The sequence below is a fragment of the Akebia trifoliata genome, chromosome 3 (assembly GCF_017979445.1).
Source record: "Akebia trifoliata isolate Shusen 1 chromosome 3, ASM1797944v1, whole genome shotgun sequence".
Taxonomy (NCBI): Eukaryota; Viridiplantae; Streptophyta; class Magnoliopsida; order Ranunculales; family Lardizabalaceae; genus Akebia; species Akebia trifoliata.
Window position 1 is genome coordinate 47581142 of NC_141377.1, and position 60948 is coordinate 47642089.

The 60948-nt window shown below is 36.2% G+C and overlaps 7 protein-coding genes across 10 annotated transcripts; 2 read left to right on the forward strand and 5 right to left on the reverse strand.

Annotated features, from left to right (window-relative positions):
- The first annotated feature begins 2668 nt into the window (after positions 1 to 2668).
- On the forward strand, positions 2669 to 5043 carry LOC147407489 (uncharacterized). The gene is made up of 3 exons (XM_086436079.1): positions 2669 to 3358; positions 3463 to 3563; positions 4107 to 5043. The coding sequence occupies exons 1-3, from the start codon at positions 2847 to 2849 to the stop codon at positions 4739 to 4741; spliced, it is 1248 nt and encodes a 415-aa protein (XP_086292205.1). The 5' UTR covers positions 2669 to 2846; the 3' UTR covers positions 4742 to 5043.
- A 3731-nt stretch (positions 5044 to 8774) lies between these two features.
- Positions 8775 to 11579, reverse strand: LOC147407490 (uncharacterized). The gene is made up of 3 exons (XM_086432844.1): positions 11372 to 11579; positions 10688 to 10787; positions 8775 to 9782 (listed from the first exon to the last, which is right to left on the reverse strand). The coding sequence occupies exons 1-3, from the start codon at positions 11458 to 11460 to the stop codon at positions 9042 to 9044; spliced, it is 930 nt and encodes a 309-aa protein (XP_086288970.1). The 5' UTR covers positions 11461 to 11579; the 3' UTR covers positions 8775 to 9041.
- Positions 11580 to 14811: 3232 nt separating this feature from the next.
- On the reverse strand, positions 14812 to 18956 carry LOC147407491 (uncharacterized). Its single transcript, XM_086436084.1, has 3 exons — positions 18795 to 18956; positions 18092 to 18191; positions 14812 to 15805 (listed from the first exon to the last, which is right to left on the reverse strand). Exons 1-3 carry the CDS (start codon positions 18884 to 18886, stop codon positions 15062 to 15064), a joined length of 936 nt encoding a protein of 311 aa, XP_086292210.1. The 5' UTR covers positions 18887 to 18956; the 3' UTR covers positions 14812 to 15061.
- Positions 18957 to 26570: 7614 nt separating this feature from the next.
- LOC147407492 (uncharacterized) lies at positions 26571 to 28269 on the reverse strand. Its single transcript, XM_086436085.1, has 3 exons — positions 28052 to 28269; positions 27788 to 27881; positions 26571 to 27613 (listed from the first exon to the last, which is right to left on the reverse strand). The coding sequence occupies exons 1-3, from the start codon at positions 28129 to 28131 to the stop codon at positions 26864 to 26866; spliced, it is 924 nt and encodes a 307-aa protein (XP_086292211.1). The 5' UTR covers positions 28132 to 28269; the 3' UTR covers positions 26571 to 26863.
- A 1095-nt stretch (positions 28270 to 29364) lies between these two features.
- Positions 29365 to 46525, reverse strand: LOC147407493 (Transducin/WD40 repeat-like superfamily protein). 4 transcript variants are annotated; one of them, XM_086436083.1, is made up of 13 exons: positions 46368 to 46525; positions 46165 to 46256; positions 45331 to 45431; positions 34234 to 34334; positions 34092 to 34158; positions 33898 to 33997; positions 33698 to 33811; positions 33483 to 33620; positions 33281 to 33365; positions 32747 to 32796; positions 32292 to 32486; positions 30697 to 30750; positions 30286 to 30471 (listed from the first exon to the last, which is right to left on the reverse strand). In XM_086436083.1, exons 1-11 carry the CDS (start codon positions 46372 to 46374, stop codon positions 32343 to 32345), a joined length of 999 nt encoding a protein of 332 aa, XP_086292209.1. In that variant the 5' UTR covers positions 46375 to 46525; the 3' UTR covers positions 30286 to 30471; positions 30697 to 30750; positions 32292 to 32342. The 4 variants fall into 4 exon arrangements, with proteins under 4 accessions (XP_086292207.1, XP_086292209.1, XP_086292206.1 ...); XM_086436081.1 differs by lacking the exons at positions 30286 to 30471; positions 30697 to 30750 and adding an exon at positions 29365 to 29753 and having other exon boundaries at positions 46165 to 46262; positions 46368 to 46521; XM_086436080.1 differs by lacking the exon at positions 30697 to 30750 and having other exon boundaries at positions 46165 to 46262; positions 46368 to 46521.
- Positions 46526 to 47328: 803 nt separating this feature from the next.
- LOC147407494 (WEB family protein At1g75720-like) lies at positions 47329 to 50432 on the reverse strand. The gene is made up of 2 exons (XM_086436086.1): positions 49930 to 50432; positions 47329 to 48076 (listed from the first exon to the last, which is right to left on the reverse strand). The coding sequence occupies exons 1-2, from the start codon at positions 50068 to 50070 to the stop codon at positions 47585 to 47587; spliced, it is 633 nt and encodes a 210-aa protein (XP_086292212.1). The 5' UTR covers positions 50071 to 50432; the 3' UTR covers positions 47329 to 47584.
- A 7277-nt stretch (positions 50433 to 57709) lies between these two features.
- On the forward strand, positions 57710 to 60085 carry LOC147407495 (COBRA-like protein 2). Its single transcript, XM_086432845.1, has 4 exons — positions 57710 to 58136; positions 58768 to 58928; positions 59120 to 59384; positions 59788 to 60085. Exons 1-4 carry the CDS (start codon positions 57782 to 57784, stop codon positions 60081 to 60083), a joined length of 1077 nt encoding a protein of 358 aa, XP_086288971.1. The 5' UTR covers positions 57710 to 57781; the 3' UTR covers positions 60084 to 60085.
- The last annotated feature ends 863 nt before the right edge of the window (positions 60086 to 60948 follow it).

The window sequence follows — 60948 nt, forward strand, 5'->3', positions numbered from 1 at the left end:
TATCGTACTCACTAATTAATTATCATCCAAAAAATTAATAATCTTGGTCTTAGTCAAGTATGTATAGACTAGCAATAAAGCATAGGAATGTGACCTAGATCATAAAATTGGTAACTCGACATAGGGCAACATTTTGATATGGGATTAATTTGAGTACGATTTAGAATGTATACATTTAACAAATTTGAAAATTCTGAAAAACAAGAAAAAAAAAATACAATATGAGAATGATTCAGGTGTATTTCGAATCCCATTATGGAAATAAGATTTTAAAAAATTCGATGAAATACATATCTTTAACTTGAAATTTTATGAAGTGAGGTAATATATAGTAACTAAGTATCAAACATGAAATTAATGAAAAGGTCAAGAACACTGATCAAGAAATACTAATCAAACTCTTCACTTCTATCATCCACATATTAATGAAACTTCTCAATCGACATCATATTCATTAATTATGATCATATATCTTTTTATTTCCTTAAGTTTCATTATTTATATATATATATATATATATATATATATAATATATATATATATATATTATATATATCTTTCTTTTAAAAATTAGCACAATTAGTCTTCTTCAAACTCATCTCTATATTTATCAAGTTCTCTAACCACATGTAGGTAGTGTCAATCTATTTCTCCTTCTTGTTTTGATGACAAGTAGCTACCATCCAATATCTCCAAACAACTTCTTAATTAGTTGCATGAAGTCAATATTTTTATAAAATTCAAAAATCAACAAGAAACCGATCCAAACCCTTTAGCTTTGAGCTTGTTTATATAACAAACTTAGACTCGATGCACGGGCTGGTGGTGGGGTGGGGTTGCGGGTGTTCATGTTGAAAGTTTTCAAAATATAAAATCGGTTTCGTTTTGGTATTTTTTTGTTAGGAATTTGAGAATCTTATGTAAAAGGTTTTGGTTTCATATCATTCACAAGTGAGAATTTGGGAGGACCAATATGAGTGAGTAAATTAAGAAATGTGTCTCAAAAGGATTACCTTTGGAGGATTGATTTGAAGCTTTGAGGGCGATTGAGTATTTATGACGTTTTTGTGGTGAGTCTTAAGGTTTTCAAGATTTAAAGACATCCAACGATTGTAGTTGATATGTTTTCTTCATTTCGATGTTAAGAATTTGACATCATCAATTCTTAATTACTTTGAGTGTCTTAGGTTGAAATTAGATTGTACATAATCCAATTTAACATTTTCAAGTATAGACTTCATTTTATCCCAAAGACGATTTTTCTTTAGACTCGTTGTGTAATTGTGGTTCAATTTGAAAGAGGAGAATAATTGTCTAAAAGATATCGAGTTTTGAAGTCTAAATTATTTTCAATGAATTTCCTTCATCGAATTTTTCTTCCAATCTCCATACTCATTCTCCAGCAGTTTAGCAATCGTCTAAGGTCCAATCAGTTTCCTACATCTCTAAGTGGGATTTATGAAGAAACAATTTAATAACAATAACTAAGGAAAATAAATTCAAATGCAATCATACATAGATTTTATGTGATTCTCTCAAAATTGAGGTGGATCTGCAAATTCACATTGGTGGTCCTTTCAAGATTGAGGTAGATCAACGGATCCACATCGACTCCACTATTAAGAGAAATCTGTCTTTTACGTATTACACCTTTTCATTGAATGAATAAAAATATATCTCCTTAGGAAAATTAGGATTAATTATCTGTAATACTGTTAAAATTATGAAAATATTCTCAAGTAAGTATAATGTCCAGAGAAAAAAAAATATGTGGAATGATGAACAGTACATTAGTACTGTTCTGTCCTAAATTTCCAATATTAGCATGAGAGAAATAGGAAAGTAAAAGGGAGTGATGGGAATATCACAAGAAAAGAGGACCATATTATTAATTATGAGCCACCGAAATGGTAGTGAAAGGCGTTGGAAGACTCAAAGTGGGGATGCCAATTGTCATCCCCACTGTCACTATGCCAGCCTCCTTGTTTTTATGTTTATGTCATGTCTCTTTGGCTCTTGCACTTTTCTTTTACTACTCTTCGAATCTCCAGATTCTCAACTCACTCTAAGTAATATCTATCTTTAATCACGGTCCGCAAAATACCATTTATACCCAAAAGCTCTGCTTGAGCTAACAGTCACCATCGTGGCCATTTTAGTAATTAAACAAATGCAACAGTTCCACAGCTCAGTTTAGAAATCTCTTTATAAAACTTTCATTAAAGAAGAAAACAAAGACTCAGGATCCAACACAATGTCCCGTTCCTATAAAATTGGATCGGCTTATACGTGTCACGCTTTATTTGGTGTTTAAAAATTGGACTCGTAATCAAAAACTGTTCACGCACTCCAATGTGTTTATTTCTTAATCCAAATGTGCCACGTGGACACATATAATTCTATAGAAACGGGATATCGTATGGGATCTCGACTCGAGAACAAAAGCAATCGAGCACAAAATCGCACTGGTTAGATACACCTAACGATCCATTCTTTTATTAATCGCGTTGACCTAATCTTCTAATAGGTCCAATCGTCAATGACTATAAATTAGCAACAAGCTTCATTTTTTTTTTTTTTGGGATATTGGTCCACTAATTGGTAGACCAACATTTCCATTGGCTGAGTCAAGGTCAAACTTACAAGGAGTCAATTCGAATTTTAATGAAGGTGGAGTGGGGGACCTGTTAAATAATTAAGGACTGACCCACCACCAGCTTTGCCTCTTTACTCCTCAATCCACGTAGTCTCTCGTTCTTGGATCCCTCCTCCGTTAAAGGGCTCTCTTCACTCTCAAAGAACTAAGCAATCTCTCTTTCTCTCTCTCTGGTAGAAATATAGACACCATGGATGAGAGAGCTCGCTCAGCAACTCTACTCTTCTACTTCCTCTCTTTGATCTTCATGGCTCTCTCTACTTTCTTACCAACAAACTTAACAACCAAACAAACAATCAAGCGTAAACAAAAACAGCAAAAACACCCCTCTTCATGGGACCAAATAAAAAACCTCCTTACTTGCAAACAGATTGAAGCCTCACAAGTTCACGACCCATCAAAGAACGTTGTTGGGTACTCAAAGTTGACTTCTTCTTGTAGTTCTATCTGCAATTTCAGAGACGTTGTTCATGGAAACACAAGAGTCGTACACAGAGCTGATAACTCACCGGAAAGTAGTACTGTGGGTCAGGAAACCGGCCTTTTAAGTCGGAAACCGGTGACTGGGTCATCAACTCGATCTTCTTCGGGTTCAATGAGATCCAATTGTGTCAATCGAGCCAACTCATGTTCGTCGAGAGGTATGCAATTCAGAAAGCTTTCTGGATGTTATGAGTGCCATACCATCGTTGATCCTAGCAGGTATTATTTGATTTTCCTTTTTGTTTCTAATTTTTTCCCATCTTTTTTTTTTTTTTTTAATACTTTGGAATATAAATAAGAAAAAAATATATTACCAAAAATAGGTACCTATCTCCAAGAACTACTATTTGTGCTTGCTCTGAGTGTGGAGAGGTCTTCCCAAAGATCGAAAGCTTGGAGCTTCATCAAGCAGTAAGACATGCAGGTAACATACATACATACATACGCACATGCACAATACAGATTCACATAAATACATCATAAATATGTATAACTCATTCATTTATATAAAACGCTTATCACAAAAATATATGTAATATATCATCTAGTTGCTTTTAATTTCTATGTTAAAACCCTGGGTTTTTATTTTAGCATAAGAAAAATCTGAATTCCACTTAAATTTCTCATTTCTTTATGATTTTTAGTGTTAAAAATGGAAATGGATTTTTATTACAAATTATAATAAATTAAACATTTTTATTTTCTATTCAACATTTAGGGATGATGCTTCTGTGAAAACAGTCACTCCCTTGACTCATTCGCAAGCCACACAGTTCAGACAGCTAAGGGTATTACAGTAATTTATAGAGTTGTTACATTGTCTCATCACCCCGAAAAGAAGAAAATGTAAACGTGCCTACATAATAAAAGACCTAGAAATCTTCCTAGATGACTAAACAGCCCTCGACTTTTCGTGAAACAATAATAATAAATTAATGAATCTTTACGTTGGTGGGGGGTCCTGCAGTTTCAGAGCTGGGTCCTGAAGATTCTGGCCGTAACATTGTGGAGATAATCTTCAAATCAAGTTGGCTCAAGAAAGATAACCCAATCTGCAAGATCGAACGGATACTAAAGGTCCACAACACCCAACGAACCATCCAACGGTTCGAGGACTGCCGAGACTCAGTTAAGATGCGTGCGAACAGCTCCACCAAGAAAAACCCTAGATGCGCGGCTGACGGTAACGAACTATTGAGGTTCCACTGCACCACCTTATCCTGCGCACTCGGCGCACGCGGTTCTTCTAGCTTGTGCGGATCCATATCGGGGGGCTGTGCCGTATGCACGATAATAAGGCACGGGTTTTCGGGGAAGGCGCACGATAACAAGGGGGTGCGCACTACCGCCAGCAGTGGTAGGGCCCACGACTGCTTTGGAAGTACGGACGGAAGGAAAGCCATGTTAGTGTGTCGAGTGATTGCAGGAAGGGTGAAGCGTATCGCTGAAGATGCGCCAATGGAAGAGGAGATTGTGTCGACCGGCACGTATGATTCGGTTGCTGGGTGTCCAGGAATTTATACGAATCTCGAGGAGCTCATTGTTTTCAATCCAAGGGCTATTCTTCCTTGTTTCGTGGTGATCTACAAAGCATTTGATTAGTAATTTTGTATTATTTGCTAACAAAGGTCAGCTAAACTGCGCTGACCTCATTATCTCTATCTCTTGTACATATGGGATCATTTTATGTTGATTCACACAGCAACTTAATTATCTCACGAGATATTGAGTTTATCTCATGAGACATTAAGAGACTACTCCACTGCTAATGTTGTTTCAGTAGTAATCGTGTAAAATAATGTTATGGGTCCACTTGATTATCGAATCAATGCCCATTAATGTCTTTATGATAAAGGTTGATGTAAATAGTGGGGTAATGGGCATTTCTTCTATTCTTTTTGCTGTAGATATGGTCTGTTTTATTTACTTTTTGTCTCCCAAATTCGATAACTTGGTTGCTTCTCAGTAATATTAAAATGTGCCTTAAAAAAAGATAACTTTAATTTTCCCTCTTAATTTTCTTTAAAATCTTGGAACTTTAGCAAAAGTACCTTATATTTAATTAATTAGTTCTAAATCATCTGATTTTTTTTTTTTGTCCTTCATTTTTCTGAAGAACACAAATCTCATACCAGGATGTTGCTTCCACTCAAAAACCTCTTGAAATTGAATCATATTTACTTTAATTTGTTGGATGGTCTTTCTATTCTTATGAATTACAATATGATAAGATCAGTCAATAGTTGATGGTCTCACACGCTAAAATTATTAATATGCATAAAGCCCTTGATCCATTGCATAGAAATCTTAGTTATAAATGGGTATCTCATGTTATATGATCTGAATATGTTTAAGTGATTTATCTATTTCAAATATTAAGTATATATATTTTATAAGATGGATCAAATTCTTGATTGGCCGAGCATATCTAATAAATTTTATCAGTCCAAAACTAAATAGCCTTACCATGATCAAGTAGATGACAGAAGTCCATCTTGGGTAGGGTACCATTAAAATGTGATTATCTCGTCTTAGGTATATAAATACCAAACAAAATCCATATGAGCTTTCAAAGGATTTAACTTTAACATTGGAGAGGATCAATTTCGCTTCCTAGAAAAAAATACTTGGCTTCCAACTTCCCAAATATATATATATTCACAAGATAAAGCATTAAAAGACTTATTGAACCTCCATTGAAGATCTATGGTTGCAAGGCTTTTTCCAAGGAAAGAAAACTTCACTTCTCAACTAATAAAGCACAATAATAATAATAATAATCACTCAAAACTTAAATGAATGTCTTGGACTGTAAATCCTTCTCCAAAAGCTAAATCACACTCTTAATTGATGAAATGTGAATCTTGTAGAAATGAAAAGTCAGACCAAGCCTTGAAAGTATGGACCTTTTTCCACTAAACATTATAAATAGAGTCGCGCTGGAGTGACCTCAAGATTGTATCTCATATCGCACATCCTAACATGAAAGTGTGTAAGAACCATAAATATTTTTTAACTCATATCTCGATCAAACATAAGCATCTATGGTTCTTACATACTCTCACGTCAAGATGTGCAATATAAGGTACAATCTTGAGGTCACTTCAATATTATTCTTATAAATAATCCAATATTAGAATAAGGTCAACCACTCTTTTATCAATGTATTTTAAGGGGACTTACCAATTTTTTCACCCCCATGAATCAATAGTTGTGAGCATAGATTTAATGATCCGCATTGATGGATTTCTGGTCAAGTAAGCACTATTGGGAATGATGAATCTCACATCCATCATGTATTGTATTAATTGCCTTGTTAATTTAATATTTCTCCCAAATTTGTTAATGTCCATGCGTGTTGCGGGTAAGTAAATCAGACTAATTAAAAAGAATGTGCTGAAGCTGAACTTGGACAGGTTTTAATGATACTCATTTTATATATATGAACGATCATAATAAACTAATGCAGCAGTTATTGGAAAAATAATTGATAAATCCATGGATGATTAGATTTAGACTCACCCCTTCATGTTTTCATAAATTTAAAATATTTCTCGACCTTAGTCTTTTTTTGTATATTATTATTTAGAGAGACTAATTAAAATGATCTAAATAGCCTCATCTTAAATTAACAGCCAAAAATCCTTGTCTCAAAACTAATAATTTTGAAATCTCAGGTTGCTATCTAAGTAAGCGTGCTCTCTCGGGATTAAGTAACTGCTACTTGTAATATGATAAGTTTGATATCTGCAAGAGATCGAAAGTTTTCTGGCAGAGTCAATGTTATTCGATATCTTAACATAAACCCTAAGTCAAGTTATTTGATTTATTTTAAGTATATTGATGCCTTCAGTCTAAGTTCATAAGAAACTTCCTATTATCTGTCAAATTAATGTCACCTTCACCAAGATTTTAGCAACCATTGACAGCTCAGTGGTTGGACAATCACAATTAATTGATGTTAATATTATTAATTAAGGTATCATCATCATGATTATTAAATATATATATATATATATATATATAGAGAGAGAGAGAGAGAGAGAGAGGGTAGGGATCCCATGATTCCTAAGAATGACGCATGAAAAAAACATATGATCCCAATTTTTTAAATACAAAATCCAATGGTTGAGATTTGTCATCGGGAGAAGTATCTCTGATATTTGTGTTATCAAAATACTCATATATCTCAACCATTGGATTTTGTGTTTAAAGGGTTAGGATCATTTGTTATTTTTTTGAGTCATTCTTAGGAGTCAATGGATCCCAACCCATTCATATAAACACATATAAAGGGTTGGGTTATGTGATTTTTGGGGTCATGAGCGTACTGGCAGCTTATGTGCTTCTTATGGTTTATTGGATTTGCCTTATGAACAATCTTGATTTGAGTAATGGGTCTCCTCTCTTGATCAGGGCATTAAAAGAAGATCTCAATTTGGATGTTGGGTTTGTGTGCTTAATATTGGTCACTCAATGCGTCTTGGGATCTTTGGCGAAGTTAGATTTCCTCTCGCAATACCAATTATGCTTATTTCGAAGTGGCGCTCGTTTCTGATTATTCCAATTGCGTGATTTATCGTACCCTATTTTTTTTTGACCCATGAATGCTAAATGCTGAATTTAGAAAAAAGAAATAAATAAAATACCTTACTTCCATAATTCTAGCTCCTTCGAAAATGCATTTCAAGTTAGAAATATTCTAGATCATCCCTTTCACTGAAAACTTATTGTACTTATTTGAAGAACCCAAGTAGATAAAGCAATTAAAATTTGGCCCACAATAAAAAGTCACCCATCAGATACTCCATTTAATTTGTTATGAACCTGAAATCCATTTTCTTTATCTATGGGCCTATCCAGTGATGAAAAATGGTCCACACCTTGGGGGTCTCATTGCAGCCCAGCTAATAAGAGAATTGTAGTTCTGCACTTCTAAGAGCTAATAGATTTGAATACTTCACAACCTACCGTAAACATCATCAAAGCTTACCTCAAAATTGCTGAACAAATTACATTCCTCCATTCAATTCTATTTAAAGTTAGCTTCTAATCCTAACCTAACATGCGTCACTTTTGTGAAAAATTGAAACAACAAATAGTCTAAAAACTCATAAGGATTTATGTGATTCGACAGTGTCTCTATATCTGCAGAAAAAAAAAAGAATAATCATTATTTTCTTTTTAATTTTATAACCCTAAATATCTTTATTTATAAAATCAGGAGCTAATCTCCCCAAAACTAGAAATCCTTAAGAACATATTACATGATCGCCCTTGAGATCCATGGGCATAGTATAGGAGCACAACTCGTATATAATGTTACTTGTATCAAGTAAGAATAAAAGTGGTCCAGAATGAGATGTAGTTCCATGCCCTGGATAAGACTCATTGGAAATCTTTTTAATAGAACAGAGCAGATGAACGGAAAAGACTAGCATATGGCAGAGATCCCAATTAGGAATAGTTGCAGATCCCTAAGATTTTTGGAAGAATCATGAGACAATCTTAAGATAAGGAAACGACTAAAATTAGGATTCAAGGAAAGTGATTCTATAAATAAGTGAAGTATGTCATAATAAAGAACTTTTGATCAATCTCGGAATCCGATTAATTTAAGAACTTTTGATCAAACACAAATTATATTTAATTGCCACTATGATTCATAACTTAAAACTATGATCTTATACATAAGAACACATAGCCGTTTAATTGGACAAAGTGAAATACATAACACATGCATATATTGCCGGGATCCACGTTCCACAAGCCCCACATTATCCCATGATCCATATACTTCCAGTAAAACGTCAACCACATTAAATAGTAAAAGAGGTCCCCAAATAACGTTACAAACAAAGATTAAATGCCAAATCTTCAAATTGGTCAAGAAGTTGTACAATTAAGTTTGAACATGCCAGCGTGGAATGGTCTTGGTGCATAAATAGAACATAACACCAGCAATGGCAGGCCCAACCCAAAAGACCCAGTGTCCATCCCATAGGTGGCCCCCTCTAACGAGGGCGGGTCCAATACACCTCGCTGGGTTCATCCCTGCACCAGCATACCCTTTCTTTGAGGTCACGGTCATAGATACAAACACCATTAGCCCCACCACAATGCCCATATTCGTGAACATGACAACACGCCCCAGGGCCTTTGATAGGCAATCATCAAATGCAATCCACACCGAAGTAAAAAGGTAGATGAAAGTACATATAATCTCAAGACAAAGTGCTTGGCCCGTCTCGATACCAATTGAGATAGGCCCATTTGGGCCTGGGGAAATGACGGTAAGGGTGCAGCCACCAAGTGAGAAATCACGTTCAATAGAGTCGCGTACCACAGCCTTGAGTGCAAGTGCACCTAGTACAGCACCGACACATTGGGCTAGAATATATATGGTGGCACGACAAAGGGAGATGACACCGAGAAGCATGGCAGAAAAGGAGACGACTGGGTTAATATGGCCACCCCAAATGGAGATGACCGGGAGGAGAGTCATGAAAGAGAGGAAGACAAGAAATGAAATGAGTAGGTTGGGTGTTTCTGTTTGTGTCTCATAGGAAGAGATGATAATGGTGTCGAATGAAAAGACTAGGATGGCCGTGCCAACTAGCCCAGCGATGGATGCTCCCCACACCTGATAATTCACTCACATTTTAGAATTAGTAGCATTGGAGAAGGTATAATTTGATCAATAATGATACTAACATAGCAGAAATTTTGCACACCATATGCAAATAAATAAACATTTTCTTGTGGTAATAACAATGTTCTAAAAATGTAATCTGTTGAATGTCTTGTATTCTATTAGAAGTATGCTAAATTGTTTGTTGAGGTGCAAAGGGCAACTCAACTAAGAAAGGTCGCATTATTATGAGCATAACGTGTAAAAAGCCCATATTAGTTGACCTAAGGCCGTCGAATTTCATAAAATTCGACAGACCAAGGCATCAAAATTTTCTATTGTGTTTTTTTTTTTTTCTCTGATAGGATGAAACCATCAAATTAATGGATGATTCAACGGCCTTTGAATCTGGGGAACATAAAAATTTTGAACAGCCTTGCGCCTTCAAAATTTGGTTTCTAAAATTCGTAGGTCTTGATTTTGAGTACTTGCCAAAAGCATGTACATTTTATCATTATATAAACAGTTGCAAGTGCCAACTTATTTAGTTGGTATAGTCTTTGGGTGATGATATCCGAGCTATGGATTTAAGTCCCATCAGCATCTAATCATCGAACTAACAAAATAGACGTATCAATTAAAGAAAAAAAAAATTAAAAATTTACGAAAAATACCATTGCATCAAGGTAAATGACAGAAATATCCTCCCATGTTTCCCAATTGCTCTTGTATTTGAAAATGAAGGTTTTGAAAACTGTAAACTGTATTGGGATTTTAGTAGTGTCAAAAAGCATGAAAAGTGGCAAATTATATTTTGAGGGTTACTATTGCCACACCAATTATGTGCAATTCTTTGCTGATTTACATAGGAATTGGTGTGGCAATTCCAGCTCTCTATATTTATTAGAAGCACACACCTTGGGGCAGAAAAGGTCCTCCAAGCCTAATCTCATATTGAATTTATAGGTGTTGGGAATTCTCTTCTCCCCGTCGTCACTCTTCCGGTCAACATCCATCCTATAAAGGAAAATAAAGAAAGAAATATTACCCCTCAATTTGCGACAAAATTATAAAGAAAAGATTGATAAAATAAGAGAGTTTCTATTAATACACCAACTTTTACTTATAATATATCAATTTATATTGATTTTAAATAAATTTTCGTAAACGTACACAGATGCACTGTTCATTTTAATTCTCAAAACATGTTTTTGAACGAGTTCATCACTTTTATAAGTAAAGAGCTCACTAATAAATTATCAAGGAGATTGCAAGAAATTTTAAAGTGGCTTTTATAGTCTGATCTCGTTGATAAATTACCAGTGAGATCACAAGTAATTTTAAAGTCAAATACCTTTGATATTTTAAAGACGAGTTCGCTTGTATTTTATGAGCAAGATCATTTATTATAAAAGTGACGAATTAGCTAGAAAACAAGTTTTGGAAATTAAAATGAACAATGTACACGAATTGGAATTTTGCCATAATCTACGCACGAAATAGTAATTTACCCTTAATTTTAAAAGGATTGATATGTTATAAATAAAAGTTGGTGTGGCAATAGGATATCTCTAGAATAATTGTAAAAGAAACTAGCTAGCCTTGGAGCGGAGGGAAAGGGTTGGATCCTGCTTCCAAGGTACTGGAGACTCTCTTCGTCCTCAACCCCCACAATATTTGCCGCCATCATTCAATCAAACCCTCCCTTACCGTTTTGGATTTTGGGTCCCCTATGTATATAGAAACTGAGAGAGAGATTTATAGAGAAACATACAGATGGGCGAATGGATAGTGCGGTCTCTTGACCTCCTTTTCGTGGGTCCCCTATGTATATAGAAACTGAGAGAGATTTATAGAGAAACATACAGATTGGGCGAATGGATAGTGCGGTCTTTTGACCTCCTTTTCGTGGGTCCCCTATGCATATAGAAACTGAGAGAGAGATTTATAGAGAAACATACAGATGGGCGAATGGATAGTGCGGTCTCTTGACCTCCTTTTCGTGGTACTACTTGACTCCACTTCACTACGTGAAAAAAGGGGTAAGGAGTCTTTACCCCTGTTTACACGTAGTACGTTATGTGTCACACTATTGAGCACATTGACTTCACGAGTCTTTTTCGTTTTTCAGTCTTCTCCTCAAGAATTTTTAATTAATTAAAAATTAGAAAAGTGAGAATCAACCTTTTGAAGTAAAGGAGTCTGCTCCCTCTTTGGTCTCAAGTTCAAATCCCACTACCCAGAAAAAATCGTGGTAACCACGCATTGTTTCACGTAAGTGGGGTAAAGCCTGGGTGCAGGGTGTTGGGATTAGTTTGGTGCGCGCAAGATGGCCCTGATATCCTTCATTATCAAAAAAAAAAAAAAAAATTGCAAAACCAGGTACATTTTAAAGTATAGATAACCATTTTCATAAATAACCATTTTATGACTAATGAACAAGGAATATAAATTACCTTTATTCCCTTAATATCAAGATAAATTAAAAGACCAATATTTATGATGATCACAATGATGATGAAGATGACAGTTTTGAAATGATTTTTCTGTTAATTATTGACACCTCGAGGTCAACAATAAAATACCTGTAATTCTTCTTAGATTTTTGTATCTCATCATTGTCAACGTACATTAATAAGGTACTTGTCAAAGACTCTTTAATGTTTAAGTTAATAAGATTTAAAAGTTCTTTTATGCTAATCTTTGTTCCTTTTTTTGTCCTTTTAACTTTTTTAATAAGATCCCATTCCTTCAAACCCTGATTTAGTAGTTTTCTGGCATTACATTTGTCCTACCATCAAATCCATGTTTTTTGGGATCCATCTCTTTCAATGAAGCAAGTCACTAACCAAGTTACACGGATCAGGATGTGTATTAAGACAAAACTTATCATGTCCCGACTTCCACCATCCTTTGCTAATTCCAAACTATCTTGCATTAGACTTGGCTTTACCCCACAATATGCATATTTCAAGGTGAAATGTGTGCAGCCGTGATTTAGTTGCACACTTTTTGCTTATACAATAATGACATAATGACCATGATAAAGACAATGATGATGATGATGAGGCCTCGAGCAGTCAATCACTAGGATCTTTGTGCCCTTGTAGCCATTGAACATTATGTTTTGCATTTATAGGCATTATTGGTGATATTGAATTTGATGATGATGAAATGCAAACCTTCAGATGGTCCTTTTTGCAGTGAACCTGAAATCCATTTTCTCTATCTATGGGCCTTGAATAGTATTCCATGTGTCATAATAGGCTTGGGGTCAATAGGTTTAGTTACCTAACGATTTGATCAATAAGTTTTTGTGGATGGATCACCACTCCTAACTCTGTCAAACATAGCAGGTAATGGATTAGATTGGTAGATTGCAGACCAAAGCTAATTCAACAATGGACCTATTTACAAAAATATTGGACCCAAAATTTGCATGAGAGCTCTTAACATCCATGCAGCTGCCTAGCCCAGCCCAGCCCAGGAAGTGTACCATGACCCATTAACAGTGCAAAGTGCTATCTGGGAAAGGGGTCTTCTACTGGTCATGGACCACATAGCACGCAAAGGACATTAGGAGTTAGGTCGGACCCTTGCTCCTAAGATCAGTATAGGATCAGCACTATAATAGATTTGATTCACTAAAGGATAACCTGACTCGCATTGCATTGGGATCGATGTTAGACCTATTATAAGAGCATAATCGGTAGGGGAACGATTCAACAAAAATAAAAAATGAAAATAAGAACAAGATGCAAGTACATATAAACATAGAGATTTTACGTGATTCCTCCAAGATTGAAATACATCCACGGATCACATCAATTCCATTATATATAAAGATAAAACTCACAGTCAGAGATTGCACCAACCACCAAAAAGAGAAATGTAGATTCCCACAAAAACGTAACTAAGATTTTACATAATACTAAGGAAATTACAAAATTTTCTTTGGGCAGGGGAGTGTTGGTTCCCACAACAACTCATCTTCTCTTTCGGATATGCTCTACTATTTTTGGGAGATAAACTTTTTGAATATATATTTTTAGAATATTTGGTCTTGAATCTTTCCCTTTTGACCAACTAACCTTCATTATCCAACCCGTATTACGATGCCACATGTATTCAAATCATAGAGTAGAATTTTGCCGACTCAAAGATCACCTCACCATATCTTCTATATATTAATCTAAATGTGTCATCGTCTCAAGTCGTGTATTTTTTTTAATCTTTTTCCTCGTTATATTAGAATCCTTAACGTGTGCACTTTCTGATGTTATCAGCAAATAATATAAAACAATGGAACTTCTTCTTAATATGAATTGTTTCTTGATCGATTGTTAAAATAAATCATTATAAAGTCAAAATTAATGACCTCTGATGTAAATCATTTGTAGTTGAGAACTACATTTTATCCTCCCTTTATTTTGACTATAGGCAAAACTCTTCCACAAAAATCCTTAATTGTTTTAATATATTCCCTTCTAACTATTTGCATTTCTAATTTTACCAAATAAACTCATTTGACATCTTGTCATATGTTTTTTCTAGTTTATAAAATTAGGGAAATTATCCAAATAATTACTGAAGTTTTCAAAAATATCAAAAATATTTCATGTTTTGATAGAGGGAATTATCAGATAGTGTTGACAAATCGTTTTGTAAATGTCAACACTTGTAACACCTTCAGAATAAATAAAAATGCTAGAAATTGTTTGATAAATTTCCCCAAAAATGAAGGGAATATTATGTCTTTTTGCACGGAACTTTACGACTAAAGTAAATAAAATTTTGGGCGCATAAAATTAATACATCTCATACACGTGTCAACTCAAGATAGGAATTATTTGAGTCTAATTTGATATCTGACCAACTCGTATGTTGATTCCAAGTTGGGAAGCTTTTGCTTCCCATGGTGGAGGCCAGATTGAACCAAATAATGGCGACTGGAACGAAATAGCTTTTCAAATGGATTCACTGCCCAATCAACTACTTATCAAACACAAATTATATTGAACAGTGATCCTGACTCATAACTTAAATAGGATATTGTATATAAGCACACTTTTTAACTAAACAAGGTGAAATACATGATCCATATTGGGGGGATCCACATTCCACGATCACCTCTGTTCCATGTCCTTATTCATCCCATGACCCATATACTTCCTTTAATACATCAACCACATAAAATAATAAAAGTGGTCCCCAAATGTACATAACAAACAAGATTAAATGCCAAACCTTGATCATAACAGAGCCTTCAATTTGATCAAGAAGTTGTACAATTAAGCTTGAAGATGCTGGCGTGGAATGATCTTGGTGTACAAATAGAACACGACACCAGCAATGGCAGGTCCAACCCAAAAGACCCAGTGTCCATCCCATAGGTGGCCTCCTCTAATGAGTGCGGGTCCAATGCACCTCGCTGGGTTCATCCCTACGCCAGCATACCCTTTCTTTGTGGTCACGGTCGTAGATACAAACACCATTAGCCCCACCACAATGCCGATATTTGTGCACACAACAACAGTCCCGAGGGTCTTTGCTTGGCGATCATCAAATGCACTCCACACCGAAGCAAAAAGGAACACAAACGTACATATAATCTCAAGACAAAGTGCTTGGCCTGTCTCGATACCAATTGTGATAGGCCCATTTGAGCCTGGGGAAATGACAGTGAGGGTGCAGCCACCAAGCGAAAAAGCATGTTCGATAGAGTTGCCTACCACAGCCTTGAGTGCAAGTGCTCCTAGGACAGCACCAACACATTGGGCTAGAATATAGATGGTCGCGCGAGAAAGGGAGATGAGGCCAAGAAGCATGCCAGAGAAGGTGACGACTGGGTTAATATGGCCACCAGAAATGGGGATGAGGGCGAAGAGGAGAGTCGTGACAGAGAGGGAGATGAGAAATGAAATGAGTAGGTTGGGTGTTTTGGTTTGTGTCTCATAGGAAGAGATGACAATGGTGTCGATTAGAAAGACTAGGACAGCCGTGCCAAGTAGCTCAGCTATGGAGGCTCGCCACACCTGATAATTTACTCACATTTTTGGAATTAGTTGCTTTGGAGAAGGATATAATTGATCACTAACGATACTAACATAGCAGTAATTTTGCACAACATACGCAAATAAACATTTTCTTGTGGTCATAATCAATGTTCTAAAAATGCAATCGGTTGAATCGATTTTTGCAAGTTGAAGAATTGTGGACCGTCGATCTTTACCGTTAATTTGTAAAACTACTTTTTGATGGGGTTAGAAGTTTTAGATTGGCTGATTTTTTGTGTGTGAATATCATCTCCTCACCATAGATATCATACTAACAAAAAATTAGCTCATTCTGAAACTTCTAACCCATATAGGACGAAGTGTTGGTTCCCTAATGTTGGCTGCCAATCAGGACCCAATCCTAGGGTAGCGTTCAGCCGCCAACGCTTAAGGAGCCAACATTTTGTCCTATATGGGTTAAAAGTTTTGGAATAGGATTATTTTTGTGAGGATGATCTCCTCGTCATAGAGATCATCCTCACAAAAAATCAGCTCATTGCAAAATTTCTAACCCATAAATGACAAAGCGTTGGCTCCGTGTTGGCTCTCTAACGTTGGCTGCTGAATAGAACCCTTAATTCTAACTTATGAATTTCCTATTTTATGGTCATTGTGAGGATGCCCTCCTCGCCATATAAATCAGCCCAGTCCAAAACTTCTAACCCATATACGATAAAGCGTTGGCGCGCTCCATGTTGGCTCTCTAACGTTGGCTGCTGAATAGAACCCTTAATTCTAACTTTTGGATTTCATATTTTATGCTAGAATGGGGGGCAGTTGCCTCCCAACAATTTTTTGGATGGTTTAATGTGCCCCTATGTTTTAGTGAATATTTGAGATAGTCCTCGTGTTTTCAAACTAATGGCACGCCCTGTTTGACTTGCCCCCAGATGTTTGAGGTACCCTGTGTTTTCGAACTAATGATAAACCCGTTTGACCTTTGTGTTCTTTTTAAGACTAACAAATTATAACCAAACTACCCTTCTTTTTAAATTGCAACAAAAGACCTTTAATCTTCAATTCCTACTCGTAATACAATACAATACACTGCAAAACAATACATCCTACTGATTCTCTAACAGTTTTGATCATTGCTTTAATCCCTTATTGAAAACCCTAGAATTCTCTAACAGCTTCAAAGGCTTGTCAATTTATGGTCAATTACCCTTAAATAGATTAAACTTAAATTTGAATAATAGGGAGAAAAATTATCCAAGAGGTTGAAGATTATTGATTTGATAAGAGAAGTCAAATGGTCCTTGATTTCAGGTTGAAGACAAATGTATTGAGGTCATTCTGAATTAGTATATTACAGGAGACCAAGGTCAAGGGATCATGTAGCCATTTTGATGAAACTTTTTAAATATGCTAAGATTTTATATGGATGGTGTAGAGCGTAAGATCAATATTTCACACGTGTCTTGATAAGAATCGAGAAGAAAGCAATTGTTAGAAGCAAGCAGTACCCAAATCAAGTCAATGGTCTAGGCCTATAAGGTAGAAGGGCAACACAAAAGCTGGACAAAACAAAACCAATAAGTACATGCACATCTCAGTCCGTGCACCTGAATCTCCTAGATTTGAGGGGAATTCCACAAATCCAAGGGCGAAACAAGAATAATTCTAATTTGATTAACATCCCTTTGATCATGAGATTCTCCTTGATCTAATCTCAGATTAACATGAATAAAAGAGTAAACTCTTTTCGTGGAGAAACCTTATATAAAGGAAGGAGGATTTCATTTGACTATTAACTTATTTCTTTTTATTATTCTAACTTGATCGTCGAAGGATTATTGGTAAGTTTCATACTGGTACTATCATGGAACAACAAAGCTGAGTGAATGAAAGTGTTGGTGTTACCCCTTGACTTATGTCTTCTCCCGTAAACTAATATGAAAGGACTTAAATACCCATCTCTTCAACCTCGAAACTAAAATAAATAAATAAATCCTTAAATTTTCCCCCAAAACCATTCTTATTCAACTTCTTCAACTTTACTAGTTAACTATAGTTTTCGGCCTCTACAAGAAAATCCTGATTGGGTCCCCCCAATAGGATCATGTGTTATTCCATGAGTCATCTAAAGATTTCATTATTTTCGTACCTAATAATAAAAAAGTATTTCATTATTATGTGAAAAATTAAACAAATAATAATAATAAATTATGGAAAAAACCATTGCTTCAAGGTAAATGACAGAAATATTCTCCCATGATGTTGGGATTGAACAGTAGCAAATTATGTTTTTATAGACGCACACACCTTGGGGCAGAAAAACTCCTCCAAGCCCAAACTCATATTGAATTTGAAGGTGGTGGGAACGCCTTTCTTCCCACCATCCCTCTTCCAGTCAACATCTATCCTGTAAAGAAAAACAATGAAAGAAAGAAAGAAATATTATTACCCCTCAACATGCGCAAAATTATAAAGAAGACTGACAAAATAAGACAGTTTTTATTTATACACCAACTTTTACTTCTACCACACCAATTTATTTATAGGTAAATAGATTTTTCTCAAAATTCTGATTTCGGCACACTATTCAATTTAATCCCGAAGACATATTTTTTAGCGTGTTCATTGGTAAGTATTCTAATTAAAGTGACGATTTCACTGATAAAAAAGTGACTACGAACTCACTGATAAATTTAAAACACAAATATCTTTGATTTTAAAATAATGATCTCGTTGATAAATTTAAAGACAAATATCCTTATTTTGTAAGGGTGATATCTCTGATAACCATCAGCAACTTCGTCACTTTTTATCAGTGAGATCGTCACTTTAAATTAGGATACATACCAAACATATTTTGAAAATTAAAATGAATGGACTTGGAATTTCATGTTATTCAGTATAGCATGGTAATTTGGCCTTGATTTAATTTCAAAAGGGTTGATGTGTTATCAGTAAAAGTTGGTGTGCCAATAGAATATCTCTAAAATAATTGTAGAAAGAAGCTAGCCTTGGAGTGGGAGTGGAGGAGGAAGGTTGGATCCTGCTCCCAACGTACTGGAGACTCTCTTCGTCCTCAACAACCCCCACATTTGCCGTCATCTTTCAATCCAACCTTCCTTTTCCGCTTCGAATTTTGGGTCCTCTCCTCTATGTTTATTTATAGAAAAGAGAGAGAGAGAGGGAGAGATGTGTAAGTGGGTTCTGCACTAGAAAAGACCAATTAGAAAGAACATGTTCTTTCCTGTTTTCTTTTTGCCCAAAATTCCTTTTTGTCATCATTTGAATCACTCATCCTGATATGATTGATAATCACATCCATTTAGGTGGACCCTCCATTTGGGTCTTTTTCCTAATGAACCGTGCTCGGGTGACATTTGGATTTACTGCGATTTTAACATTTCTGATGTGGGGTGCGCACATGACCGGAGATGTGTTTCCTTGAGATATGTAAAAAAGCATCTATAGCTATGTATGCACCTTCACATCACAAATGTGAGAATCGCAGTAAATCCAATGTCATCTCAGCATTAGTGTTTCCTAATTCTTGTAACGTTGGCATCACCACCACCTCAAGTCTTTCGATGCTCTATCTCTGTCCTAGCCTTTGACTGAGAGTGGGTGCATTTAGAAAAAGAATAATAGTAAACCGACTTTAAAAAAAAAAAAAAACTCAACTGGCGGGGAATGTGCTTTAAAGTCAGTTGAGCATGTTTCAATATTTTTTTTAAGAGTTGTTATTAGCATCCAAACTTTTATTTATTACGCCTCAATTTCCCAAATTAGAATGTGGATAGTTGGAGGAAGAAAATATGACTCTCCCACGTGGCATATCCAATCGACTCTTTGACATGGATATGCCAAAATCATAGTCTTTTATGCCTTGGGATACATAACCACACATCCCCATAAATCTGTGTGATTGTGTATCCTATTGAAAGAAAATCTATGATTCTGGCACATCCCATGTCAAGGGAGTCGATTGAGTATGCCATGTGGGGAGTCAGATTATTACGACTCAAAAATATATGATTTTTTTTTCACATTCAACTTCAGTTGAGCATGGTTTAGGATTTTTTTTTAAGAGTTGCTATTGGCATCCCAACTTCTACTTATTACACTCCAATTTCCTAAATTATTTATCACACCCCAATTAAATATTAAAACACACTCACTCTTCAAACATTACCAAACCTTGGATCAAATTAAAATCTCAACATTGCAAAACATCATAACACTCTTGTACAAACAATTTCAATAGTTGTGCTACAATTATGATTAGACTCATATAAAATCCTAAATTTAAGAAATATAAATCTAGTAAAAAAACAAGAGAGTTTCTGTTGGGACCTCAACTTTTACTTATTTTTAATTATTCATTTATTTATTTTTATTGATTGACTCTTTATTTTGGGCGTAGAATATGACGAAATTCTGAGTCCGGTGCATTGTTATTTATTGGTGAATCTCCATTTTGCATTATCAACGATCTCACTGGCAATTTATTAGTGAATTCGTTGATTATAAAGTAATAGATTCACTGGAAAAATATGTTTTGGAAATTAAAATGAACAGTGTACCAGAACTGGAATTTTGTTATAAGTTGAGCACGTCTTGGGAAATATCAGCTCTCTTTGTTTTTGAGTAAGTTTATCACAGCTCTAAGAAAAATCCTAAGTCGGATTCTCCTATTTAATATTAGAGTCATGCTAGAGTGATTTCCTACGACACTGTGTTCAGCACTGCCCTGATGTCGTGTTTGCACAATGAATTTCCTGAGTGTACAACACTTGTATCTCGAAGAAAAAATCTACCTAGACCATTGAAGAGAGAGAGAGAGAGGTATAATAGTCTTCATCCATTCGAAGCATTCAATGTATGAAGGGATGAAAAATGAAAAAGTGTTAGCATCAAACTCGTTATTTTCATCATGGAAAGGAAGTAAATTTGAAAATTTGTGGAAAAATAATTCCATTAGAGCTAATAATTATGTATCCACTTTGATTTAGTGGGACGGAAGGTTTTGCTCTCCTAAACAACATAAAAGTCCCATCCAAAATGTTAGATTGAGCACATTGACACCATGGCTCATACATATATATATATATATATATATATATATATATATATATATATATATATATATATATATATAGAGAGAGAGAGAGAGATTCATGAGTCTTTTTAGCTTTTCAGTCTTCTCCACAAGAATTGCTAATGCTTGTGACTTCAAGCTACTCCTTGTTTTTTTGAATTCAAAGATTGGCATTTTCGAAATATACATAAAAAATTCAGAGTTTAGGATGAAGTCTTTGTTGAGGAAAAATCTAGAGTACTCGACTCTAAATACTCAAATGTTGGATATAAACAAGTAAACGATTTACTTGTACTATACCCTCAATAAAAATATCACTCACAAGTTGAAGAAGAAAATAACACTCTATTAAGAAGAATACACTTTTACAAACACTCACACTTTTTACAACCTCTCAAAACCTCTTACTCACAACTTATTTCTCACAACTTGTTTCTTACTACTTGATTACAAAATGAGAGGACTCACCCCTATTTATACTAGTGGCACCTCCTTAACTAATGGTTAGGATTGTGCCAACACATTCTTAATCTAGTGGTTACAATTTTGTCATCTAGAACTTTCTAAAAATATCTATTAGTCTAGAGTTTTCTACCAAAATATCTAAAATTCTAGAATCTTCTATTTTTCTCTTATCTAAAGACATCTAGAGTTTTCTCTAGGAAGATTCTAGAAATTGGGCTATAAATAACTATTGGGCTTGGACAATAAATGTGGGCTTTTCCCAATTTGGACTGGTGTTGAATTTTAACACTCCCCCTCAACACCATCTCTCACTCTATGCACCATGCAGAGCTGACGACGAAAATTTTTGAACTTTGCCAGTACTTGATCCTTTTGTGAGTTTTGTCACCGGGCTATACGTTTCATCATATTGTTGAGAAAACCCTCGAGCCACCAGTCTAGCCTTATACCTCTCAATTGATCCATTTGGACGACGCTTTATCTTATAAATCCATTTGCAGGATATGGGTTTCACATCTTTTGGCTTTGGCACCAGATCCCATGTCTGATTTTGCTTTAACGCTATGACTTCTTCAAATATCTCAGGTTCTTTAGTAGTTGTTTCTTCAACTATGGCTGTATTGGCATATTTGGGATTTGGTTTACGAATTCTGTTTGACCTTCTCAGTTGTGATTGTGGAGTTGATACTTCCGTTTCTTCAGGATGATCTTCTTGTTGATATATACCAGTTTTCCAAGGATTCTGGGCCAACTCTTGATCACCATCACTGTCATGCAGATCTCCAGCTTCATCTGAACTTGGTTGAATTTTGACAGTGTGCTCCTCCATCTTTTGTTGTAGTTTGTCTTCGAATTCTCTTGAGTCTGGCAACACCTCTTTTCCTGAGGACCACCAAGAAGATGCTTCGTCGAATACCACATCTCGCGATGTATAACACCTTCCAGTTGTAGGATCACAGCATCTCCACCCCTTTCTCTGATTATCGTATCCAACAAAGATACACCTGACTGCTTTCTTATCGAACTTGCTACGTAAATGATCAGGAACAAATACATAGCATACACATCCGAATACTCGAAAGTAGCTAACTGTAGGTTTTATGTCCCACAGTTTCTCAAAGGGTGAAACGAACTCTAACCTTGGTTGAGGAAGTTTGTTGATCACATGGGCTGCTGTTCTCATAGCTTCGGCCCAAAATCTTCCCGGTACATTCTTTGCATGTAGCATACTCCGACAAGTTTCTGCAAGATGTCGATTCTTTCTTTCTGCTACACCATTCTGTTGTGGTGTATTGGCACATGTATACTGACGACGTATTTTACATTCTCGTAGGTACAGAGAGAACTCGTCCGAGCTATATTCTCCTCCGTTGTCTGTAAGCAAGCAACGGATCTTCTTTCCTACTTCTCCTTCAACTATCTCTTTGAACTCTTTAAACTTTGAAAAGGTTTCAGATTTTTCTTTCATAAAGAAAACCCACACATACCTAGAGAAGTCATCAATGAAGGTTACCATGTACCGCATTCCACCGATTGATGGTTGCTTGACTGGCCCGAACACATCAGAGTGAACTAACTCTAATGGTTCCTTTGCTTTAAACTTCGATTTCTCGTATGGCAATTGATATGTTTTGCCATACTGGCATCCTACACAGACCGTGTCTGTTCTCACGTCAAGCTGAGGAAGTCCCTTAAGCATCGACTTCTTTACCATCACACTTAACTTGGAATAGCTAACATGACTCAACTGCATGTGCCACAAATCTGCTGTCTCGTTCCTTCTTGTCTTGTCTACATATGCAGACTCTGCTGACATTACGTAAACTGACTCCAATCGTCGTCCCTCCATCGTTGGATTTTCTGAGATTTTGATGTCATGATATACTTTCACATCTTGGGGACCGAACAAGACATAGTAGCCTGATGATGTTAGTTGAGCTACGGATAACAAATTTTTCTTCATTCCTGGAACATGGTAGACATCTTGAAGTGGCACCTGGTTAGAATTATAGTGAGGTGTGACTATCGTCTTACCGATGTGCGCTATCGGTAACCTTGAGTTGTCAGCCGTCACCACCACACGACTTCCCTTGTACTCAGACAAGTTTTGCAACTTCTGTCTATCACCTGTCATGTGATTTGAGCACCCCGAGTCTACAATCCAGTCATTCTCGTAGTCAATCCGTTCAGATGTAGCTGTAAGAGCTACTTCTTCTTCTTTCTTTACAAACGATGCTTCAGCATCCCATTCATCTTCAATTTTCTCTTTAGAACTGGAAGTAGCAGCATTACTTTCAGCATGCTTTTTCTTAGACCAGCAGTCTTTCGTCATGTGGCCCTTCTTCCCGCAGTTGTAGCAATCGCCTTCGAACCTTCTACTATTACCGTGATTCTTTGAAGCTCCCCCTGGACGAGAGCCTCCCTCTCTTTGATGACCTCTTATCTTGTCACCATTCGTTTTAGATCCACCTCTGACGTACTGCTTGAAGCTACCTTTACTTTTGCTTGTGTAAAGTGCTTCTTCCTTATCCTTCAACGAGACTCCTCCCATTTGCTTAGCCAAAGCTTCTTGACCAACAAGTAAATTTTCGAACTCAACAAGTGATGGTTGTGTCGGCCATCCTTGTACTGTAGTAATAAAGCCTCGGTATTCGGGTCGCAAACCATGGATAATTATTCTTTTTATCCTGGTTTCTCCAATAGCAGCATTCGGATCTAACTCTGAAATTTCACGGCATATTGACTTCACCTTATGAAAGTATTGGGCGATCGTCATATCACGTTGCGCCATTGATAGTAGCTCGTTCTCGAGAAGTTGTAACTTTATATCATTTTTCTTTGAAAAGAGTGTAGCGAAGGTGTTCCATGCTTCTTTCGGTGTTTTGGCATCTCGAATGTGCTCTAACATTTCTTCTTCAATTGTAGTCTTTAAAGCAAACATCGCCTTGCCTGCTTTAATCTTCCATTTTCTCAAAATGCCTGCTTTAATCTTCCATTTTCTCAAAATGCCATTGGCATCTTCTGTTGTCGGTTGTGTAACTTCACTACCATCGACAATCTCCCAAAGGTCTTGACCTTGTAGGTAAGACTCCATGCATGTTGCCCACGTGTTGTAGTTTTGGTTGTTGAGCTTCTTGATTCCTCCAACTACTTGAAGGTCACCCATCGTGCTGACAGAGCTTCGACTGAACGGAACAAACTTGACTAACGATCTTGTAGAGTAGTAAACTCCTCACGACTCAAGATAATTCCACCAAAATCGATCCTTGGCAACCTGGCTCTGATACCAATTGTTGAGGAAAAATCTAGAGTACTCGACTCTAAATACTCAAATGTTGGATATAAACAAGTAAACGATTTACTTGTACTATACCCTCAATAAAAATATCACTCACAAGTTGAAGAAGAAAATAACACTCTATTAAGAAGAATACACTTTTACAAACACTCACACTTTTTACAACCTCTCAAAACCTCTTACTCACAACTTATTTCTCACAACTTGTTTCTTACTACTTGATTACAAAATGAGAGGACTCACCCCTATTTATACTAGTGGCACCTCCTTAACTAATGGTTAGGATTGTGCCAACACATTCTTAATCTAGTGGTTACAATTTTGTCATCTAGAACTTTCTAAAAATATCTATTAGTCTAGAGTTTTCTACCAAAATATCTAAAATTCTAGAATCTTCTATTTTTCTCTTATCTAAAGACATCTAGAGTTTTCTCTAGGAAGATTCTAGAAATTGGGCTATAAATAACTATTGGGATTGGACAATAAATGTGGGCTTTTCCCAATTTGGGCTGGTGTTGAATTTTAACAGTCTTTCTCGCTATCATAAATAATAGAGAATTGAAAAAAAATAAAAGAATCAACCTTTCGAAAATTGCAAAATCAGGTACATTTTTATATGAATCATGCTGGAGTGACCTCATTTCACACTTTCCTAACAAGGAGGTATGCATAGAACCATAGATATTTCTCACTCATATCTTGATGAAAAACATCTATGGTTCATACGCACCTCCACGTCAGGAAAGTGTGAAATGAGGTCAATCTTTGAGATCACTTCAGCATTATTCTTTTTAAGAACGTTGACACCAATTCCTACAAAGCTTTTTCTGAATTTTCCTTGCATTTGCTCTTTCTACCTTTGTTTCACATAAACCCAGGATTTCAACCGTTTCCTCCCTAATAACATCCGCCACTGCTAATTGGTTATTAACGACAAGTATAGTCATTAAAATCAAAATTAATTAATTTCCTTATCCAGGGCAACCTTCAAGGATCGTATAGCATAGGATTCTCCTAAAAAATAATTAGAATGCCCGTGCTCCTTAACATGTAAAACCTCAATCTGATTCAGATTCCCTCCACCGTGTACAACTTCCACTCGTGATGCCACCTGTGCTGATGTGGGCAGAGCAAGATGTATTCGATTTTTTTTTAACTGCCACATCATCAATCTGTCCTCCACTTTGCTGCAGATCAGTGAGATGGTTACAATGATGATGATCAAGCCTCTACTCAGATCATTGTGCCCTTGCAACCATTGAGTTTAATGTTTTGCATTTCTAGATGATATAGGTGAGATGTTGAATTTGATATTATATGATACATTCATGCTTTTAATTCCCATTTATATTCATTTAATTTGGTAACTATGCTTTGGTACGAGCAATTGGTTAATGGACCTCGGATGTGAGCAATACAACCCTTAAAAAGTGTTGCTATGACAGAGCAATATGGAGGTCTTGACGAGGTGCTCTAAAATGTGCAAACTGGCAATTGGCTCTTTAATAGGCAACTCGTAATGAGTTCTTGATGAGCTTCTCTCATAGCAATGTACCCTAAGTAAACATGTAGGCTGGACATTGCTTGTCAAGTCATATGGCATACTAGAGGACATCTCAAGAGGCCATTTTAAACATCGCTAACTCATACAAATTAGTATTCTCTTATAAGGATACGCAGGGTACTGCTATTGTGGATCCTTAATTCCAAATTTAATTTGATTTTCAACGTAGGAACATGCTATAAAACTACTACGATGGGTACTGCTTTAGTGGATCCATGAAGCAAACCCACCCAAAGTAATACTCTCTCTACTCAAAAAGTTCAATGGATTGATTGAGGGCAGTTTTTTTGTAGCTTAATTATCTTCTGTTATCATTGTCATCATGAACTTCTAGGTGATGATGATGCCAATCGAACTACAACCCTGACAGTAACTTAAATATGATATTATACAGATGTCTCTCACGGTTTAACAAAACAAGTGAAATACATAATACACTGTGGTGGGATCAACATTCCACAGGTCCCATTAGGAGACCTCCAACATCCACAAATTGCAAATTGCCCCATCCACGACCTTAATCATCCCATGGTCCATATACTTCCTTTAATATATATCCACCAAATTAAAGAGTAAAATAGGCCCCTAAATACAATACACCCAAGATTATATGCTAAACCTTGATCAGTACAAAGCTTTCAATGTGATCAAGTTGTTCTACACTTCAGCATGAGAAAGTTGACGTGGAATGACCTTGGTATACATATAGAACATGACACACGCAATTGTGGGCCCTGCCCAAAAGATCCAGTGTCCATTCCATAGGTGGCCTCCTCTAACGAGTGCAGGTCCAATGCACCTTGCTGGGTTCATCCCAGCCCCAGCATACCCTTTCTTCGTAGTCACAGATGTAGAGACAAAAACCATTAGCCCCACCACAAGGCCGATAATCGCGCACACGACAACAGGCCCCAAGGCTTTTGCTTGGCGATTATCAAATGCAAGCCACACCGAAGCAAAAAGGAACACAAACGTACATATAATCTCAAGCCAAAGTGCTGGGACCATCTCGATCCCAATTGTGATTGGCCCATTTGGGCCAGGTGCGATGACTGTGAGGGTGCAGCCACCAAGCGAGAAAGCATTTTCGATAGAGCTGCCTATCACAGCCTTGAGAGCAAGTGCACCTAATATAGCTCCAGCACATTGAGCTAGAATATAAATGGTAGCACGAGAAAAGGAGATGAGGCCGACAAGCATGGCAGAGAAGGTAACAACGGGGTTAATATGCCCACCAGAAATTGGGAAGGTGGCAAGCAGGAGAATCGTCACAGAGAGGGAAATGAGAAATGACATAAGTAGGTTGGGTGTTTTGGTTTGTGTCTCATAGGAAGAGATGACTATGGTGTCAATTGCAAAGACTAGGGTGGCTGTGCCAAGTAGCTCAGCCATGGATGCTCGCCACACCTGATAATTCACTCACATTTTTGGAATTAGTAGAGCTTTGAAGAAAGGTATAATTGAAAAATGACACCAACATAGCAATAAAATTGACGTACATATGAAAATATGAATTTTCTTTTGGTATTTTTTGTAATTTTTACATGAACAGTGGCAAATGATATCTATGTAAAGGCACACCTTCAATGATAAAAACTCCTCCAACCCCAACCTCCCGCTAAAGGTGGTGAGAACGCTCTTCTTACCGTCATCAATCTTCCAGTCAATATCTATCCTGCAAAAACGATAAGAGAAAAAGAAAGAACCATTATTATCCCTCAATTTGAGGCAAAATTTGCAAAGAATACCAGTAAAACACATTCTAAAAGAAACTAGCCTTATCCCTCAATTTGAGGCAAAAAATTGCAAAGAAATCCAGTAAAACACATTCTAAAAGAAACTAGCCTTGGAGTAGAGGAAAAAGGTTGGATCCTGCTCCCAACGTGGAGACTCTCTTCGTCCACAACCCCTACATTTGCCGCCATATTTCAATCACCCTCTCCTATTCAGTTTCAGGTTTTGGGTCCTCACGTTTATAGAAACTGAGAAATAGATTTATAGAGAAAAATATGTTTAGGCTGTGGGTGTGTTTTTGTGTGCGGGCATCTGTGTGTGTGTGTGAGAGAGAGAGAGAGAGGGGGGGAGGTAGGTGTGGTTACAGTCAAGCATTTAAGTGTGCCCATCCACTTTTAATTGTCTGATATTTTTGGTGAAATGCTTCACATCATCACTTTTCATCCTCAATTAATTTCAAGATCGGTTCCCTTGCTTCACCCAAATAAAATAGTCGTAAGACTTTTGTCAAAGCAGAACAGACGTTGCAAAATTATTTTAGCTACATATATATATAGGGTGCCATTCAGCAGCCAACGCCTTTGGTCCTATATACATGTGGGTCATGTTTGCAGCCAACGTGTTTTTCTTATAAGGGTTAGAAGTTTCAGAATGGACTGATTTTTTGTGAGAATCAGCCCATTCCAAAACTACTAACCCCATCAAACGTAGTTTACAAGTAATTGACGGTTCAAAATTCTTTACCTTGTAAAACTGGGGTTAGAAGTTTCAGAATGTACTGGTTTTTTATGATGATGATCTCCTAGCCGTAGAGATCATCCTCACCAAAAATCAGCCCATTCCGAAACTTCTAACCAATATAAGAAAAAAAAATGTGGGCAAATAGTTGGCTGCCGAACAGGAAGTTCAAATATATATCAATGTGTACTTCTGAATTTCAAAGCAAAATGCCTGAAGTGTCCTTGCACAGTACAGATACATTCCTTACCACACTGTGGTATGATAGACCTGGATACCAAGTCTCTGTTATAAATGCAAAACTTGTATCCCAGTGATCTGGGATCATATCACCCCTTCAGGTCCGCCAACAGTGACAAGTAATACCCGTCAGATCTTTAGACTTTCTTGGTTTTTCTTCTGATCAATCAATGCTGCAATTGAGATGAATTTTTTAAAATATCCTAAATGGGACCCATAATAATATATTGGTTGATCCCAGTTATCCAGACTCCACACAGGTCAACCCTCATCAGTCCTAAAATTAGTTTGGCGTTCAATGTTGAAGGTAATTAATCATCAAGCAAGTTGGTTGTCATTAAACAGGAGTGCAAAAAGTCATAAGTGCAACTATGAGGGTATGGTAGTTAGTTGTTCAGGTTCACTTGTATGATCCATGAATTCATTCATGAAGTGTTGTTGTATGTGGGCCCCTAATTGATGAAGGACAAGGGGGTGGGAAATTGAAAGCATTTAAAGCTACATTTATAGAAGATCAAGTATTGCTTACTAGATGGAAAATACTCATAACCTCAATATCCAATTACATTTACAATGGATCCTAATAAAAAAATCTCTTAAATAGAGTATCAACTAGATCTTATGATCAACAGTTCAACATTGGATGGTTGTGACTTGTGGGTGAATTGACTTGGACACCTTATGAACAGAACAAATCCAGGTTTAGATTTGTCTAAATATTGTAATTTGGTCTTCTCTAATGAAAAGCACTGCTTGGTGTTTTGAGACTGCCTGATCACAGTAAATCAGGTAAGGAGGCGCCTCTACTTGATTATGAATACATGTGAGATCAAAACTGCAATAGAACCAACAAATAGCCCACTGCTCATGCTCAAACACAAAATATCTAACCATGCATTATACGTGCAGATAGACTCTATGTTCATAAATCAAGAGATGTTGAGAATAACTAATTGGTGTTTAATCTTGACTGGAGTAATAGATGCCTTCAGATATTTTTGTTTTTCAAGGTGAGGCTAAATAGGTTGACAAGCAGCATCCCTGTTCCACATTAATTTATAAAGCTTATTTTATTACAATAAAAGATGTCTTGAAATCTGTATTACTTTATGTTTGTGCTCCGGACATGTATTGTCTATTAAAGGTGATATTTTCAACCAATTTTTTAAGGCGCATAAATGTCCGAAGGTGACTAGAGGTCACTAGAGGTCTGTATACGCCAAGATGATAGAGATTTGATGATTAAACCTATGTTACCTGGTTCATCAGTTCACTCAGTTTGAAATCGGGTTCTCAGCTCGCCACTCTAGAGAGAACCTGGTTCATAGAGGGCATTTAGATTATTTATGTTGGTCTCATAGAAGAAGACCTAGGTCAAGGAGGCATGTCATCAGTACGAAAACATAGGGATACCTCTAATATTGAATAAAACCCAAAACAGGAGGTATCTCTAATACTGACCAAAAAGTGGGGGCATCTAATATTTTGCTCAAAGTATAGATGGTTTGCGTAGGAGTGAATCCGGTAACACAAGATTAAACTGAAGGATTTTACTGTCACATAAAAACATGAGAAAGATTAGCAGACTAGTTCTGTACTTAAAGCATGAAAAAATGGGTCTAAGAATGTTGAAGCCATGGTGTCAGATAGGGATAAACTACTTTTGCAATTATTTCTTGTTATGGATGCCTTATATTTTCTTCCAAGTAGTGAACTTGAATCATTCTAACCCAATCTGCATAACTAATCATCAATTCCATAAATATTGCTTTACTCACTTTTGTATGGTGAACCAAACAAATCAGTGTCAGTGCCAAAGGGACAGTTTCCTCCTGCCCAAAGTAAGAAATTTTTATCTGTGTTATCAATATGGTTCATATTGGTATGTGGAAAACAATGAAGCTGTACTAACCACAATTCACAAAACACAACTATTAAAGTTGGCTGAATTGTCATTGGGTTTGGCAAGCCAAATATGAAGGCACAATGTATTTTTTTTCAGAAATTTTATTATGCCTCTTCATTTTCTGTTCTTTTTTTTCCCTTTTTTTTCTCTTTTGGCTAAAGCAAGCAAGGGATCTGTAGTCAGCATGAAAGTGAGTTCAACAGGTTTTGAACTAAGGTCGTGGGATCAACACTCCACACTCCTTAACAACTAGGCTAAGTTGGAACTTTCTTTTGTGCGTATGTATATAAGAGAAGAAAATCTAGAAAAAAAAAATTTCTATTTATCTTAGAATTTTTTGACATTATAGTCGTACTTTTTTTTTTTTTTGATAAGTGTAAATGATATAAATGAAGAAAAGGAGATGAGGAGGCTGAGATAGCCCCCAAACAAACAAACACAAAAAGCCAATTTCGTATGGAGCGAACTAACGAACCATGTAACATAGGTTTTCACCATCGTGACAAAGTCAGGATTCAGAAAATTTTCAGCAAAGGAAAAAAATTAGCAAAAGTCAACAAAGTTGGGGGAAAATCAGGAAAAATAAAAATATGCTCTTAGTTATAGATAATAAATAATATAAAAATGTGTGTGCGTGTGTATATATAGCTTGGGTATCCAGGCCTCTTAGAGCACCCGACTAATCCCACGGGCACATAAGTCACACCTTTTAGGCATACCAGGTGTACTGGTATAAATCACAAGGGGTGGCCATCAGAGGGGGGGAGGGGGGAATTGAACTCAAGACCTCCGCCTGATGCAGGACAACCTAGATTTGTTTGATTTTAAGGTTGTTCTACTTTGGGTAGGGTGGTGGAAAGGATTAATTAGGTGGTGACGAAGAATAAAGAAAATTTATTAATTAGGGTTAATTTACAAAATTTTCGATGGAACCCGTGACTGTTGGCTTGATTTGTATCCTGCATTACCGCCTCCTGAATCGAACTCATATATTAAACAAAATTCCATATTAATATAATATAAAATTGTATTTTTCAAAGCTTTCTGAATTGTGAATTAATCACGACTTTTTTCGAAAAATAGAAGAATTTTTTCACCATGGTTTTCACAATGTTCTCATGAATCTCATTTGCACAATATTGTCTGAATTGCAGGATGGGCTGTACTTCGAAGTAGGTCTTGTGACTGTGTGACTTTATCCCAGAGCAAAACAGTGCAGAAAAAGGCAGTAAAGGAACACCTCAAATTGATAAGATCACAAGAAAGTTTTCACCATCAAGTAAATACATAAATGCAACAATGTTTCTTCTGTACAGGAACTAATACAATCTTACAGATCTAATTAGCCTAAAAGATATTGCTTGATTGTCCCTGCCAACGACATAGTTAATATATAGCAGTAGAGGACAAGGAAAATCTATAAATAATCAAACAACTCCAGCTTATAATAGGAAAAAAAAAATATACCTGTTAACAGCCTTATCTTTGATGTTAGAAGGTGTTTTATAAAAGAAAACTCTACTTTGCTCCAACATAAGATCCCAATTTGGATAAGTCAGGAATCCAAAATGATAACTCAGAAGATCCAGTTGCAAACATAAGGTTTCCTGGAGCCCATTTTATGACTGGAGGTTCAGTTTCAGTACTCATCCAACTAGAGACCTGGACAAGAAGAACAAGTCACAATCTATATTCCAAGCCATGTAGTAAAATGATGGGTAAAAAATAACTTGTTTAAATGGCAAGGATTTTAACGTTGTTACTTCACTCTTCTAGGACAAGATGCATCATAGAGTTAGTATTTTTTAGAACCAAAAATAATAATACAGGTAAACGATCACAAATCCTGAAGAAATGGGAGAACATAAAATAGAGAGCAAAGAGAAGCCAGAGAATTCAACAATGAGGAATGTTTATCATACTTCTTTGCCGGTTCTGACATTCCAGGCAAAAACACTACCATCGCCTGAACCTGTCAAGTGTAGAAAAATGATAAGGTCAACTTAGGTATAAATGGTATCATCTAACAAGTCTTTCTCATGCACTGAAGAGAAGAAAATATGTGGAAACCTCATGAATGATCACTAAAACAGGATGGTATGTTATGATCAGTTAGGCCTACAATTGACATCACAAGTAGTCATCTTTGTTTAATGTTTCCACATAAAAGATATGATTTCTGATTTGTATTTTGAGTATTCACTTTGTTTTGAACAAATATAGAATAACTTGATAGATTGCATGATGCCTTCAGATTGACCAGTGAGGGTGGCCCTTGGATTCCATCCCTCACCAGTCATCCAAAAGTGCCAAATGATTGAAGTGAAAAGTGTATCTTTATGCTTGCCAGATTAAAATCGCTAAAAGCATGTAAAAATCTACAAAACATTCAAAAACATATGAAACAAATTTTCCAGTTCATTACTCTATTAAAAAAAACCTAACAGAAGAATTACCTGACACAACGAACATTCCCTCGGGGCTAAAAGATGCCTCCAAAGTGGAGTTGCTTGAAACTGGCTTGACATTGTAAGTTGATAACTACACCAACAGTAGTCATAGGAAGCACATTAAGAAAATTCATTTATGGCTTAACATCAGGAGATTCCCATGCAAAAATCATTTTTTGGAATGTTGGAAGTACAAAGAGGAACTCACAAGTGTGCCACGGAACGAATCAAGTACATGAATATGCCCATCCATGGTGGTTAAAAGCATAAGCCTCCCATCATTACTAAATTTTACAACATTAGCATCGGATATATCTCCGCCAACGGAAAAGATGTCAAAAGGGCCCTAAAGGAATGCAGTTTCACAAAATTGTCAGTAAAAATTGTGAATGATAGGGTATTGGGTTCCATACAACAACAAACCTTCTCATACTTGCGAGAATCAAACATTCTTATATATCCTCCAAAGGCAATAGCAAAGACCAGACCTTGATCATCATAAGCAACAGCAGGTCTGCCTTGTACACGTAAAAGTGCCTGGGATAGAGAAAAATAGAATCAGAGATGTATCTCAAACAATAACATATTTCCAATATGAGCACAAAATGGCAAGGTATGTCAACCTGACACTTATCAGCTTTTTGATCCCAAAGTAAAACAGTTCGATCAAGAGAGCCTGAGATAAAACATTCTTTCCGAGGACACAAGCTAAGTGAGACAACCCTGACACAAACAACCAAAGAAATCCATAAAAGTTGATACTGACTTCAGACATAAACAGTGAAACAATCAAAGATTAAAATGGTCAGGTCCAAACCTGTCATGATGACCCTTAAAGTACCGTAAGTACTTGTTATCGTGCAAGGAAAGAAGCCGCAGTGATTCTGAATCAATTGATCACACAAATTAATAGTGTTACACAAATTTTATGAACATAAATTTATGGTGTTTTAACATACCATCCCAGCCATTTTTCGAGGAGTATATAACTGTTGTTGGAAGAGAAGTGAAGCAAACAAGATCAACACCATATTTTTTGCTATTGATGGTCTTCAAACACCTGCAAAACAAATGTCGTTTATCATTGGGGAAAAGGAAACCTACATAAAAGAAGAACTGCCCCAGTTGTGATTTCGACTGAAACAGTCAAAAATTTTGAGGAGAATCAGAAAATTACAAGCTACAATAACAATAGTTAAAGCAGATATGAACTCACTTTCAATAACAGAAGACATGACTCTAGATAGAGTGTAAGAAACAGGATTCATTTAACCAATCCCAAATCTTTGGGAGAAGATTTAGTTGTTGTTATTACGAGTTCCATATATTTTTAGCTTAAGTGTGAATGACGAATTTTGATCCTGGGTCTGTAGTATCAATACACACAGACTTCTAGGTTTCAGTATTTTGAAACCTTTTAGCCAGTCAACTTGGTTTTATTCCCAATTTAGTCTGGTACTGCACTAAAATCTGAAACTTAGGAGTAAGGCCCTTTTGTGGATTTATTAAGAACAATTATAAGAAAAGATGCTCCTGAAATTCTGCCTTCTTTAAGTGATGTAGGAAATCTACAACTCTAAGTAGTTTTCTAGTTCTATTAGATTTTATTTCTATTTCTAATTCTAGTAGGATTTCTATTTCATAGTTATGTTAAGAGTACAATTCTTTGCTAGTTTCTAATTTGTTTTAAATTCGTTTTTATTATTTAGACTATAATTAGAAGTGTCTAATTTGATTTCTACTAGGGTTAGAAAGTTAGTATTATGTTATACATATGTTAAGAATGTTAATTTTTAGTATTTAGTAGGATTCTAAATTGTCATGATGGAGTTACCTAAATAAAGAGCTCCAAATCCAAAAATTAATAATAATCAATCAATTCAATTATCTTTTCTCTTTTAATTACTTTTTAGTTTTATGCTTTATTTTCTTTCAAGCTATTGCATTTTTATCAATTGAATCTATAGATTCAAATTGATTTTGAGTATTCTATTGAACACAACCTATCGAATCTATTGATCAACACGCTTCCGCTACGTCTAGTGATAGTAGAGCTTTTGCTATAATCCACATTCATGACTGGTGAAAGAGAATTCATCACTAAAAATGAATTGGAAGACCAATTCGAGAAATTTGAAGAAAGTGAACATCTCAATTGTATTATTCGCAACTTAATGTCAATACAACATATTGATCCTTCAACTCAACATAGTCTTTTCCAAACTACATGCAAAGTGCAAGGCAAGTTGTGTCAATTAATTATAGTGGAAGTTCGAAAAATAAAATTTCAAGCTACATGGTTGATGCACTCAAGTTACCTACTACGCAACACCCTACACCTTATTCTATAGATTGAGTGGACGATGAATGCAAGAAGAATGTGACAAGCTAATACTCTCTTTCTTTTAACATTGGACAATATAAGGATGAGGTTATATGTGACATCTTCCCAATGAGAACATGCCACATCCTCTTAGGAAGACCTTGGCTTCATGATAATGATGTTACCTACCGAGGTAAAGCTAACACCTATTCTTTCATGCATAATGGTGTCAAAGTGATTCTACATCCTTCCTATGACAAGCCTAAGGCTATCGAACCAACCAAGGAGAAGGAAGCATGTTTTACTTCTACCAACATCAATGAGGACTTAAAGGAAACAAGCTAAGTGATCGTTGTGGTAGTGCAACCTTCCAATCGAGACCATCCTACTCAAGTTCCTTTTAAAATGCAATCCCTCCTTGAAGAATTTACTTGTGTTCTTCCTTTAGAATTGTCAAATTCATTGCCTTCTATAAGGAATATCCAACACCACACCACTTTGGTGTCCGGTGCAAATCTCCTAAATCTGTCTCGTTATGGGATGAGTTTAAAAGAACATGAAATATTTAAGGAATAACTGAAAAAGAACCTTGAAGCTTCTACTAATAAGTACAAAATCGGTGTCAATAGAAGATTCAAGAGATATGAAAAAGGAGACTTGGTCATAGTTTATTTTAGTAAATATCATTTTCATGTAAGAATTTACAAGAAGACCAAGTTAAAGAAAATTGAACTCCTTCATATCTTGAAAAAGATAAACGATAATGTTTATGTAAAGAATTTGCTTGATGATATACTATGATCAATTAAATTCTCTAAACAAAGTCTAATGAACGAATATCACTGGAAATGGATTAGAGTGAGAGATGAATGGAAAACAAGAACAAAAGGCCTTCAAGAAAAACTCGATGACGAGTTTTTTCAAAGGAAGGAAACCTGAGATAGGACATCTATAACTTTAAGTAATTTTCTAATTCTTTTTTTTTTAAAGTATAATATATTGACAAAGAAGGAAACAAAAGACATGGAGGCCGAGAAAGCCTCCAAAAGAGAAAGAAAGAAAAAAACTTAAGCTACATTAATCACAAAAAGATTGCCATCTAAAAACGAAATCATCAAAAGTTATCCCCGCGAACTGAATGTTCTGTTTAGACCACATGTATAAAAAGCCCAATATCTCCAAGAAGCATGCATGAGAGCTACTAGTCTTATTGTTGAACACTCTATTATTTCTCTCCTTCCATACCCCCCAAGCAATAGCCGTCGGTAGCATATCCCACAAGATCCGTTTTTTGGTGTGAAAAACATTACTGGTCCATTCTACTAACAAAGAAGAGAACTCACGCGAGGGAACCCAATAAACATGGAAAAGCTCGAGGAAATTTGACCAAATATTATACGCAAAAGAACAGTGAATTAAAATATGATTAACCGATTCCCCGTCTCTCAGGCAAAGGGGACAACAATTGGGGGTGATCCATCCCCGCACAATCAGATTATCTAACGTAAGAATCTTACCGAGGGAGGCCAACCAAACAAAGAAGGATATTTTAGAGGGGACTAACCTTGACCAAATGATGGACATTGAAAGTGATTGCTCTGCACAAGGAGTGAGCCACTTGTAGAAGGATCTGACCGAGAATCTCAAGTCTTTAGCCCTTATCCACTCCCATTTATCCTGATCGCTATCGTTGATGTGAAACGTATGCAGGAGATCAAGGAAAGATGTCACTTCAGTTAGTTCCCAGTCATTAAAGTTCCTTCTAAACCCCAAATCCCAAGTAGGACCAGACTCGTTGCCAATCAAACACTGCTGGATAGAACAGTTCTTCTTAATAGAACAAGCGTACAAAGATGGATATTGAGAAGCCAGAGGCAAGGTGTCACACCAAATATCCTCCCAATATCTAATTCTGTCTCCCAATCCTGTTTTGAACCTAATCCCTTTTTGAAAATCCTCGCTCACTTTAAGAATCCATTTCCAAACACTACATCCGTACGAACCTTTCGACTCACCACTATACCATCCTAACATTCTCTCCCCGTATTTGGCCATCATAACCTTCCTCCACAAACTACCCCTCTCCTCACCGAATCTCCACAGCCATTTTCCTAAAAGAGCTCTATTAGCTATTATAAGACCCCTTATGCCTAGACCCCCGTTCTTCTTGGGTGTGCAAATAATTTTCCATCTGACTAAATGATACTTCCTCCTGCCTTTCCTATCATTCCACAAGAAGTTCCTCATAAGCTTTTCCAATCTACCTTCAACAGACCTTGGGAGCGTAAACAAAGAGAGGAAGTAAACCGGGATACTTGATAAAGTGTTTTTGATCAAAGTTACTTTCCCTCCTTTCGACAGATAATTTGCCTTCCACATGCTCAACCTTTTCTCCATTCTCTCGATCACTCCATCCCAGATTCTAATACTATTATATGGAGCTCCCAACGGTAGACCCAAATAAGACGTGGGCAAGGTATCGTACCCACAACCCAACGTTGTGGCCATCAAATGAATATCCTGAACCTCTCCTACCCCGAACAATTTACTTTTCTGCAAATTAATGTGCAAACCTGACATAGTCTCAAAGCAGCACAATAAAACCCGAAGTACCCTCACCTGATCTCTCGAATGATCCAAAAAAACTATTGTGTCGTCCGCAAATTGAAGATGAGAAATCAATGGTCCATCTTTAACCCTAAACCCCGACAGCTTACCTAAATTGACCGTTCTTGTAAACAATCTACCCAAGGCTTCAGCTATGATAAGAAACAAGAACGGAGATAAGGGATCCCCTTGTCTCAAACCTCTCGTACCCCTAAAAAAACCAGCCGGGCTCCCATTGACAAGAATCGAGTACGACACCGTAGTGACACATTTCATTATCCAACCAATCCACTTCTCTCCAAAACCCATCCTCCCCATCATGTACTCTAAAAAATCCCAACTCACGTGATCATAAGCCTTTTGCAAATCAATTTTCCCAATCATCCCCTCTTTCTTACTCTTAATCTAGAATCAATACACTCATTGGCCATCAAAACTCCATCTAGAATTTGTCTTCCCCTAATGAAAGCCCCTTGCTCGTCACTAATCAGACTAGGGAGAACTGTTTTCAACCTTGACGCTAGCACCTTGGATATAATCTTGTACACCGAGCTCACCAGACTGATGGGTCTGAAATCTTCTATCTTATCCGCCCCCGTTTTCTTAGGGATCAATGCCACAAAGGTGCTATTGAGACTATAATCCAGATACTTCTTATCTTGTAATTCCTTGATGACCTCCATAAAATCTTTCGAAACGATATCCCAACAATGTTTAAAAAATTCCATGTTAAATCCATCTGGACCAGGTGCCTTATCCCCACTCATCGAAAAAAGAACTGCTCTAATCTCCTCCTCCCCTATTTGCCTTTCCAACCACCCCTTCTCCTCCTGGTTCAAAGACTTGAACACAAGATTATCTGGCCTTGGCCTTCAGGATTCTTTTTCCTCATACAAATCTTTGTAAAAGCTTACCACCCCTTCCCTAACTTCCTCCTCTCCAACCCGCATGACATCCTTAATGATGATCTTTCCAAGCTGATTACTTTTTCTATGGAAATTGGCAACTTTGTGAAAAAAATTTGTATTGTTATCCCCTTCTTTCAACCATTTGACCCTCGCCTTTTGTTTCCAGCTTATCTCCTCCATAAGCGCCACTCTTTGGTACTCCGATTTCAACTCCATTCTCTTACTCCTTTCATCCAAGCTCAACTCCCTCTCTTCCTCCTTTTTGTCTAAGTTTTCAATATCTGTCAAAATCTCCTTTTTTACCTCGATACTCCCCAGAACCTCTTTATTCCATATTTTCAGTTTCTCTTTCAGGAATTTGAGCTTCTTCTTGAACACCGACCTCAGATTTCTTATAGAAGGGCACTCATTCCACCAATTCCTAATGAGATCTAAGAAGTTGGGTTGACGCCACATATTCTCAAATCTAAAGGGAAGAGGGTGTTGTCTATGGTACCCTGCTTCTAGAAAGATAGGCGTATGATCAGAAATAGGGCTGGAATTGGCGGATTGAATCACATTATGAAACTTCTCCTCCCACAAGTTACTAACCAAAAACCTGTCTAATCTGGACATCCTTACGTTACCTTGATTGTTAGACCACGTGAATCTCCTACCCAAAAGGGGAAAATCCATTAAGCAATGTCTACCTATGAATGCATTGAAATTTCTCATCCCCTTAGAAATGTTCGATCCCCTATTCTTCTCATATGAGAATCTGGTGACATTAAAGTCCCCACCCAAAACCCAGGGTTCCTCCCAATACCTCGAAATATCTTCCAGTTCCTCCCAAAATTGCACCCTCCCTATTGATGGTTGGGCCATAAATCCCGGAAAACACCCATTGAAATTCATCATTCCCTATACTGCACAGAATAGAGATCGAGAAAGCTCCTACTAAATTGTCTGTCACTTGGATCCATTTTTTATCCCACATCATGAGAATACCACCGGCTGAACCTAGGGCAGGAAGAGCTATCCAATCAATGTTTCTCCCCCATATTTCCTCAATGATTTTATCATCACAACTCGCTAACTTCGATTCTTGAAGAGTACAATTAAGGGATTTGTCCTTCTAATAAATGCTTTCACTGCTGCCCTTTTTCTCCTATCCCCCAACCCCCTTACATTCCAAGATAAAACTTTGAGTGACATTGGACACCTAAAGAAGACCCAAAACATCCAAGGACACCTACCTCTTCTCCACCCTAACCAACACCTTTTCCGCTCTTGGTCTGATTAAAGTCCTTGTCATCTCCAAAGGAGCAACCACCACCACCTCATTATTCACTCCGTCCCTGTAACTTCTCATCTCCTGAGATTTCTCGTAATCTACTTGCTCATTTATCTCCTCAATTCCATACACTTGATTAATGTAATTGAAGTCCTCTTCTAGACTATTTCTATCTCGTAAGTCCCCGACTGCCACTCTCAAAATTAGGGAAGACTCCCTATCCTCTGTCTCCGAAACTAAGCCAAAGTCTTCTACCACATTCAATGCTTCGTTAACTAGCCATTCCATCGTCTCCAATTCTGTCCTCACTATCCCTTCCTCACGGGTTTCCATTCTCGGTTCACCTATGTCTCTGTCATCCCAAATTCCATCACTGTACACTTCTGTTCGATTCTCAACTTCCGTCTTCCTTGTTCTCTGAGTAGAGGTTGATGACACCAAAGCTAACTGACTGTCATCTTTCCTGTTCTCCTTTCTACTATTCTTCTCTTGGACAAGCTCAAAGGAATAAAGGGAAACGGTAGGGGCTGAAGATAACCGAGACCTGTATTGAGAGAAAACAACACAAGGACCAGACAAAGAAGTATCTAAAGACAGAAACAACGATGCAAACGTCGAACAATGATGACCACCTAATCTGAGATACTCACTAGGAAGCACCGAAAATACCTGAGGTAGAGAAAATGGGCCAATAATGACTATCACCATTAAGGTACCTGCTTTCTTATGCCCGACAGATCTATTGCTTGAAGAGTTGGCAACTTTCAACCTTTCTGAGTGTCTCCACAGATCAGCTCGCAATCTGTCCCAAATTCTAGTCACTGCAACTAGATGGTGTACGCAATGCTCGTCTCCACTTTTCTTCTACCATGGCTCTTCTAGTGTCCTCGCTGCCTCGTTTGACTCCACTGTGTAATAGGATTTTTCGGAAGGCGAAGTATAATGGTCTGCTTTTTTAGAACCCAAACCACTATCAAACATCTGACTCTTATCCTGTCTGCCCAACTCTCCTCTCCAAATCGAACAAGATTCCAATAACACTCTAGTATTGCTAGCTAAGATCCCATTCCCAGGCTGCGTCCCTGCTGTTAACTCTTCGTTGCATCTCTCCAACGTGTACCCCATCTCTAAGTTCCTTTCTTCTAATCGATTCTGACCCTGTACTCTGAATTCTGTCCCTTCAGACCCATCTGCCTCTCCCACGTTGATCGTGGTATCGACGGCTGCAACTCCCTTCCAAACCTCTTGAACCAACACCTTGTCTGCGTCTCTAACTTTGGGAGCCAAGATTTTAGAAAATGTCGACTTAATTACCTTCATGAGCCTGCTTCTAATGGTCTTTCTTATGACTGAGATTATGCAATTAAATCCATCATGGGCCTTCTTCATTTTCGTGCCACTCTTCTCAATCAATGGGCTTATATGAACCTTAGCCCTTCTAATATGAACTGCTGTCTTTTTAAATTGGCCTGGGTCTGAAACCTTCTTGAGTTTACTAACCCCTATTGGGCTTTCACAGCCCAGCCCCTTACTACCCATGTAACCACTTAAATCTTCTGTGGGCTGAACTTCTTGTCCATGGACCCCAACACTCATCAACCCGTTAACAATTCCTTTGGGCTTTGAATTATCCACTAACCTATTCTTACGCATGTAGACTAGGTTGCGGGCTGCCCTGCTTAGTAAATGAACCGTGCGATTATTAAATGCTATTCGGCGACGTGGCTTCATCCTTCTCCCACGCACGACACGTGTCCCTGATCTCTGACGGTATTTGAGATTTTGATTGTCCCTCACGCAACCTCCACCTGGAGTTGATACTGCCCTTGCTGAAATGCTATCTCCAGGTATCATCTTCTCCAAACTGTCCACTTCTTCTGGTTGAACCTCCTCACCAACTGCCTGCAATTCTATTTCCGCTGATATTTTAATCCCATTATCATCACCTCTCCCCCTTTCCTCTTCGGAAACCAGTCGGTGCACCTCATCTCCTACCATCTTCACTCCTACCTTATAGCGAAAGCCATCAACCCATAAGAACAGACTTCTTGGCAACTTCCATGGACATCCCCCCACTTTAAGCTTTGCGCTGTCCAACCTCGAGCAACAAAGGGTTTTCGGGTCCACCTCTTGAAGTCCTCCTAACTGGGTTCCAATCTTTCGAAAAGCTTCGTTAACCCATAAATGAAATGGCAAACCACTGATATGCACCCAAGTCCCTTCCTCGTCCCAAACTGATTTAATGGCATTACAGTCCGCGAACCAAAGTCGCAACATGAAGGAATGGTTACCCACCGTAATTGTTCTCCTTAAGTTCATCTTTTGAAATTCTTTTCTAATTCTATTAGGTTTTATTTCTATTTCTATTTCTAATTCTAATAGGATTTCTATTTCATAGTTATGCTAGGAGTACAATTCCTTGTTAGTTTCTAATTTATTTTAAATTCGTTTTTATTATTTAGGCTATAATTAAAAGTGTTTAAAAGTGTCTAATTTGAGTTCTAATAGGATTAAAAAGTTAGTATTATGTTATAAATATGTTAGGAATGTTAATTTTTAGTATTTTAGTAGGATTTTAAATTGTTATGATGAAATTATCTATATAAGGAGCTCTAAATCCGGAAATTAATAATAATCAATTAATTCAATTATCTTTTCTCTTTTAATTACTTTTTAGCTTTATGCTTTATTTTCTTTCAAACTATTGCTTGTTTATCAATTGAATCTATTGATTCAAATTGATTTTGAGTGTTCCATTGAACATAACCTATCGAATTTATTGATTCACACGCTTCCACTACGTCATCAAGCCTTATATTTAATGGGAGAAATGGAGACTCTAGACAGACAAGTGCACACCGCACTCAATGCTAGTATTCTATGCTATGCATGAAAATACCTAGCATGGAATTTTCTTCTCCCTATATAACATGGGCTACAAAATGAAAGAAAGGTGTGTGTTGATAACCTTTGCAACAATAGAAGAATTTCAAGGAGAACCATCTCCTCTCAAGAGACTACTTCAACCAATTGATCAAATACAGTGACTTCCCAAAAGACTACTGAGCACCACATTGCACTCCATCCAAAAACTATTGCATAAGAGCCTGAAGTTTCTCAACAAAATGCAATCAAGCGAACCAACAAAATGATTTCAGAACTATTGCATAAAAGCCTAAAGTTTCTCAACAAAATGCATTGTAAGGAATTAAACTCGGGCCTCTAAGGACTCTCCTTCCTACTCAAGGGACAAGATATATGCTCCTACCAACAGATAACCCTAAAAGGTTTTAATTGTGCGATGAAACAAATATTCTCTTATTCCTATCTTTTATCAAAGATAAACTTACGATTTCCACCCAAAGTGGATGCCTGATTACAACATTGCATGCAATAGAGGAAAGTGAATATGCCTTGAAGCTCAAAATAAGATGTGCAATTTGAATAAAACCATGGAAAAGAACATTTAACATACTAAATAACTAAGTCATAAAAGCTAATAGAGAAATCCTTACGAAATGAAGTATAATGAACAATGCCAACTTCAGAAGAAGAAGGCTTAACTTCGATTGCTTAACTACATATTTGGACATAGAGGCGTCTATCGGTGATTGAGACAAGTACAAGGTGTTCTAACACGGAGCCTATAAGAAGCCCGAAAATCTGATGCCTATATAGATGAAAAGCCACTTCAAGAGTTGATTGGTGGGTATTGAAAAAGTCCAGAGTCCCAAATGGATACTATGACATAATTAAGGTTATGACTAGTGCGAGAATAAATGGTGATGAGACAAATGAAGTTCCCACTCACAGTTGGTTTAGAATAAGAACAACCAAGATATACTATGTGGAATGCAATTGCCATAATAACATCCATGAGGAGGAATGGCAAGTAAAAAATGGATGGTCAAGAAATTCCCTAAAGCAGTCATTTTCATTACCTTTGTATAAATAAGGATAGAGATAAGGGTGTTGCCCACAAAATTAAAGCAAAATGGTTAAAGTGGAGGTGTGCTTCTGGGGTGCTATGTGCGCATACTAACCAAATTAAAAGGAAAGACAGACTTTGTTATATGGAATTGAATGATAGGCGACCAACAAGTAACATGTTAAAAGATTGAACGAAACAAAGATAAGGATGCTGAGATGGATGAGTAAAATGACTAAGAAAGATAAAATTAGAAACGAACACATTCATAAAAATGTAGGAATAGCCCCAATAGGTGATAAAGTAAGAGAAAGTTAATTGAGATGGTTTGCTCATGAGCAACAAAGGTCGATTACAACCTCAGTTAGAAGGAACGTGCAAATTGAAGGTTCTAAAAAAGAAAGACAAAGACAAAAGACAATAGATTGAGGTAATGATACACAATGGCAAAAACATAAAAGATGGTTTTAGACAAAATTTAATAGGAGTTGGGGGAGCATGATTCATTCAATTGACCCCACATTTTTGGTATAATGCTCTAATAAACATTTTAGCCATATTTAACTCAAAAGTTTTCTTTAACATCAAAAATAAATCAAAAGTGTAAGTAAACATTTGTGTATGCCAACTTAATAAATTAGTATAAGGAAGATGGATTAGACCAACCCTCTTTCCGAAGCCATTCTTTATAGAAAATCACTAAAATAAAGGGTGATACTACTTTATGTGTTGGGATGTCCATTGAAGTGCATCAACATGTGTCTAACAAGGCAATAATCCTAAAAAGTGTCGTGTCCTATGACGTGTACTTAAATTTTATTTTTAATGTGAGAATCATGCTCTAGACAACAACAACACATAACCCATCAAATAATGTCTGCATAAAATTTATAATTTGTTTTTATGGTGAAAATCATAGAACAAAAGATATCAAATATTATTGACATCAGTGACTTGAATATTTTTTTGATAAATGACTTGGATATTATTGACTTGATCCAACAAAAAGAGGCATACGTTGCATTTGCGACATCATAGAGACGAATTGATTCATCATCACTAGCAGTGACCAGATAACTCGATGCTCTATGAAAGTCCATCGAACTGATTCTACCATTCTGTTAAAAGAATGCAGTCAATATGTCAAAATACAAATGGGATAATTAAGCACAATGAAACAATAATTATTTACCTGAATAAACAATAAAATCTGAATATACTACGACAAGAGAACTAGGAAATAAAGAAACGTAGGTATGAACTCCAATATCCAAGACCTAAACCACAGAGACTCCCAACTCTCCAAGCATGATTAGGTTTCTACAAAGACGTGGTGGATAAGTTGGGATCAAACCTGTAGCCTTTCCCTTTGCAGTTGATAACATCAACTACTTAACTATGTGAAGGAGCAAATTACAAACAACTTGACTCCAAAATTCATGTGAGGTTAAGCTCCAATTCGCTAATCACTAGTGAGGAATAAAGAACCATTTACATATGTTTTGCATAAAATCTTTTTGTATGTGTTGTGTTTATTGAAGTCTCTAATTAATGCCCTTCTCAATAGTATCTTATTTATAAAACAGATTTAACATGTTTTATTTTCTTTATATTATTCTTACTGAGAAAAAAAAAATTGGTAAAGCAATTGCTGAGTTATCCCCTACAAGGAATTACCAATCGAAGGTAATTCTCAAGCAGAATTTTCTCTATCTATCAAACTATGGTTCTTAATTCATCAAATATTCTGTCAATCTAAGCTAATTGTAATCATTTTTTGTTTAATTAGATTCAATGGGATTCAATCGTTCAATTAATAATGGAGGGAAGAGAGAATTGAAGAGAACTCACGTAATCTCTGAAGACCATACCGACTTCCATGCTTTGAAGGATCTCTTCAGTCGGCTCAAGAGACACCTTCTCCTCTCTCTCTGATTGTCCACCTGCAACTAAAACACCAGTCAAGATAATAGTTCTATAATGTGCTCTGTGCGTAATACGCCCCATAAATTGAAAATGGAGGGAAAAAAAAACCCTAGAACAGAAAAACCTACCTGGCATCCTTACTCTTGAGCTTTTTCAACTGAGATTTCAAGAAGAAGAGCTGCAACAGATGACAGAGAGAACCTGCCTAGGTTAAGTTTGATCAAATTGCCATGAGAAAGGAAAACACGACGACACATCTTTAATTATTCTTATAACACATTTGTCTGCGAGTCTCCGACTTTGAGGCGGCACGTGGCCCCCTCCAGCTTTTGATGAATATTTGAGACACCCCTGCGGTTTCAAACTGATGGCATACCCCTTGACCTCGGTCTTCTCTTAGAAACTAAAAAAAGTTGATCTAAAAACTCTTTATTTCTCTTTCCAAAGCATAAAAAATGTTGAACAGCATTAAGATCATTTATAAATAGCCTATAAGATAAGACCTAGGTCAAACCAAGTCATTAGTTGGAACTTTGAAAAACATAAGGAGGTACCTAAAAAATTATTAACTAAAACTTTGAGGGTATATCATTAATTTAAAAATATAGTGAGATACGTGTCACATAAAGGAGAGAGGAGGGTTGCTCCCAAATTTTGTTTTGAAGATTCTCATTTGTTTTTTAACCTCACCTTATAAATAATCTATTTGTTTACAGGTCTTAAAGATCATCTTTGGATATAATCAATTTAAGTTCGGATAAGAATGTAGGAGGGCTAGGTTATGACTGATGACTCAAACAAGCCCAGACCGAACCGGCCCATTAATAGTCCTAACTCTTTTGTTTGGTGCGGTTTTGATATGTTGGTTCAAGAACAGAGCTATTCCTGCATCCAAACACACCCTAAAACAGAATACAGGATCTGTATGATTTGTTATATCTCTGTAATACAGGATCAGTATGCCATGTTTCCAGCATCACATGTCCAATGAAACATGGCCCATCCTATGATTTCATTCAACCAAAAATAAATAAAAAAATAAAATTTGTCTGATTATTGATTTCTATCCATTGGATATGAGGAATAAAATGGACATATTCAAAATTTATCATTATATTGTTGATCTTAGGTTGACTAGACCTATACTGAAGGAAAAAATTGACCCAACAAAGTCAAAAGTTGAAAGAAATACAATACTTATTTTGAGGTATTCCTTATTATTACATGATGACTCTTAGGTGAACCACATATGGCTAATTCAACAAAAAAATGAAATTTTGAATAAAAAACAAATCCGGACAGACATTATTTGCATCGAAAATAATTTCGAAATTTATATAAATGCCTACATAGCAGTCGAAGCTCGAGCCATCGGGGAGATAACTTCTTGATTTCCTTTCTTCTTAGAGAAAATCCCTCCTATTAAGGGGATTAAAGGCTTCTTCTTCTTTTTCTTCAATGAAGGGTGTCTCTCTAGTACTTCACTACTTTCTGGGCTTATAACTTGAGCCAATGTAGGAGGACTTGCAAACTTCACATATCTCTTCTTTTGATACTCCATTGATTCCTCATCATTAGTTGTCATTGCCTCGACTTCTATAAACTTGAGGTCTTCGAACTCTGAATCCATCCGTTGTTTCTCGATCTCTCTTGCTTTTAGTTGTTGTAGCTCCCTCTTTGTTTGTTCAAGCTCTTCTCGAAGAGATGTAAGGCAATTTGCCATTAACATACCTTCCTCTCTTGCTTTCTCGAGACTCTGCTTTGTCTCCTCGAGCTCAGCCGTAATTGTTCCAAGTCGCGATGCCCCTTGACCACTTTCGCTTGTTCTAGCTCGAATCTAACATGGACATATATATTAGAAATAGTACCCAAAGATTAATATAAAAAATAAAATAAAAGTTTATGATTAATTCCATCACCCCAAACTGTAGGAGTGGTCCACCAATCATCAATCAAGACCATGGTTTTAAAACTCATCAGAGACTAAGATGACTCGGATGAGTCATCCCCACTACAACAGCCCCTTGTCACAATACAGTTCAATGGGAAAATGCATGTCACAAGCAAGGTCATTTGGCATCAGTTCCTCAAAAGCTAAAGATATTGATTCCTTAACAGGGCTTAAACTTTAGTGGTAACTTCTCGAAAATCACATGATACTACCGTATGGAGTATTATAATACAAGGCATTTAAAATTGGTGAGTCAACTCGGATTCTGTTGGTCGAGTTGACTAGACTCAATCATTCAAAACCTATCGGGTCAACTCGGACCTCAGCAGAATCAATCACCCAGTGTTATTTGCCCAATCTGTAAAAATCCATGAAGCTAGAGCGAAACTTGCATGAGTTGAGTTGTGGTGTAGATTAGGTTAACTTCCTAGCAACTAATTTTTTATTTTTTATTTTTTATATTTTTATTTAACAGTTACGAATTATGTTATCTACTTCATCGATTTGTTCGGTTCAAATTTGGGTTCGTGGTTCACCATTCGTTACACTTGAACGAACTCAATTGATAAAAGTAGTTCTATAGATAGCATTTAGGCTGTATGTTAGTCTAAAGAGAAGACCTAGATCATCTAGGCCAAATTGTGAGGGCATCTAATATCTAATATGACAAAAACAATTGTATAGCATGGGTTCATTGTTTCCATGAACACAGTACAAATTGAATCATAAACTAGTTCAGATTCGACATAGTAGGAGCGAATCCCATAATACAGGTTTAGAAAAAAAAAAAATTAATCACATTAAATGTAAGTCAAAACATCGATTAAGTGAATCCTGATTCAACTCGGTCCAGTTGATTTCTAACTTGTTCTGGTTTCTTGAGTTTTAAAAGCTTGAGGAATAAAAAGACAAGAAAAAAAAATATTAAACGTAAAGGGAAAGGAGAATTTGTCACACATATACATGGGCGTCACATGATAAAGAAAGCTAACAACTTGCATCACAGTTCACATAGCCGCACAACATAACTATAGGAAACTTGTACTCAAGGTACAAGCACCATTGCCCATTTTTAGAGTTTAATAAGTTATATGATATAATAAATAATAATTTATTATAAATATTACCAGAGAAAATTAGTAAATTCCCAATTTGTCATTCTTTTAGGATATATTTTTTCACAGAAAAGGAGTTCTAAAACCTGCTAAGGTCTTTAAAACAATGGCATTCGTTTGGTCGATGGCTTGTGGCATTGCTTGAAATAGCAATATTAAGAGTTCTAACCGATGAGTGTTTGGCGTAGTGGCAAGAACCTCCATTAAAAAGACGATGAAGTCTTGAGTTCAAACCCCTCATTGGCCACCCATAACGATTTATTATGGCTTAGTTGGTATGTGTGACTTGTATGGTATTACATGTACCTAGGGATTTGGGCGAGATATGATGGTCTAAAAGGCCAGTTGTCTCACCCCTCCTAGTCAGTCCATGTCCAAAGATCCCACAATCAGGAGAAAAAAGAAGAAAAAAAAAAACTGAGTTTTTTTTTATGCAATAATTTTGAGATCTTAATATGATTGATCATTCCTTAGATACTAGTCTTATTGAAATTGTGATAATTAAGGGAAAAAAACATCCCCCAAATAATGGTTAATGATAATAATGGAGAAAGAAAATATTAATGATAAATTTTATATTTAAAAGTACAATTTATAATATTTTGTTGAGAGAGAGAGTATCACCTCTTTGAGTTTGTTGGCGTAAACTTCCCCAGCAAGAACTCTCTCTCCAAACAACATAACAGCCTCCTTAACAGACTGAAAGGGCGCCCTAGTATCAATCTCTGCCCTTCTGATCACAACAACACCCTCTTCGCTATCCATGCTCAACACCCTACCTATACTTCTCTTCTCTTCTCTATAGCATCTACTGGTTGGGTTTAGTAGAGAAGGATATAATTGATGAGAAGAGTTGGAATGGAATGAAGATGACGACAAGGATCTCCTTTATTTATAATTTTATATGAGAGAGAGAGAGGTCGTTAGTAGTGGGGGGGGAGAGGGATTTGGTTAAGAGGGGGTAGTAATAAAATCATGGGCTTCGTTTCTTCGCGTCCACTTCACTGGAATTCTGTTAATTGAAGGTGAAGCCGGTCGGTGGACTATCTCAATTCAACAGATCAAAGGGCCCAGATTCATTTGTGTGTATAAAGAGAGAGACTCTTCACCTAAACCACACAGAGAAAGCACCATTTCATTATACTCTAGTTATAACTTTGTATTTATTCGTATTTTTTTAGGAAACTGGAGCTGTTGGTCACAAATATTTGTCATGCCAAATATTGCCTGGTAGCCCAATTTTTTCCAATCATGATCAACCAATTTCTTTTAGTGTTGGGTGTAGTAGCCAATACGGGTGCACATTGGATTGGGCCAAACTGAAAATTGAACCAAGGCATTTTGAATTGATTTGGTTCAATTTTTTTGCTCATTTGTTTGGTTCTAATTTATAATTTTGAAAATCGATTGATTTGATTTGGTTCTTGATTCACGAAATTCTAGAACCAAATCAAGTATATATATATATATATATATATATATATATATATATATATGGGAAATGTTCGGCACCCTACGCTTTACCCTACACTTTATCCTATGTGTTTTGTCCTAGTGTGTTAGAAGTTCTGAAATGGACTGATTTTTTATGATGATGATCTCTACGGTTAGAAGATCATTCTCACCAAAAATCAGCCCATTCTGAAATTTCTAGCCTCATATTTATAAGTTGAAAAATCGTGGACCATCCATTTTTTCTAAACCATTTTTTATGGGGTTAGAAGTTTTGTAATGGGCTGATTTTTGGTGAGGATGATCTCCTCGCCATAGAGATCATCTTCACCAAAAATCAGCCTATTCCAAAACTTATAACCCATGTAGGACAAAACACATAGGGTAAAGTGTAGGTTAAAGTGTAGGATGTTGAACGGGACCTTATATATATACTATAGTTCATGGGTATCCTCCCTCAAGTTGAGGAAGTAAAAGTAAAAAATAAATAAATAATTGAAGGGGTATTATTATATATAAAAAAATATTGAGATTATAGAGGTAAAAGATAGAAATGAATAAAATGGATTAAAAGAGTTAAAAAAGAAATATAGTAAAATTGTGAGAGGTGAAAAATAAATGAAGTAAAGTGGAACCAATAAACTATATCTTAATAGAAGGAGCATTATTTTTAAAAAAAAATTGAGATTTAAGGGATAAGAGACGATAAATAATAAAGCGCGTTAAAATGATAAAAGAGAATATATAATAAAGTTAAAGGAGATGGCATCTACTTTTAAATTAAAAGAGTAAAAATGAAAAAAAAATTAGAGTTAGAGGAGTCTTATTAAAAAAAAATGAGATTAAAAAGAGTAAAAGATGAAAACTAATAAAGTGGATTCAAGGGGTGGAAGAGAAAATATAATAAAATTAGAGGTAAAGAAAAAAGGAAATAAAGTGAATCCCATGACATTATAACTTAATGGGAGGTTTAACCCACAAAATTGTAGATAATGAAAGGTTTGTCTTAGTTGGATTTGTCTCTCACAACACTGTTTATGTCAAACACAACTGTTCCAACTCAATCATGTTTTATTATATAGAACATTGTAGTTGATTAGACGTTTGTGTCACACACAATATATATATATATATATATATATAACAAATAAAATTAAATATAACAACAACAGCTACAACAACAAAAACTCTAATTGTTTGCTTTTTGTATTTTAACAAATTTAGTTACCAATCCAAGTGATCCAAATGACATAATCCTAATTATCAAATGAGTTTCAATTTTCAAAAATCACTCATGTTATTAAGTAGATAATTGAAATTATAAATATTGTCAATATTATTCTCTCTGTTGCGCGTTTTGATGGTCCTGGATTTTTTAGTCATAAGATTTGATAATTGGTGGCTTGATAGCTACATTTAGGAGATTCGAGAATCGAACCAAATCAAATTGAACTAAGGTTGGTTTGGGTTGGTTCGGTTCTAGGGGGTAGTCATTTCGGGTTCAGTTTCAGATTTGTAGAACCGATTAAATTCGGTTCGATTCTAATTTTACATCCAACCTGAACCAAATGGAACCATGTGCACCCCTAGTGGCTAGAGCCTCTCTCCAAGAAGGGACAGATTTTGAGTTCAACCCCCATCCCTTTGGCCACCCACCATGGGGATTTATCCTGACTTACTTTGGTATGTGTAGTTTGTGGGGTATTGCATATACCCGATGGATTTGAGCCTTGTCCCTACTAATCGGACCTGTTTATGCAAATATCATATAGTAGAAGAATTCATGGATTGTTTGGATCGCCTAACGCCTAAGCATAAGACCTAAGCTCATATGGGTCCACGAATTCAAATAGGCAATGATGTCAAAATCATCCGAGGAGTCCCATTCTTAAATGAAAATTTCAAGATCGTCAAGATCTATTGATTTGACATGAAGTTTTTCGTTTTTGGGTTAGCTAATTCTTTCATTTACCCTATTTTTAAAAAGATTTTGCTATTTTAGGAAATTTTTATTTTGTTAATAACTTTAGTTTTAGAATTCAGAATCACACACCATTGATTCTACCTTACCTCCAACGTTAAATAGTTTATATTTTTATGCTTTCTTCATTTATACTGTTTTCCGTTATTTTTTCTATTTGACTATTTTCTTGTTTTATATATATATATATATATATATATATATATATATAAAAGACTCTTTTCTATAAACAGCATTGTAACTCTAATTTGGGGACAAGTTTTGATTAATAAAATTTATATTCTTAGAAAATTTTCTTTCTATTTTTAATTACTTGGTATTTTTTGTGAATTAATAGGTTTTTGATGCTTAATTGTTCAATATTTTTTTGAGAATCAATGAACCAATAGGAAATGATTTAAATATATATATATTTTTTTGCAGTTACAAAATTAATGTGGAAGCAAACTAATTATCAAGTGAAGATCAAATAAATGAATGAATCAGTTTATTGATTCTCAGTATGTAAACCGATGCCATCAAATCAAAGGGTGATCGCCAAGTCCACAACTTCAACTATAGAATATATTGTAATACAAATTAATTTCTTTATAAGTTGAGGAAAATTATCCCCTGATGGAACAATCACATTCATTGTAGCCTGTCATGGGTAGAGCATATCTTATACAGCAAGATAACATAGTCACACTGTAACCATATGTTGAAATGATGTCTTATAGATTGTTAATAATTTGAAAGAGGATATGTTTGGCTCTTCAATACAAAGTATTAAGGAAAATTGCTGTAATTCACCCTAATACAAGGTTGCTTGCTAAACTCTCCCTAATATTGGGATGGCAACGTAATAATTGAATTTGTAAAGTTTTACTCATACACAATGTACTCATTGTTTTCGAACTTTGTCTAGTGCGAAAACTTTTCTTCGAGGTTTGTAACTGCCCTGATTTTGATTTTAGCGGATTACCAAACTTTTACTCATTCCATTTTTTCGGGTTCTTGGATTGGTATCTCCGCTTCTTTTTTCCTTTACAAATGTAAAATTTAGTCCTTGACGGTGAAGCACGGTTTCTATTTTCAAAAAGATAAATTATTTATCATTTTTTTTTTCTAAAAGTGTCACATTCCCCACACAAAAAAAAAAAAAAAATGTCATTTTACACTATGAACTACTCAATTATGAAACATCATTGATTTCATTGGTAATCTGAAGAGACAAATTTGTTACTTTTTTGGATTTTCAAGTAGCATATACACTGCTTTCAAAAGTGGGTAATGAACTTGTCATTTTTCAAAAGTGATAAATTCGTTGTTTTATATGTTCCGAAGTGGTAAATTCGTTGCTTTAACTTGTTTCAAAATGAGGAAATAATTTTCTAATTTGGTCAAATTAAAATTCAATCTAAGGACAATTCGTATACATTCACTGTCTTTCTTGATTCTTTTCGTATCTTGGAAACTATCCTTTTCTGCCAAAAACTCTATAAAAGTGGCCTAGTAACTCAAATTGAAGCAAGAAAATGGATGGTTTTATATTAAAGCAATGGGTCAATGAAAGTTTCAAATATTTGAACCAGCAATGAACCAGCAATCAATGGTGCTGGTAGAAATATGAAAATTCGAAATATGCAATTTACATAGGCATATCCCGAATTTGTATGTCCTTTTATGGTAAAAAGATTCTCTCCACTTAGATTCTCATTTATCCTCAAGAACAAGAGCACTCGGTTCCATATTCTATAATAATTAAAAGAATCGTGATGGAGTACCATTGAAATTGGCATTGTTTGAGACATTGGTGTGCACAAAATCATAGATCCTTCTCACAAGTATCTTGATGAAAAGCATCTATGGTTCTATAAACATATCCACATCAGCAATGTCCCAAACGATGTCAATTTCAATGTTACTTCAGCATTTTCTTAATTAAAATCTCAAGATCGGTTCCATTATACTTTTTTGTATATCTTGCTTTTATAGGTTTGATGCATTTTCATCTTCGGCGCTCGCTTGAAATGATAGAGATAATTTTTTTTATGATTGGAGTAAGGGTGTATGCCTAATGATAATGTGCATGAGAAACACTATATCAATAGTATATTGTATCTCATCACATATCAATACATTAAAAAAAAAAAAAAAAAAGAGGTAAATTCAACACAACTCTTTTAAACGTTATGTGAAAAAGGGTTAAATTTGACGGACTTTGGAATTTACACATTTTTCATGTAGTGTATCATGAACATTTGGATTTGCGCCAATTAAGATCAATTAGAAATATTATATTGGACTGATTGATTGTCTTTTTATATTGGTGGATCTTTCGAATCTATATAAATTATTGAATAGGCTAATATAATCATCATCCAAGAATCATCATAAGTCATTGGGATTGGCCGTACTTATAAATTTTATCCTCAATGATTTTTTATTTTTTCTTCTTCTAAGTGATTTTTGTTAAGATAAATAGTTTCACATGACATGAATGGTGGAACCACTGTATGAAATTATTATCATTTCTTTATATGATTACTTTTGTATAAAGAACAATGAAGTCGTCATTTATATCGACTGATTTTTTTTCTCTTTAAAGTATATAATCTACTTACAATAATCAATATAAATTATGCTTTGATGATGAAATGGTCTCAATTGACAATGGGCCCAAGGAATCAACCGTATCCCAAACTTGTCTCTCAATCATGATAATCAAATCGAATTATTATCTTATCTAACACAACATTAATTTATATATAATGGGGTCAAGGGAGCTGGCCCCAAGATGCGTGTGAGAAGAAAAATCCACAAGGTTGTTAGTAGGCTTAATGTGAAAATAAAAATGATAAAAAAATAAAATGGAGTAGAAATGTCAAATCAACAAAAATTTGAAGATTCCTTGTTAATAATGGGTTAAGTTGAGTGTTAAAGTTCATCAACATTTCCTAATGTTATTTCATTTACTCGATCTAATGGCCCACCAACCATCACTAAAAACATATTATTTATTAAAAAAATAAAATAACAAATAAGAACAAGTCACAAGGAAAGCCAATCTTGCTCATCACTAATAATAAAAGGACAAATCTTTTTTTCTTTTTTAAAGTGGTGGGGGTTATTGGAGAATTGGGAAAGCTTGGATTTGAACTGCTAATGGGTTTCACATTGAATGGAAGGCTTGTGGTAATGCAGGAAAAGGAAGCCCGGCCCAAAAACTGAAGATGTGGTATCAATGGTAACGAAGCCCGGCCCACAAGCTGTTGTTCTTGTTTCCTAGACCTGAAGCACATGTGACGGGCTCAAGACCCAACTATTGCTTAGGATTTCTCATCATTATCATCGTCATCATCTATGCCTTATTCCAATTACTGGGTTGGAAACACAAATTTTATTTAACCTTGCAACTCTATCTTGAGCCATAGCTTCTGTTAAGGCATCTTCATCCGACTTGGGGACTATTCTAGGATTAATAGTCAACCCAATAAAATTACCATTATTATATAATATATAATATATTTCTTGAATCTGATTTTATATCTTGATCTTATCATACATCCTATGTATTCCTAGGATTTTTTTTTTTTTTTCAAGTTAGTCTTTTATAGGACACCAGATTAGCTGACCAACAGCCTAGTTTATGTAACGGACTTGAATTCTTATAGGCTCACCAGTCCATGAATCCAGAATTGGTGATCGATACTAAGATCCACACTATTCAGTAAGGGAAACAATCTGTACCATCTCATTATTTTGGATCTTCAGCAAAAAAAAAATCAAGTATCCATAAAAATAAAAAAAAAAAAAAAAAAAAAGATGGTAAATTATAAGGTTGAACAAGGTATACAGTGGGATGGAGGGAATGGGACCCACCACAAAGGTCTTCTTGGTCAAAATTTTGATGCTATCAGATGATTGTAAACATTGATCTACACATTTTACATGATGGTTCAACATGGGCCTGTTTGGGAATTATGTATTTATGTGTGAACCATGAACTAGTGAAAATAACAAAGGATGCCTTCCTAAGTTATATGCTCATCTATTGCTTTCTGTACAATTGGTCTGAGTATCTGCTGGTTGCACTTCCATAGGACTTGGCTTTGGGGATTTGTCTATTATTTTACCCATTCGAACTTTCCAATGCTCCTTGTTTGTTTTATTCTAACCTGACAAAGATGGGAATGACTGGGAATCATGCTTCTCTAGATCAAACTAGAAACTGTTTTTATCTTTTTAGGAAACCTCATCACACCTCCTTTTACTCATTTTAACACAAAAACTTTTATCCATTTTTACTTGCTAATCTCTGCGGGTGGGCGGGCTAATGGCGCTTTCTTGTATCAGGCCGTTTATACTAACAGCAATTTTGTTGGTCACTATTTGCAGTTTAGCAGGTAATGTTTCTTTGCTTTCTTTTTTCTTTTTATTTCACTTCTATAGGAAAGAATGAAAGATCAATCTGTTTCTTAATCTGATCCTATTTTTCCATAAGTTGCAGATTGCTATGACCCCTTGGATCCAAATGGAAATATTACAGTTACTTTCGACATCCATCAGTGGACACTGGATGGCTATGTGGTTAGTATTATTATCTTCTACAAAATGATATTTTTTTTATACATATCTTGATAATGAACTACTTGATACATACATGTAACGTGGTTTAATATTCGATAGCTAAAGGAGGAATTATACTTACTGAAATATTAGCTAGTGCAAATAAACTTTTCATTAATATCATTTAATGGAACAATAAAACATAAAATTATGGATTTTTTACCTCATTTAATACATCCGATCTTCTATGCATTGAACCAAAATTTTTCTGATCTCTTCAAATATAAAGATGACTGTTTCTTGTTTTGTTTGAGCTCGAAAATTTCTTTTATTGTGCTGATCATCATTCAGGAATTAAAATTGTTTTAAGATTCGATATATGGATGTCCATAGGCAATGGTGACCGTTCAGAATTACTATCAGTTTCGCCACGTAGACAAACCCGGTTGGAAGCTTGGATGGACGTGGGCCAGGACCGAAGTAATATGGTCTATGGCGGGTGCCTTTGCTGTCCAACAGGGGAACTGCTCAGATTTCAAGTTTCAGATCCCTCACTCATGCAAGAGAGACCCAGTAATAGTTGATCGAATGCCAGATGCCGCAGCAGATAACCAATCAGAAAACTGCTGTCATGGAGGTGTTCTCTCTGCATGGGCAATCGATCCTTCCAAGTCCTTCTCTTCCTTTGAGATTACAGTTGGAAACTTGGAAAGCAATACTACTGGATATTTGCTTTTAAATCTCACTTTGATGGCACCGGGACCGGGCTTCACTTGCAACTCATTTGCAGACTATCCGCCCACTGTATTTCCAGTTATTGGTGGTAGAAGAGAAGTTCAGGTTTTCAGTAAGTTACCTTGACTATCAACTATGTGACACATTGCAAGAACACTTTGTAGCACAATCACCTTGGTGGAACCCATTAGTTTGTGTGTCAAACCTAAATCAATAAAATGGTTACGATCAGTGTTAACCAACTAAGTCCAAAAGACTGATCTGTTGGAGAGGGGAAGAACTATGAATTTAAGAGGGTCATGGGGATTAATTAGGGTATGAAACACCCAAGAGTGGAGGAAAATATACACCCAACACTTCCCCTCACCCATAAGGGTGGAAATAATCAAACTTGTGACCTATACAAACCTAGTGCTCTAATACTATGTTAACCAACAAACTACTCCAAAAGACCAATCTGTTAGAGAGGGGGAGAACTATGAATTTAAGAAGGTCACGGGGATTAATTAGGGTATGAAACACCCGAGAATGGAGGAAAATATACACACAACAATCAGAAAACTGGTTCAATTTTGTGTGGAGATCTCCCTAGTAAAAACCCATCAAATCGTGGATCTCACGTACTCCCAAGGATTAGTCGGGTGCTCTAAGAGGCCCAGATACCTTGATTAACCCAAAAAAAAAAAATCTCGCATTTAACACTAAAAAATGATTGAATTTGGTGATGATTCTGTGATATGCAGGGACATGGAAATCGACATGCACTTACTCTAGTTTTGTGGCTAAAACAACACCCACCTGTTGTGTTTCACTCTCTTCGTTTTACAATCCTATCATCACTACTTGCCCTAACTGCAGCTGTGGGTGCAGACTCTCCGAAACTGCATCATCATGCTTTGGGTGCGTCCTTTGTTTTTTTTTTTTTTTTCCTTATCAAATTATATTAACGTATGTTCAATGTGTGGTTTTAAGGAACACATCTAAACATAGATTTATGGGAACAAAGTGTCCTAAATCTTGAGATTGTTCTTTGATCAGATGACAATTTGCAAAGTACTTGTTATTTCCCTTTTTGGCTATCAATTTTTTTCCGAGTGCAGTGAGAACCCATTAAGTGTATTGGATTATTCCAGTTTTGATAGCATAGTGCAGTGCACCAATCACATGTGCCCTGTTGGTGTCCACTGGCACATAAAGAACAACTACAAGGATCACTGGAGGGTGAAATTGACTCTCTCTAACTACAACTACGGCACAAACTACTCCAACTGGAACGTGTTGGTTCAACATCCTGGTTTCAGCGTGTCTCCTATTATATACAGCTTCAACAGTACATTGCTCCCAATTGTGGCGTTTGAAGGTAATTTTGCTTGGTGTTTTTCATTTTAAAACAAGTATATTATGTATTGCTACACTAAACATGATTAGAAAGCATAATATGGCACACTTGTCCATTTGGTTTGCATCTTTCCCATGGTTTAAAGTTTCACACCATCTTGAAATAGGTTGAGACATTTTGGGTTTAGTCAAAGATAGAACAAAACATCGATCCCAAAACATTGAATGTTTCAGATTGTGTCGGTTGAAACAGTCAACATTTTTCTCGTGATCGAAACAATGGATCACAATGAGATTTTAAACCTTGTCATACCCATTTATCAAATGATTTGATTTGAGCAATTAGATTGCCCATAGCCCCAACATCATGGTAATGAGGTGTTTCTTTGTTTTGGGTAGTTCTCATGCATGGGATCCATTGGCAGGTGAGGTGGCTCTCTTCTGGGGGATCGAATACTACAACACCGAGCTTCTACAATTCAAAGATAATCAGGTGGGCTCAGTGACAACAGAGATAATTATGGGCAAGGATGCACACTCGTTTACGTTAAATAATGGTTGGGCTTTCCCTCGAAGAGTTTATTTTAATGGCGAAAACTGTGAAATGCCTCTTCCAGATGATTTCCCAATGCTACCAAATGGTAGCTCTAGTCGACGGCCCAGCCACCATCTCTTCTTTCTTATTGTTGTTCTTTATTTTTCTAAACTGCTACGTGTTTGATATTGGTGAATCAAACCATGTACATTTCTTTATTTTTTTTATTTTTTTTTTAAATTCGCTAGCGATTTTAACCATCAATTTGATAGAATTCGTATCCAGAGGTGCATAGAATCAATAATCATTAATGTTAAGGAAAACTTGGGATTCTACAGGCTTTGCTTGGACCTTAAATCCCCCAAATTTACTCCCATTAAGTAGTTTTCTAGGGTGGGACCAATTAACTATTAGAGATGGGCAAAGAAAGGAGATCAACACTGATTTCTTAGGGATCAGTTTCACTTGGGAATCCCTAGGGATAGTGCTATCTGAAAGCGCCCTCGATACGTGGGGTGCGCGGATCCGCTTTTGACCCTTGAGGTTTGGGAGTCGCCACCTAGTTGTTAAGGTCTAGGAACCAAACTGACTCTAAAAAAGGCAAACTAATCTACGAAAGAGAAAGAGAGTCCGGGGATCACGTTACGGGGTTGGAAGGTGTTAGGCACCAACCCCGCCCGGCCAAAGCCGGTCTCTACTAACTTCCCAAATAAATCACATTGCTAAAAACCTAGATAAAAATAAGAATAAAAATTTCATACATTTCCGATAGCAAGGATTTTGTTCCCTCAGATCTGACAAAAAATAGCTCCTTGTACCGTACTCCCTTGCTTCGTTCTGTCTCCGGATTTGATTTCGGATCTCCGAGGCAAGGTATCTCCTTATTTTTGGATCTAAACTCTTCAAGTTTATTACGGATTTTGGGATGTTTTTGGAAGACTTTTGGGTGTTCTTTAGGCTAAAATCGAAGGAGGGATGTTAGGTAAGGAGTTGGGGTTCCAAAATTGGGGTTTATGGGAGGCTATAGGGGCTTTTAGACCTACTTCTCTTA

Bases quoted from the DNA above. Each gene is read 5' to 3' on its own strand.
- LOC147407490 (XM_086432844.1), bottom strand. From the start codon at position 11,460: ATGATGGCGGCAAATATTGTGGGGGTTGAGGACGAAGAGAGTCTCCAG. The intron at 10,788-11,371 runs GCTAGCTAGTTT...TTTCCTTTATAG, and splicing joins CCCTTTCCCTCCGCTCCAAG to GATGGATGTTGACCGGAAGA. The intron at 9,783-10,687 runs GTGTGTGCTTCT...GTGAATTATCAG, and splicing joins AGGACCTTTTCTGCCCCAAG to GTGTGGGGAGCATCCATCGC.
- LOC147407495 (XM_086432845.1), top strand. From the start codon at position 57,782: ATGGCGGGTGCCTTTGCTGTCCAACAGGGGAACTGCTCAGATTTCAAG. The intron at 58,137-58,767 runs GTAAGTTACCTT...TGTGATATGCAG, and splicing joins AAGAGAAGTTCAGGTTTTCA to GGACATGGAAATCGACATGC. The intron at 58,929-59,119 runs GTCCTTTGTTTT...TTTTTTTCCGAG, and splicing joins CATCATCATGCTTTGGGTGC to TGCAGTGAGAACCCATTAAG.
- LOC147407494 (XM_086436086.1), bottom strand. From the start codon at position 50,070: ATGGATAGCGAAGAGGGTGTTGTTGTGATCAGAAGGGCAGAGATTGAT. The intron at 48,077-49,929 runs GTGATACTCTCT...TGTCCATGTTAG, and splicing joins ACGCCAACAAACTCAAAGAG to ATTCGAGCTAGAACAAGCGA.
- LOC147407492 (XM_086436085.1), bottom strand. From the start codon at position 28,131: ATGGCGGCAAATGTAGGGGTTGTGGACGAAGAGAGTCTCCACGTTGGG. The intron at 27,882-28,051 runs GCTAGTTTCTTT...TCGTTTTTGCAG, and splicing joins CCTTTTTCCTCTACTCCAAG to GATAGATATTGACTGGAAGA. The intron at 27,614-27,787 runs GTGTGCCTTTAC...GTGAATTATCAG, and splicing joins AGGAGTTTTTATCATTGAAG to GTGTGGCGAGCATCCATGGC.
- LOC147407489 (XM_086436079.1), top strand. From the start codon at position 2,847: ATGGATGAGAGAGCTCGCTCAGCAACTCTACTCTTCTACTTCCTCTCT. The intron at 3,359-3,462 runs GTATTATTTGAT...TACCAAAAATAG, and splicing joins ACCATCGTTGATCCTAGCAG to GTACCTATCTCCAAGAACTA. The intron at 3,564-4,106 runs GTAACATACATA...GGGGTCCTGCAG, and splicing joins TCAAGCAGTAAGACATGCAG to TTTCAGAGCTGGGTCCTGAA.
- LOC147407491 (XM_086436084.1), bottom strand. From the start codon at position 18,886: ATGACGGCAAATGTGGGGGTTGTTGAGGACGAAGAGAGTCTCCAGTAC. The intron at 18,192-18,794 runs GCTAGCTTCTTT...TTTTCTTTACAG, and splicing joins TCCTCCACTCCCACTCCAAG to GATAGATGTTGACTGGAAGA. The intron at 15,806-18,091 runs GTGTGTGCGTCT...GTAAATTATCAG, and splicing joins AGGAGTTTTTCTGCCCCAAG to GTGTGGCGAGCCTCCATAGC.
- LOC147407493 (XM_086436081.1), bottom strand. The intron at 34,159-34,233 runs GTATGTTAAAAC...CAATTGATTCAG, and splicing joins CTCGAAAAATGGCTGGGATG to AATCACTGCGGCTTCTTTCC. The intron at 33,621-33,697 runs GTTTGTTGTTGT...GCATTCCTTTAG, and splicing joins ATTCTCGCAAGTATGAGAAG to GGCCCTTTTGACATCTTTTC.